The sequence below is a fragment of the Plectropomus leopardus genome, chromosome 23 (assembly GCF_008729295.1).
Source record: "Plectropomus leopardus isolate mb chromosome 23, YSFRI_Pleo_2.0, whole genome shotgun sequence".
In the NCBI taxonomy this organism is placed as follows: Eukaryota; Metazoa; Chordata; class Actinopteri; order Perciformes; family Serranidae; genus Plectropomus; species Plectropomus leopardus.
In genome coordinates, this window is record NC_056485.1 from 16,495,869 (window position 1) to 16,567,957 (window position 72,089).

At 39.2% G+C, this 72,089-nt stretch overlaps 3 protein-coding genes and 2 non-coding genes across 6 annotated transcripts; 1 reads left to right on the plus strand and 4 right to left on the minus strand.

The window, feature by feature from the left end:
* Positions 1 to 21,578: 21,578 nt before the first annotated feature.
* Positions 21,579 to 21,652, minus strand: trnan-guu. The gene has a single exon. It is a non-coding gene; the product is annotated as a tRNA-Asn (tRNA).
* Positions 21,653 to 30,253: 8,601 nt separating this feature from the next.
* ankrd53 (ankyrin repeat domain 53) lies at positions 30,254 to 34,393 on the plus strand. Its single transcript, XM_042512708.1, has 6 exons — positions 30,254 to 30,372; positions 30,596 to 30,689; positions 31,848 to 32,047; positions 32,381 to 32,545; positions 32,650 to 32,770; positions 33,839 to 34,393. The coding sequence occupies exons 1-6, from the start codon at positions 30,254 to 30,256 to the stop codon at positions 34,391 to 34,393; spliced, it is 1,254 nt and encodes a 417-aa protein (XP_042368642.1).
* A 1,623-nt stretch (positions 34,394 to 36,016) lies between these two features.
* On the minus strand, positions 36,017 to 43,631 carry tex261 (testis expressed 261). Its single transcript, XM_042512786.1, has 6 exons — positions 43,274 to 43,631; positions 40,145 to 40,224; positions 39,870 to 40,023; positions 39,253 to 39,320; positions 39,020 to 39,122; positions 36,017 to 38,299 (listed from the first exon to the last, which is right to left on the minus strand). The coding sequence occupies exons 1-6, from the start codon at positions 43,341 to 43,343 to the stop codon at positions 38,184 to 38,186; spliced, it is 591 nt and encodes a 196-aa protein (XP_042368720.1). The 5' UTR covers positions 43,344 to 43,631; the 3' UTR covers positions 36,017 to 38,183.
* A 2,356-nt stretch (positions 43,632 to 45,987) lies between these two features.
* Positions 45,988 to 58,483, minus strand: shtn2 (shootin 2). Of its 2 annotated transcripts, none has more exons than XM_042511825.1 (17): positions 58,289 to 58,483; positions 56,664 to 56,713; positions 56,151 to 56,211; positions 55,776 to 55,870; positions 54,447 to 54,642; positions 53,890 to 53,987; positions 53,545 to 53,626; positions 52,605 to 52,699; positions 49,858 to 50,004; positions 49,617 to 49,770; positions 49,211 to 49,367; positions 48,982 to 49,040; positions 48,624 to 48,721; positions 48,450 to 48,470; positions 48,321 to 48,374; positions 48,111 to 48,246; positions 45,988 to 46,333 (listed from the first exon to the last, which is right to left on the minus strand). In XM_042511825.1, exons 1-17 carry the CDS (start codon positions 58,320 to 58,322, stop codon positions 46,173 to 46,175), a joined length of 1,698 nt encoding a protein of 565 aa, XP_042367759.1. In that variant the 5' UTR covers positions 58,323 to 58,483; the 3' UTR covers positions 45,988 to 46,172. The 2 variants fall into 2 exon arrangements, with proteins under 2 accessions (XP_042367759.1, XP_042367758.1); XM_042511824.1 differs by having other exon boundaries at positions 48,612 to 48,721.
* A 2,683-nt stretch (positions 58,484 to 61,166) lies between these two features.
* Positions 61,167 to 61,249, minus strand: trnal-cag. The gene has a single exon. It is a non-coding gene; the product is annotated as a tRNA-Leu (tRNA).
* Positions 61,250 to 72,089: the final 10,840 nt, after the last annotated feature.

Consider the following 72,089-nt stretch of genomic DNA (forward strand, 5'->3'; position numbering starts at 1 on the left):
ATCTTAGACATGCTTTTAACTTATCAGAAAGTCCCATAAAATAGACTCATTTGACTATTTTTTAAGTTCATGTTGATATGTAAATGGATTTTGGTTCAGATGAGGTGACTTCCTGATGAATTAGGGACATATTTTTTGTAGATGTCACTGCTTAGGAAAAACCAGGCAAAGGCCGAAGTGGCGTCCGGTGTGCTGGACAGGTAGGTATTTGCATGTTTGTGGCTGTAAAGGTCAACGCTGGTCCCTCAAGAACCAGGATATATATTAAATCTGATGGACCATGAGGAGCTTCAGATCTGCCCCCAACCTCTGCAACCACCGAGGGGGGGGGGGGTATATTTAGATAATGTTAGCCTTTTTAGATTTGAATAGTTCATTCCTACCAGTTACATAAACCACCTATGGTCCCACACAGGCCCTCTGGAATCTGTGCCCAAAATAGTCGAAGCGCAAGAAGGGGGGGGCACAAAAGCACAAAATGTTCCTGCTGGGGTAAAGAGGTGGCCAGATGTCTACGGGAACAGACTTTTAAATCTTCAGCTCATCTTGAAAGTGGCGTTGACTGTCGATGTGTGAAATGACGAAATCGTACTTTTTAGATAACAGAGTGTAAAGAATTTTCAGCGAGAACTAGGAAAAACTACCTGATTTTGGCATTTTTGTGCTCCCCTGTTTGTTTAACTTTCTCGCCTCCATGCTCACTCCTTTCCTGGTGAGGGAGGGAGGGGAGAGGGAGGACGAGGAGACGATGCTGCAGATGATGAATCCCCCTCTGGACTACATCGTTTCCGACTGAGTGCGTCCAGTGGGCCAGAGCCAGGTCCTGGAATCTAGCTAATGAGACACACCCCCCCGAGGGCCCTGTGTCGTCCTATTGGCTGAGAGGCCGGTGGCGGGCGAGGCGATTGGCTGATGGAGTTCGGTGCAAGCAGCTGTCAGAACGTGTTGCGAATCAAAACTCACTGTGTTCTTATCCAGCATGGCACACAGTAAAGAAGTTAAACGAGGGGAGTGAAATGTATACTCGGGCTAACATTTGGGTTCCAAAATTTATAAAATTTACAGTCCGAATACTAATTATTTTCTTTACAGATTTTTTTTTAAACATTTCTTCAGGTGATGTATCTGAGAGAATATGGCTTATTCCATACTATACTGGAGTATACTATTATACTGTATAACTCACCCTCAGAGTGTCTCAAAATTCACCCATATTCAATTACAATTGCATAATTTATTTAATATATTGCAAACGTGCAATAAGGTTTTTAAGGTGAAATAATTCATTATACACTGTCTTAACTGGAATAATTGGTGCTATAATTCAATTGTGCAATTATTCAAATGTGCAACAATCTTTCAACTCTTGAATATAGGCTATATTTAACATGTTACACATATTGTATATATTGTATGTATTCTTATTTTTATTCGTAATTATGTATATACCTGTTGTAAACTGTAGCATTAGACACATATTATTTATTTCTAAGGGACACAGATTAATATTTTTATACACTATCCTCTCATTACATTACACATACATAGATATATATCATTTGAATTTTCACATTTTATTTTAATTCTCTTATTATTACTGTTTATATATTTTTAATTTTTACACAAAAATATTCAAATACTAGTGCTAATTGTCTTTATTATTATTACTACTGTATTTCTGTTTCATATATTTACATAATTTGTGCTGGTACTTATTTCTGCTTTCTATAATTCTCTATTATTTGCAACAAACTACAATTTCTCCCCAGGGATCAATGAAGTATTTCTGATTTTAAAACATTTCCAGTGGCAACATTTTTACTCATCCTGTCTCTAAAGCAATTTCATGCACCACATTTAACTCTGTATCTACAGCTGGTTTACTGTATTTGATATTTTATGCTTCCCTCTTATGGCTGAATGAGTTACGATGCCTCCACAGTGAATCACTTCTCAGGGCTGTAATTCACTCTTTTTTTTCAAGGTCCCATTGAACTGAAGCACATCCTCCAGATGTGATGGCTTACTTCCACTCACTGAATAAAAAATATACCTATAGATTTTATTTATTCAGTGAGATATCTGAGGAGGGCCTTTGACAACAAGAGCGACATGTTGTGTATCTTGCAGCATGAATAAAATATTGTATTTTTTACTACGAGCAAGAGGCAGAACCTCTCATCTGGAAATTCCTACAAATATTTTTACTTCCACTTTGACTGGGATAACTGGCCTAAACACATTCTGGACATTCAGTGCAAAGAGGCACGTCTTTGAGTCTTAACCGGTGTTGAAATATTACAGTATTTTGCCCGCAGAAGAACATGAAGACGAGGAGCAAGCCAAGTTCAAGACATCAGAAAAGTATTACAGTCCAGCAAAGCATGTGAAAACGTCGGACCTGCTGCTTTTTCACCCCATCTTTGACATTTTGCTTCTCTGTCTCAGTGGCCTCCTCAGAGTGTGTGAGGCGAGTTCAGCTGAGGGTCAGGACGCAAGAGGAGGGGATGATGAACATTTCTAGTTGTAAGTGAACGTCCTGTGATCAGCTCATGGTGGCAGATGCCTGAAGGCGGAAGAGCGGCAGGGGGAAAAAAGAGAGCAGTGGGCGGAGGCTATGGATACAACCAGGAGGGAAACAGAGGGAAAGAGGAAATCAAAGATGTGACCTCAGGATGTGGGGTAGAAAGCGTGGATGGATTATAAGACAACGGGTCCCTGGGCACAGTCACGTAAAAGGCCTCACTTCACCCCTCCTACATATGAGCAAGACCAACTAAACGTAAATAAATAAAAAACTCCAAGTGACGTTTGTAGTAATTTTGTGTCACTTTATTTTGATTATAATTGTCTTTGTGGTAGTTTTTTGTCTCTTTCAGTATTTTTTGCATCTCTTTGTATATGTTTCATGTCTCTTAGGTAATTATGGATCTCTGTTTACATTTTGTGAGTCTTTATTCTCTCTACGTCACATTTGGAAGTTATATTGGTCATTTGGCATCTATCTGGCCTTTTTGTGTCTTTTTGTAATTGTAGTGCATCTCTTTGTGGTCATTTTGTGTCTCCTTGTGTTCTTGCATCTCTTTGTGGTCATTTTGTGTCTCGTTGTGTGTTTACATCTCTTTGCATCTCTTTGTGGTCATTTTGTGTCTCGTTGTGGTGTGTTTACATCTCTTGTGGAAACATCTATTTGTGGTCTTATTGCAGTTGTTTTGCATCTCTTTGTGGTCATTTTTTGTCTCCTTGTGGTCTTCTTAAGGTCATTTTACATCTATATGTGGTTGTTTCAAGTCTCTATGGTCATTTTGTGTTTCTCTGTGGTCATTTTAAGTATCTTTGTAGTCATTTTGAGTCTCTTTGTTGTTTTTGCATCGCTTTGTGTTCATTTTGAGTCTCACAGTTGCAATTTTGTGTCTCTTATTGGTTGCTTTGCATATGTTTATGGTCATTTGTTGTCTCTTTGTAGTAATTTACATCTCTTTAAGGTTGTTTCCAATCTCTTCGTGGTCATTTTGTGCCTTTTTTTGTTTTCCAACTATTTTGTTGTTATTTTGAGTCTCTCTCTGGTTATTTTCCATCTCTTTGTGGTATTTTGAATCTCTCTGTGATCACTTTGAAACTCTAAGGCCATTTTGTGTCTCTGCTTTTGCGATCATTTTGTGTTTTTTGTTGTTGTTTTGCAACTCTTTGTGGTTGTTTTGAATACCTTTGTGTTAACCCTGAGTCTTGTTTTGTGGTAATTTTGCATCTCTTTGTAGTTGTGCATCTCTTTGCGCTCATTTTATAACTCTTTTGGCGACCATGTGACTTCATAATAAATCAGTTAATTAACCGACAGCCTGTTCATTAATCCATGCATGTTAGAAAGGGTTCAAAGAGGAAAAGACTGATGTAGCAGAAAGCAGGTAAGATGTATAAATCTGGGGCCTGCTGCGAGAGGCAGATCAATGAATCAATCAAACTTTATTCCTGACACAGGGAAGGTCCATAGTAGAATACAGACAGAAACAGAGTAGACAGACAGAATAATAATATGAATAAATAAGTTTAAAAAAAGGCAGATCTAAAAGACCACAGTACATAAAATGTTTCATAAAGTTACTTATAAAGAAAGCTGCTGTGTAATTTAATCCACACCGTCAGAGCAGCAACATGTCTTTGAGAGTTGAACTGCATCGAGCAGGACACACTCGCATCTGTAACCACTCCTGTCAGCTCCTCTCGTTCCTCTCCTCCCACTTTCCCGTCCCTCTCTTTCTCCTCTGTTTCTTACTTCGTCAAATTGCATCACTTCACACTCTCTGTATGCTTTGCCCCTTTAATTGTCCAGCGCCAGCTTTGTCCTCATATGGACATTCATAGAATCAGTGTGTACCACCATATTCGCCTAATTAATCAAAGCTAGATCACAAAGTAACAGCTGTGATATTCTCTGTATGCCCAGCAGCAAAGGTCAAAAGTTCACAGAAGATGAGCGCTCTCTATTGGTGAGCACAGCAAAGTACAGTATGAACTCTGTCAACTGTACAGTTTGTGCTCTATGCTGTGTTTGGCTCATTATTTAATGCATGCAGATGTGTACAGATGTACGCTTGCATGATTTTACACCCATGGGCAATGTTTATTTTCCAGTATTTGCAACATGCCTTCACGTTTTGTCCATGTATGTTTCATTTCCTGCCCTATATGCCATCTCATCCTGTGTAATGATATACAGAAGTAAACACACACACACACACACACACACACACACACACACACACACACACACACACACAGGGAGCCTAATTCAACCAATTTTAGAGTGGCCTTTTCACTTTATCTGGGCTACATTATATAAAACTAAGACAAAAAAAGATTTATATAACAGACTAGCAGGGAATTACATGCCCATGGTAACTTATTAAGCGCGCGCGCGCACACACACACACACACACACACTATATATATATTCTATTTGACAGCATTTACAGTTAATACCATTCAATGGCCTTCTGGGCTGCACCTTTGGGTGGAAAAAGCTAATTCGAAGCGCTGTCTGGCACCTTGTAACACCTTGAAAATGTTTTCTTTCACCTTTCCTCCGGGATTATATGAAGGAGCAGTTGTCCCATTTCAGGTTTATCTCGATTACCCTTATGAAAGTTTGATAAGCCGGCAGAGTGGGGAGTCACAGCTCAGGATGGAGGTGAGGAGCAGATTAAAAATGAATTGCCTGACTATAACAGATAAATATTATAATAGATAATAAAGTCAGTCTTGGAAAGACTATTATTCCCCTGCTTAGGTCAAGAGTGTGGTGTGTGTGTACACGTTTGAAAAGATATGTTTGCGACCTGCATGCTGTCTGAAGAAAGAGATACATACTGTACTGTAAAGGGTAGCCAAAATAACAGCACATCCTAAAATAGAGGCCTTAATGGTTAGTTGTAACAATTTTAGCTTTAGAAGAGGTGTCAAAGGGGCCAAGTCACTGATTTGCAATTTTTAGAGAAGGAAAAGACAGAATAAAGACAATAAGGAAGGATAAGAAAGAAAGAAAGAAAGAAAGAAAGAAAGAAAGAAAGACAGACAGAAAGAAAGAAACATGAAAAGATCTGCCAGTTTTATGAGATACTTTCAACTTGTTTTCAATAAAAATCTACTTTTTCTGGGAATTTTTACGAGACACAGTGTCAACTCTCGGGCTGTACCCGACCCAGAATTATGCTTGTAGAAATGGATTTTACTGTTCAATACAAAAAAAATATTCGCAATCTATTTTGTTTTCCATACAAGGAAGTTTGAACGGGGCTCAGCCGCATGTTTAGTGTGACAGCATACAGTCATTATTGTGCAAACAAAATAATAGGCTGACTACTCCATTAGTATTCGCTTGGCAGCAGAAAGATCCACACTGCACACACTCATAAACACATCATCCCCCAGGCTCACACCTCATGGAGCTAATAATCTTCCTGGCTGAACAATTAAAACTTACTTTAAGAGTTTTTTTCTCAGTGCATGACCAGTGCCAAACAAACAAACATGACTCACAAGCTGGCAGACACAGATACAGTCAATCGACTATAACCACAACATTAACCGCAGCACTCGGCTGCCATCTCTGCCACAGGGACTCATAACCTGAATCACAACCTTCGCCATGTAGCAAAATCTGAAAACTCTGAGCTCTGAAAATAAAGAAATAGGATCTGATTAGTTGTTTGTCATCATTTTATCCCACATCAACACCAGGTTATATCTACAGAGAGCCAAAGGACGTCTTCAGGTCAGATAATTTCTCTACGCCTCTTTCTCTCGTGCTGTTGCTACCGTTCAAGATTATCGGGCCTCCACACACGCTGCCAGAACACCAGAATAAAGTGAGCCATCCTCCATGGCCTCAGCAGTCACCAGACCTCACCCTTCAGGGAAAGCAACACAAAATGACATCAGTTTTCTTTGTTCCTCAAAGACCAGGAGGCTTTTCTTCTGGAAGAAAGGTCCAATGTTCAACTGCACACGGTTCATGACTTGAATTACAGCATTCAAAGTAACATTGGAGCAGTTCTGCGGGGCAAAACAGTGATCTCAGTCCTTATAACCGGATTATTGTTAATTTATTTTTAGGTAGTTTCTCTGTAGATATTCTGATTACTTGGTAAAATAATCAACTGAGCATGATACATTTTACATCTTAAAAAAATAACCATAAACCCTCCCCTGAATAGACTTTAACCCTTTAAAACATGAGAAAATTCATATGATATCTTCAAAAAATATAGGAAAATGGCATGAGCAACTGACTCAAAATTAGCAAGAAATCAGTATGCTGTGTGGCCCTCGTTGTTGATCTTTTACATATGTTTGTTTAGCTTTTTACTGTATATTGTTTTACTAATGTCCTGATATTTTGCTGTTTTATTATTGTCATTTCTGTAAGGTGACTTTGAGTGTTCTGAAAGGCTACCATAAATATTATGGATTATTATTATTACTATTAAAAAATTACAAGAAAATAAATGAGCAAAAAAAAAAAAAACAAAACACGGAAATGACACAAGAAAAGTGCTTAAAAATTACAATAATTCTGTAATTTTAAATATATAATTATAACTTTCTGGACATTTTACCCTAGCCACCTTTTTTAAATTCTAGGTCTGCTAATGTCTTGCAATTTGCAAAACATTTCTTGCAAACTTTCTCACTGACTTTTTTCCATGTTTTCAAAACAATCAAAGCAATTTGCTGGGGTTTCAGTGGATTAAATACCTCTGAAATGTTTGAATGCAGCACAAAAAAGTGATGTGAATCCAGGTTTCAAAGGGTTTACAAATACAATCTAATCTAATGAATCGACATTTTTGAGTCAATGCCACTTTTTCAGATAAACATCTCATTGTGAATCCAATCTCTCTTTTCATTTGGATCTGCACCCTAGACAAGGCTACTGCCAGGACGGCAATAAAAAAGTCTTGTTTAACACATCTCGTAAGGTGATCTCATGATCAGAGTTGCAGTCCTGTAATGGTGATATCACTGCTTCAATCTTTGCAGCAGCTGACATGTCTTTTATCGTGCTGCTCCTCTACATAAGCTCAAAGAATTTCAAAAACAAATCCCTGAACTACTAAGTTTAAATTGTGAGGTTCATGGCTCATCATGTACTTCTCTCCACAGAGGAGGTTAATGGGTGTCTTTCAACACACCCATCCTCCCTCTACCCACATGAATACAGCATTTAAAACTAATATTTTAGCAACTCACTACAGCTCAGTTTAACACTGGTCATTTTGATTTTTATATTGCAAATTAAATTGGCGCAAAGACGAGACACAAATCTCTCTATTAATCGTATACAGTTCTTTGATTAGATAGCATGTGTTTTATAACATTTTCAGTAAATACTTATTTGTATTTATTTTGTATTTCTCTGTCTTTTAAGCAGCTGTCTATACTTTGCTATTTGTTAACTTCCTCTCTGTGTCTGAACACATTTAATGAATAAGACCATCTTAAGGCTGGAAAAGTTATCAAATATTACTTGCAATCGCGATTATGGCTGCCCACAATCAAATGAACATGACTTACTGCGATTCTGACATTTTAAAATGCGTGCTCCGCCCACAAAAAAACTCTCTGCTTTACGCTGTGCATACCCCCTGCAGTGGCAGTCTGCAACGCGACACAACTAACCAACCACATGAATGCAGCATTTATAACTAACATTTAAACCACCCGAAAAACAAAACAAAACAAAACTGCAGAACAATGAATGCATGAAGCTCGAGAACAGTAACATTGCTAATGTTACCGTTATCCATAACCCCCCTTTTCATCCAGTGTTAAATTTATTTTTTTTAAATACAGCGGTGGATATAAATCCATGGCAGATGCACTGAATTCCAGTGCAGAAGAACTTTATATTACGTCTTACTTTGATGCAAAGATTCGGAAATTAGCAGGAACGTAGCACAACCTGGAAGTGAAAGCAATGCTCTGCAATAGAAAAACTTTGTCCCTAAATGCAATGAATAATCGAGATAAATAATCATGTCAGTATTAAACAAAATAATAGTGATGGCCATAATTGAGCAGCCCTATGTCATCATGGTTTCAGATATAAATAACACAAAGATAAAGTGCTTCGTCACATAAATATATTGCTGATCTTCTGCAAAACAGAGTGACATGAGAGCTTAATGAAAAGAGATGTTCATGCAAACACAGCCAGTCAAGGATGTCTTTGTGTACGTTAAGTGTCACTGCCTGCAGCCTGTTTGTTGTTCCCAGTGGAAAGCATGCAGAAGTGGGCCCTTGTGGTTACTGTAGCATTGCTGTGACTCACATTGAGCCCGAAGCCATAAATGCATATGTGCATCCTAGTTTGTCGAATTAGGTCTGCAGTTGGTTAAGCTGTGTGTGTGAGTCACAAGAAGCAGATTAGGCCATTTTATTCATATATAAGCGTGGGCTGCAGTATACTCTTTTCAATATACTTGATCTTGGTTGTAGAACCTGTTGCTTATAAAAGATGCACAACTGGCAATGTCATCACATTTATAGACAGAGGAGGTCAAGATGCAGTTTATACTGTATAGTTTCAACACACAGCTTGTATGTGTACTGCTGCAAAGCCCCAGAGCCCACAAGCCAAGTAAATCGTTCAACCTCAGCACGTAAAGTAGTCCCACATCATAAAAAATGCATCCAGTGGCATATGGTGTGCCAAGCTGCGTTACAGGCGATGCAGCTCCAGCCCATACACTCACAAATCCATATCCATTACTGCCATTTCTATTTTTTTTAAAGACCGAGGTCAGTAGTTCACATCCCATCACACAGGAGAAACCCCTCAACATCTGCTTCTGTTGCCATGGCAACTGGCTGCTGCCGCCGCTGTTGCCTGACAGATGGAAAGGGAAGGAAGGAAAGAGAGTATAGGTGCATTTTTATTGCTGCAGGTGCATTTTAATGCGTTTTGACACAAACTGAAGAGCAGTGACGCCCGCTTTTCAGGAGCACTGCGGGTCTCGGTCCTCAATCCTCTCACACACCTGGACGATTACAAGTGTTTTTCCAACACATCGGAACGTATCTTATTCACCTGTTCCTGAGGAAAAGGTTTCCAGAGGTGGCCACTGTGCAGCACTCTACACGAAGGAACTACAGCAATGTAGAGCTGCTGTATATGCAAGCTGAAGTAATGTATTACATTACTCATATAAACAGAATTCTGGACAATTCTATTCCTGAATATTCTGGAGATTTTATCTTATTCCACAGTACTACCTAGAACTTCAAAATCCCATTGTAGAAATCTCTCAAGAACACTCCAGAAATTCAATTAATTATTTTCCAGAATGGAACCATAACCATAATATGTTTTTTTAAAACACTCTGGAGACTGGACAATTTCATTCGACAATACTCCTTAAATATTTTTGAATAATAACTGAGAAAAATTAAATATTCTAGAATACAAGAGAATATTCTATAATTTCGAGAATTTTACTCTGGGATGCTCTAGATATTGAAAAATTATACTCCGGAATACTATCTAGAATACTCTAGAACAGAACCAAATACTCACATTAGACAGTTCTATTCAAAAATACACTCTGGAATTAAGTATTACAATGACCACAATGACGATGCTTATTGATATTGTCTCTTATTGACTGCAGGACATCGAACTGAATCGATTTGAAAACGTGCCATTTGTGCCATAAATTATTCTAGAATATATCGCACTAATAGATGTAAGTGTATTACATCAATTTTAAAAGTAACTCCAAGGTGTAGTTTTCATTTGAACAACCTTAACCTTGATTCAAAACTTACACACAAAAGACATCTGAGAAATATGAAAGAAGGGGAAATACAAATTTAGGAAATATTTTTACACAGTCATGAACTTAATGTGACCTAATTATGTTTGTATTCTGCCTCAACACGTGTTAACCTCCGTTTAACCGCTTCACTGTAAGGCACACACTCACCTTCTGGCTGTTTTAAAGGGGCACACACACACACACACACACACACACACAAATGCAGCCGTAAGGGCCACTGTTGTGTATGCATCACTGGAAAGCCAATTTAATTAAAAAATAACCACTGGACATGAAATCAAAAAAATACTAAAGAGGGGATAAAATAACAATTCAGCTATGGGCCTGATGTGACTATTGTCAAAAAAATGACCTCTAGCTTTTTTCTTAAAACAGAGCAGTACACATAACATCATGATGTGCATCTGAATTTGTTTTAAATATTTAGTTTTATTCATGTTTTACTTTAACCTCTGTTAAATCTCATCTCCTCTTGACTTGCTTGAAAAGAAATATTAGCATATCTCCACTGGCAAACAAATTGAGCTATTACACAAATTAATACTTAAATTAGCTGTTTGGAGATTTTTTTTTTCTTCCCCTCACAAACTGCGTTCAAATTTAAAATTAATTTCCCTAAATCTGTTTTCAAATTAACAAGAGGGTTAATGCAGGGCTATTAGAAAAATATTTTTCTCACCATCACATTAATTTAATTTCATGTTTAATCATACGCACCGGAGCTCGGAATAATAACAATAATAATGATGGTGACAAAAAAAAGGCACCAATTAGTGCTCTCATTTGTGGTTCTGATTGTATCATGAATTATTCATGAAATCAGAGTTAACAAGACAGAGAATGAAGGGATCCGCTTGCCCACTGAGGGTGGATTGGTATAAAGACAGGAGTCACTGCTGCCTTTTCCTCGACGACGCACAGTCAGTCTGCTGCTGCTTGGTGGATACAGCTGCACATCAGGTACTTTTTACTCCTACAAATACAGTAATTTATCTACTAATTTTGTGTATTTTTATTCATTTTAAATATTACATTTGAAAAACAACCCCATTTGTTTTGGGTTTTTTTTGTACAAGTTGCAATTTACAGTTGTTTTATTACTTTTTTATTTTCAAAATGACATTTTGAAAAATATAATTTATAAATAATACTTTAACTCATTTGTTTTGAAAGAAATATTTAATTAATTGCTAAAAAAATTAACCCTTTTAAGATGCAATTTCATCATGTGGTATTTTGCTATGATTGCTTTAAATTTCTCTTCATATGCACAGAAGAAAGACTGAAAAAAATTAAAGTATTTCTTTTTTACAAATTACTTAAATGATTTCTATTTTTCATACAGCAGCCTCATCACAAAGGAAAACCTAGAAATTTTCAACTATCCCCTCCCCACGGGGGGATCCTCGCTGAAAACGACAGACTCTAGGGCCCGGAAGCCTCAGCGTGGCCGGGGTCCCTGCGCGCAGTGCATTCACAGTTCACAGGCATCTCGACCTAAATGCGATGTGACGGGAGAACCTTTACTGAAACAAACGGGAATATAGTATCAGGAAAGGCTGACCGAGCTGTGAACCGAGGCCCTAACATGGAGCAAATTAACATCAGCAAAAATAGCTCCGCATTTTCAGATCGCTTATGTGCCAGGCAGCAAATGCATCAAGCGCTGTCAGGTCATTTTAGCCCGCAGATGTCTCACAAAACAGGCCGATGTGAGGGGGCTCCTTTGGCCGGGCAGCATCCTCGAACTCTGACCACCGAGCAGGACCAGCTCCTGAGGTGCTGCTGTTTTGTGTCCTGCAGGCACATGTCCCCGGGTCTGAGCTTTCAGTCCCACTATCATCCATCATAAGATCTCTTTCGTGATGTCTTGGGCTGAGCTGAGTAGTCTAATGATGCCACTCTGCCTGGCCAGCTGAAAGCACAGAGGGGGAGAGGCTGCTTTCTATGAATGCAGTTTGATTTTAAGGTCACGACAGATACTCCCTGCATCCCAGCGCTTGTGCAAAAGTTTACCGATTCTGGTTGTGCAAGGTCAGCTCCTGAAACCTATGACAGTGATGTACAGCTGTCGTATCAATGCTTCTGTTTCTGACTTACTGACAGTCCATCATGGAGCACCAGTATGGACTGGTTTGGGACAGATGCCAGTGGTGAGCTATGAGGAATCTACATGTATAGCAGCAACATTAACAGGGTTAAAATAACTTAGAAATACAGTAGGCAGCTCAGCCGCAGCGCCACAACAACAGACACTGCCAATGTAAACACAGCGCTCATGCATGCAGTCTAGCGCGGGTGTAACCTCCTGGGTACAAGATGCACACTGTGTGCAAAACATCCTAAATATAGCCTCTCCAGAACCAAGTTATTAGAAAGTTGAGGGTTTATATTTTTGACAGTATTGAAAAATCAAACTGTCAGCCAGCCACCCAGCCGCAGCCAAGACCAGGACTGATCCAAGTCAGTGACATGTCAAAAAAAAAATATTGCTGTTACCTCACTTTTTCCATTCGTGCCATTTGGTTCCCAGTTTACAGTCTTACTGTACATTATTACAACCAAACAAATCAACCCAATCTTGCCGAACCCTACTTGCCTCTAATTTCAGTTTCAGTGGGAATATTAATTGTTCCCATTAAGTCCTGGAGATCAGTAAAAGTGCAGGAAATCAGATAAAAAGAAGTATCAAAAAACATCAATAGATTAACCCTTTGAAACCTCCTTCTAAAGCTTCTAAGTTGCTATTACCTTCTCCTTTTGTTTTTTAAAAGAAATCAAACAAATGTCCTCAGTTTTCAAAGGGTTTAGCCAATATTAACTGATGGGTAGTATTGATCCATAAAAAACACGTTATGGATGAATTGAACAGGGTCATCGAATCCCTCTTTCACGCCCTTGTGTGTAGTATATTTCAGCTTTCTTTTTCTCTCGCTGCATCACCTTCAGGCTGACCTCTGTCTGATTTTGAGCACTCCAAGTGTGTGAACAGCTGGATATCTGAGCAGAAAACATTCACCTTCACTCCACCGCTGTGTGTGTGTATGTGTAAATCTTGATTGGGATTGAATCTGAAAGTGGCTGCAATAAAATAGTAGTTGAACCTTTTTTTTTTCGAAACATTCAGCCTTCTGCGTCTGCTATGATTTGGGCCCAAATATGTAGATCTCTGAAATGAGCATCTATATGTAAAGTCACTCTCCAGGATCTGTTTTTTAACCAGCTAAATCTGTGACAAAAACACTACAGAGCTAAATCCCAGATCTAGATCTACAATGACTGAACGTTTTTGGTGTTTTCTCAGAGAACGGACAACAGAAATCAAAACAAAAATAGGGAAAAACACAGATAGAGGTGAGAGGTAGTCAGTCCCCCCTCCCTCCCTCCTGTCGCTGCTTCACAGCCCATTAGGTCAGAGCAGAGCAGGGAGCGCGGCTCTTAGGCTGGCGGTGTAATATTGGTGAGGACACGGCTGAGGGAAGGACCGCAGAGGTTTTTAAAAGCCTGTGTTGGCTGTGTGGCTGAGGTGAGATGTCATTTCCTCTCAGTGCCTGAGAGCACCATCACAGTGATATAAAAGCATGCAGTTCCTCAGCAGCTGCTGATGGGCGGCACGTAGACGACGGAGAGGATGAGGAAGGTACTAACATCTGTATGGATTTCCAAAATGTGTGAAAATAGAGCATTTATTAATAGGAACTCCGTTTAATTTAAAATACCAGTGCTAAGGCAAGTATGTATTTTTGTTTGCAATTAATGATAAAAGCTTTAGCACTAAAAATGTGTGTTTTTCTTGCTACCCCCAGCCCCTAACAACATCTTCTGATCCATCATTACTGGAAAATATGTTAATGTAAGATCATGTCAAAGCAAAGAGGTATATTTCTTTGCTTTTTTTTGTATGTTGACACTATATATACTAAATAAAAACCAGATACTGTGCCTTATTAAGTTGCTGTGAGCTGTAAATTCACCACTTCTAAGCAGAGGAGACAATGTCTTCTCGGAGCCAAAAGCGCTTTCTCTGCAGGAATATCTGGGGACCAAAACATCCCCAGAAGTACACTGCACAGCACACTGACTAGAAAAGAAAAAAACAGCTTGAACTGGAGCAACCTCCTTCAACGGAGGGGTCTCAAACTGATTCGAATATCCGACGGGCAACCCTAGTCAACAAGCTATGATTACAGGACCGCCCAACAAATCCCAGACGAAAAAATGGTATTATACTGAACGGTTATTACTCCAAAATTCAACGCAAATTAATTTTCATTGATATTGGCACCATTATCGAGACTTCTTTGCGACAGGTTTTGCATTTAGGTATAATTTATTGCACATTGCTGATGTGTTTGGCCATGAAGGTTGTGTTCCCGTCCCCTCTTGACCACTGGATTTCTTCCTCACTTGGTTTAATACCCTTTAGCTGGCAATTCATTTGTATTATATAAGTTAATTAGACAATCAATGTATGCAGACCAGTGATTGGATTGATATAACATGACTTGACTTGAAATGTAATGTTACGTTATAGTACTGATATAGGAATATCGATACGCTTTAATGTTATCGATTTTCGAGTTTTTAAAAAAGCTGAACCAGGTCCTCAGTAGAATTCGGTTTCGATCCCTTTCCCTATTAGTAGCTATGTAGTTCGGTCTTTTTAAGATTTTTTTTAACCATCTTTTATGAGTTCAGAAACAAATCTGATTTTACTTTGCATAGGCTTTAGGGAATGTTGTTTATGGTAACCTACAGTTGTTTTCACCTTCTCACCTTGCTGCAGTGAATTTCACAGGTGTGTCAGAGCACCATGACATAACTAACATAACTTGTGTGTGTTTACATGTGCAACCTAGCACTGCACCTTGTGTTAAGTTGTAGCTTTTTCAACACCTACCTATATGTTCACTGGAGATCAGAGAGTAACAAGCAAACAGCTTTACAAACAAGTCCTTTTTCTCCACATGAAGGAATCTCTGCGCTCTGCATTACCCTCCATGAATCACACTTTGACCTTATACTGTACATACATTGAAGCACATGTGTGCAATACAGTATATGTCTGCTTCAATGTTGTCATACAGTATGTCAACCTCAATTTTCTGTGTGTATTTTCACATTTGCAGCTGTGGAGGTGTTTCTTTCCACCGTTCTGTATCGCTGCATGTCTCCAGGGGGGTTTTATGTTGTTAAATCTCTGAACCACTTGTGTTTGAGATGATATGGAAGAGAGAGAACAATGGTACCCTTTAACACCCTCTCTTTGTCCTTTGCTTTTATGAAAACAGCCTCTCAGGATCTGTTCTCTTCTCCGCACATTAGCATTATCTGAGGTGAGAGGACACCTGGGAACCAGAGGAGCCAGACTCTGGTGCGGGGTGTGAGTTAACCCTGATTTCTCATGCCCAGACTTCTTTCACACTTTGATCACAATTGTGAAGCCGACCCCGGGTCAAGCATGTGGAGATACTCTCACCCGGCTCTGAGAGTCAACACTGAGCATGCTCATGACCCGGTTGTGAGGGTCATATCTCCCTCCCCGAGGGCGAACGAACACATAATCGAAGCGCATGAATGCCTACACACTCCTACGTTAACACTCGATGAAGACAGACAGATGTGAATGCATGAAGGCGCTGCGCACATGTATCGTATTCACATGTTTTCAGATTAGATTAAATAAGATCATATAAGGGAGTGAATATAAAACACACGTGGTGATAAAGAGCAAATCTGACAGAGTATATAAGCCATATGGCCAAACATCACGTGTTGCCATTGACGTCAATGTATATACAGTACATGTGTGACGACAGAAAAACACACAACTGTGAGGCTGTGTAAAAAAAAAAAAAAAAACATACAGATCTGCAGCATCACAGATACAAAACCACACACACACAAGCTGTAAAAGCATAATACACACAGCGCAGTAGGTGTCTGCATGCAGACTTGACTGAAAATGCAGGGAGAGCCCAAACATGCCAGACGGGATCAAAATCCGCTGCTTGGCGCCCTGCCGACATCGCGACCCCGGGTAAGAGGAGCCGGACAGGAAGGGTGGCAGACCTTAGTGTCAGCACTGCGGGGGATGCCAGGGGAGCTGAGGATCACACACACAAAGCCGACAGACACACACACAATCACAGACTTATAGTATGTAAGAGGGTGGAGATAACAAATGGGACTGGTTCTTCTTACTGCATCTGAGTCACTGTCACTTCTCTCATACAGCCAGTTTCCAGCAGCAGCAGGCAGCTGTTTACGAAAAAAAAAAACACAGTGCACTACCTGCTGAGCACCAAGTAGCAGACAGACAAATTTTGCAACCAGCTGGTGAACAAAGTGGAACATTCAGCAGCTAAAGAGCCAGGTACTTCCCTCAGGAGTTACTGGGGACTGAAACTGAGCTAACAGGAGAGCTAATATATATATAAAGTGCTGCAGATATGAGTGAATAAATGCACAATAGATGCCTGAAATAAGGCCTCAGAGATTTTCATGTTATGTTCTACAGCATGAAATACGTCAGTAAACATCCCAATTGTGAATTACGAAGCTTTCATGTGCCTTAAAAAAGGCGGTGGCTAACAAATGGCTAAATAATGATGAACGCGGCTTTACAGCTTCATTGTGGTGGCGATGTTACAGTCATGCCATCGTGGTGTTGTTTGTTTATGTCCATACACTAGCTTATCCTTATTTTGCAATTGCATTTTTGCTTCTTAAATGCAATTGTTCATTAGCAAAGAAAATGTAAATGTAAATATCTCATAGGCTTTTTGTCAAAGGAACCAGGGCGATGCTCACTTCCACTTCAGTCTACAGAAAAACGTCATCTCAGGAGCACTCTATTAGACTCAATTCATCAAATTTCCAAAAACACGACACTAAAAAAATGCCTATGTTGCTAAAAGTCTGCTGGATGCGAAAAAAAAACAATGAAAAAACAGATGGTTTCCAAATCTACGTCATAAAAAGTGAAAATTTGTCAGCATTTCAATTATAGCTCACTTCCCCTGCATTAATGCAGCTTAAGTATATTTTAGCTAGAGCTATGATTAACTGATTAATTGTAAACTATTTAGTTAATCACCAACTAATTTGATTGATTAATCAGTCTGAGTAATTATTTAAAGAAAAAAAAATCTCTTATTTTTTTCTGGTTTCTTTTCGCCTCTATGACAAGTGAACTTTGATTTGTGGACAAAAAAAAGACATCCAAGGACATCAACTTGGGCTTAGGGAATCACATCTGACTTTTTTCACCATTTTCCAACATTTAATGGACCAAACAACTTAGTTGCCGCCTCAATTTTAGCTGAGGTGTTGCACTGGGGGTCTTGCATCAGAAATGTACAAAATATCTGCATAAAACTAAAAGCCTTATTCAGGAGGATATTTGGTAAAAGTGAGACACTGTGGCATCAAACTGGCAAACATCTACAGTTTTTTAGTGCTCTGTCAAAGGATTTTGGGTGGTAAAAGAGGAGTGAAAATATTTTAATCACCCGAAACACCAGCTATCACAAATAAACCATTCAGCTGCAGCAAATAGAGTTGAACTGAATGCTGACAGCTCGCTTTTTATTCCCTGTAGAGGAACATTGGCTTGCTAATTTGAATTTTTCTTATGCTTTACATTTTTGGGTAATTCATTCAGTGTTAAATGGGAGAACTTTGAACTTCGTGTCCTTGTTGTTTTGCAGCCTGAAACGGCATTTTTACTTCAACACTGATGATTTTTACATCTGCTGAAAGGGGAATTCTTCTCCAGTCTCTTGAACTTGCGAACCCTTTTCATAATACACCTGATATTGTCGAAAATGCTCGCTGTCAAGACAAAAAAGACTGCATTCTTTCTGCCTGAAAAGTTAACATTTCGATTAAATATTTTTAAATTATGATATTAAAGTACACTTATAGCACCGTTAAAAATACTCTCTTTTATTTTTACCTTTTTGGTGTTACACCAGGCAGTCATTGACAAAGCAAGAAATTTACTTGAGGTGTTTTTTGGGGGGTTTTTTGAGTTTTTTACTCATTTGACCCCCCTAAAAAAACAGTACGCACAAGCTTTATGGATTATTGATGACATTTAGATGAGCTGACAGTTCGAGTGGAAGTCACACAAGGATATTATAATAAAGTATATGTGCCAAATTAGCACTTTACAGAGCTCTGAAGCGCTTCGCAAACTATATATATATATATATATATATATATATATATATATATATATATATATATATATATATATATATATATAAAAAACAATGTATTGCACTCTCATTTACATATGAATTTGTACATGTAAAAATCTTTGGGGTTAGGTTTAGCTCTATTTCAGTTTCAGTTGAGCTTGAGAAAACACTCAGCACATCCCGCATCAATAATACAGCAATCAACATGTCAAACACAGTGTGTGAGGCTACATCCTTTTAGTCTTGTCGGTCCAAATGGATTTCAATGCTTCTGCATGTAGTTGCTATACTGCTGAATTATTTAAATGTGGTAATTAGGTGATTGTAGTTGCAGTATGTCTCTGGTGAGCTAAGTAACTGTCAGAGCATTGTTAGTTTTTTAGGAGGAAGATCATCAGATCAGCTGCTCCTACAACCCCCATCCCTGCTTATTGTGTTTATTTTGGCCTAATTCCAGCTCCCTGGCTTCATAAAGGAGCAAAATACATGCACTTAAATTGAATAGATGAAAAACCGCAGGCAAAAAACACAATTTGCACTGTGTGTGCTTGCACGTGTGTCTTTCAGTTCCTGTCATATCATGTTTGTGTCGGCACACATTATAAAGTGGCCGACTGTCCCCGAAGCTGTTGTGGTATCGCTGTCCCAATGCAATTTGCATTTTTGCGTCATGTTATCTCTACCAATGCCACATTTTGTGATTATAATCAGGGTGCGTGTCACGAAAACAATGGGTTTTTATGGAGCGTTGCCCCGCTGATGAACCGGGACGAGCCAATGCTCTATGACCTGGATAGAAGACGAGAGGCCGCCATATTAGAAAGGGTCACAGGGTCGGCGGCAACATACATGCATGTAAGGGATCACACACACATGCAACGCTTATCTGACACACACTGCACGCACATGAAGCGTTAGCACATACAGGGGTAAGCCAGCTGTAGCGTGCGGCACGGTGGTTGAGTTTTAGTTCATTTTTCAAAGCTTTATGTTCATGTTCAGGTTAATATTGCAAAGCGGTGATCACTGCTGCCTCTGGATTGAGTAAATGTAAATTTGACCTTGTTAATGGTGTTGCTGAGCGTTTGATCTTTGCAGCTTCACACACAACCAGAGTGTGAGTTCATGCAGCAGCTGAACCGGTAAACTCTGAGGTCATGGCAAAATCCAGGAGGTTCATGAGAAAAAAATGTCCTTTTCTTGTGAATGGTACAAAATTCTGAGGAGACCTCTGCAGATTTTTTTTTTTAATTTAAAATTCATATAATTTATCGCATTACAAGCAAAAACATTTGAACGAATTCCTCAGCATTTCATTTAAACTGCTGAAAACCAAAAAAAAAATCCACAGATTCCAGTTGGGTCTTCACATTTTTTAAATGCTTAACCCTTTATCACCTAGACTGACATTAGTTTTCTTGTGCTGCATTTAAAAAAGCACTTTCTTAAGGTCATTTTCTAGTTTGTCTTTGTTTTTTACTTTTCTTTTTTGTTGCTTATTTTAAGGTACTTTTCTTGTAACTTTTTACTAATTTTTTCTCATTTTTTTGGGTGGGTCATTTCCTTTTAGTTGCTCATTGCCTTTTTCCCATGATTTTGAAAGACATCAAGCCAATTTGCTCAAGTTTCAAAGGGTTAAAGCTCAAAATAGTAGGAGTTGCTTTGATTGCCACTACCATGCACTGAGACTGCAATATCCTATCACATCTTATTGTTTCAGGTTGCGAGGAAAGGGTTAAAATTTCTAATAAGGGTATAAAAGTTTTAACATTGTTTATGTCAGTTAATCCTGTGCTAATGCTTTAAGGTTCAGTTAAGAGCCTCACAGTTTGACATTTGTTTATTCTCTTCCAGCTTTTGTCTTTTCAGTTCTTTTGTTCAGAAAGTAGGACACTACAACAGAGCAATTGACCTCTGACCTTGTGGAAATGAGCAGCAGAGCGTCTGCTCCAAAATCCATAAGGTTAGCTGTTGGATTCATTAACAGCGGCACCTAAATGGTGAATACATTTTATGTATTTTCAGCCGAATGTATATTTCTGAAGCGTCCAAGCCATCACATATCTGATGAGTCATGCAATATATTTCTGCTATTCTACAGTTTCAGATTCAGATTGCTTATAATTTTCTCTCCTTTAATGTTTTACTATTTTGGTCCGATTACTGTTTAATTCAAGGAATTCAGAGTGCTTTCTAAATCTATACGTTTATCAATTTATTGACTTGTTTGGAAAACGTGTTAGCTGACCTATGCAGACACTTCTAAAAGGTACAGTTCACCCCAAAATGAAAAAAATAAAAAGTACAAGTTTTTTCTTTTATCTGTAGTGCTGTTTATCAGTGAGGATTGTTCTTGTGTGAGATGCAAAGTGTTGGAGATATCGGCCAAACTTCACCGAATCATCGCTCAAAGTCACAGCTCAGCCAAAAGAGGACGCCATTAATGTTTACATGTTACGCTTTCACAAGCAGGAGCCTTTGGTTCATGAGTAGAAGCATGTTTCCTTCTGTGCAGTGGTATGGTTGGTGGGTGTAGCTCGGTGGAAAGAAAATAGTTCCTACATGAAACTGCTCACAACAAGGTCTGTGGATTATCCTGAGTAACCGAGTCATGATTTCTGGAAAGAGACACTGCTGTTGGATTTTTCAAATGTATGTTTTTGGAGCTTTGAGCACCACAAGCTGAGTGCCATCTAGTTCCATTATATTGGAGAGAAGTCAGACATCTCTACAGCCGATATATCCAACAATCTGAAACTCACACCAAAACAATCTAGACTGATAAATAGCACTGCAGGTAAGATGAAAATTATGTGCTTTTGATTTTGGGGTGAACTGTCCCTTTAAGTGTTTGTTACAACCAGACTCTGACCTGAACTCTTTCAGGTATGAGGACGTACCAGTACTGATACTGCGTAGTGTTTACTCTGTCACAGTCACATTTTTTTGCTGATTTCTTGAACCTTTACACCGATCACGGAAACCGTTTACTCATTAACATGATGTTATCTGATTATTTAATCACAAAAGTGAACGTCCCTGGGTGGGCTCGAACCACCAACCTTTCGGTTAACAGCCGAACGCGCTAACCGATTGCGCCACAGAGACTGGTGTCTCCTTGCTGGGGTGTGGCCTGATTCAAGCCCCACCCATCTGCATTAGCAACCAACTTCTAGAAAGCCGGTCTGAGCAACAAATCATTCAAAACTACATTCACTCACTTGTTAACTTTCCATTTTATGTAGCTTGCATGAAGCCACACACTCACACAGTTTCATTGACAAAATAAAAACTGGAAGTTAGTGGAAGTCTCAAATTCCCTTGAGAGGTCAAGCTAATTTATAGTATCAATCGTGTAGATCTGGAGACAGTCATACTGAACATCAAGATATAATAGTTACTTTTTTCAGGTTACTCATGGCTGCAAAGCAAGTGACTACCACAAAACAAACTTTAACTTATGGTTAGAGTAACTCCACCTCATCTATTTCATTTAAATAACTGTGAAAGATCAGAGGACAAATTATATTAAAGTGGAGCATGATACAAGAGTACAGCTCATAGCAAGCCTCAGCTGAAACCTGAGACAACCAACAGCTGGACTAACGGCGTGCTTCCTTCTCCAGCGTCATCACATCCTAAAAATAAATAAAACAGGACACGTCTGCTGAAAGGTAGTTTGAGTTAGGGCAATTTGGATTAAAAAATGCTATCACGATAAAAATGTTCATGTTGGTAAATATTGATAATTATCTCCCAAATCAGTCATGTCATTACTTCTAGTCATATGGCAGTTGTAGTTTAACCATTTGAAACCTAAGTGGCATCACTTTGCTGCTTTCAGACGCCTTTCACAAAGATTTAAACCTTTGAAACCTGAGCAAACTGGTGAGATTTCTTTGAAAAACATGGAGAAAAAAGCAACTTTGTAAGAAATGTCCCAGAAACTGAGAATTTAGAAGATTAAGAAAATAATCTTTACAGATTGAGCATAAAAACTGTTTTGCAATAAATGCTTTTTTGCAAAATTGAGTGTTTCCATTAGGCATATTCTTTCCCCTGCAATTTAAATATGTGCAATTTGAGGGTTTATTGAAACCCGCCTACTGCAGCTGCTGTAGTCTGTTAACACAGGCACTGAAACTAAAAACAACAGGTTCTGCGACTCTCACATGATGCTCATACAGGCACTGTGGTTTGAGACGTGGGATGCAGCTACAGATTTGTTTTCTGCAGCTGCCATTTTCCGCTTTGGGAGTTTTTGATTTTTCTTCGTCTTATCTTCACTTTTAACCTCATTCATTTGATAAGCGCCACCAAGCGGAACCCTAAAGTAGTGAGTTTGGGAAGTCAAAATAGTAAGATGCTTAATGTGGGGGATGTTCAGAGCGTGTTCAATATCTGGCGCCAGTGTATTAAAAAACGTCTGGCAAGAGAAAGTCTTGCGATAAATCTCAGTATCAATATTTTGTCCCAACCCTACTCTACAGGTGTATGGGTAGTTTAATTATATGGAGGATTTGTCAAACATTTAGTATATCACTTATGGAAAATAATTTTTGAGATGATTAACGTTTTATCACCCTGCCCTAGTTTGAACTTTACTATCTAAAAATCAAACAATAAACCTACATAATGTCCCTTTCCTGTCCCCTCTACCTTCACAGCATTGACCTTTAAGGTCTCCCGCTCTCATTTTCTCACTGTCTCGGTCCTTTTATCTCTCTCTCCTTCCCTCTGGTTGTTTCTGCAGAACTGCGAGGATTTCAGGATGTGGAAAAAAGCTCGGGATCACGGGAAGGTGTTATGGCAGGATGTCTGTCAAGACCTCCGGGATTAAAAGGCCTAGGCCTGACATAGGGAGAGAGAGAAGAGGTAAAAAGGATTTCCTCTCCTCTCCTTCTCTGCGATTATTGAAGGAGTAACACCTCCAATAATCCAGAGAATCAAGATGTCCTGTGGCAGCAGTGGCTCAGCTGTTGAAATATGTGACTTCCGTCATACTGCGTGCTCCACGTGCTACAACTGCACACATAAGCTCACATCTCCTCTGGTTTAACACGCTGATAATTCACACGTGGCACTGAAATGTCTTTGAGATGGGGATCTCAGGGTGCTTCAGCCTTTTTCTACTCGCTATTCATCTAACTGACTGTCATTTGACCTGATCATACCTGTCAGCAGCAGAACTCTGCTTCTTCCTCTCCTCCTTCATCCTCTAACCTCCGTACAAACACACACCCATCTATCACCTCAGTCCTCGCCTTAAACAGGCCCTGGTACAGCACAGCGCCAGTGTGCAGCGATACTGAGGGAGGTCGCCGTGCGGTCACTGCGCAAAGCCTGGTCGCATTGTGACTCGGAGCTGCAGAATGTGCCACGGTGCATTAGCGCGCTGCCGCCTGGCTGAGCATGAGGAAGGGAGAGAGAGAGAGAGAAGAGGAGGAGGAAAAGAGGAAGAGATAGGAGGAGCTAAGAGATGGAGTAGAAGGCAGAAGGATGGAGAAGCAAGAGAGAGAGGAGGATGAGAGGAGAGAGGGAGGAGGAGGAATGTGAGAGCATCAGCGCACTTACACAAGCAGAGTTCACAGGCCCCAGGGGCACAGGGTCCCTGTAAGGTGGCTCATCAAATATGAAGGCATATCAAGGTTGTGTGTTTGCTCTGGTATCTACTCCTCATCTTCTCCTGCTCTCATTTTTTTCTCTCTTTTTTCCACAGTCTCACTTCATTCTTATATCTTTTCTCCTTGTTTCTCTTTACAATAACTTTCATGCTCACTGTTTCTGCCCTTCATCACTTTTGTCACCTCCAGAAACACTCGCTCAACGCCACAAAGCCACATGGACATAAAATAACATCACAGTGTTTCAGAGTATTTTTGCAATCAAGATATTCTTGACAATATTTTTCATTTCAACAATATACAATAGCAACAAAATAAGAGTTATAGTTGTATACGTCAACATAAATGTTGTTCGCCTTCAAATATTCAGTAAAAACTGAACAAATATCTGCACATCTAAACAGTTGCCAAATACAAAAAACATTTGGCGGGTTTCCATTAACCCTCAAACTACGCAAATTGAATTTGTGAAAATAAAATATGCCAATCAATTTTGAAAAAACTCGCATTCACATGAGGTGGTATTTCAGGCAATTTGAAAAAGCAATATTTTGCAAAACTGCAATGGAAACACTTTTTTCGCTTTTATAGGTCACATGACGCTATGGCTGTGCACTTGTCAATAGGAACTGTCTCCCTCGGGTATGATGCATCAGGTGCTACAAGAGCTGTTATTGCATCGCATAATTCTTCAAAAGTTAAGCAGATCAACTGAAAGTTTTGAGTCCACAATTTCCTCTGTGAAATCGTGGACTATTACCTCCCAGAAATCCCTCGTTCGTGGCCGCTCCCAAGTATAAGGGGCTTGGCTTTCCATTATCACTTGCATAACATGCCTGGAATTGGAAACAATGACGGCTAGTGCGCTGGCTGCAATAAACCTGCTAATGTTGTGAACATCCATCGCCATGCTTCTTTGAATGCTATTGTGAGAGGAGAAGTCGCATAACATCACTCAGTGGAAACAGTCATCTTTCAATTGTGTTTTATAGACATTTCCAAAATATCGCCTAAGTTTTGCGCAAATCTGTAACGGAAACGCGATTATTGCCTTCAATTTATTAACAGTACATATATTAATGACTGAGTTGTTTTCTCCTCCTGAGCCTGTACGCTCTGCTGTTTCTCCTCCACTCTTGCTGTTGCATGTGTCAGACCTGCATTTATTTTGACAGGCTGTTATGTTGTGATGACTATCGCACATTCATATCAAGTCTTTTTGTCATGCCACGAGCATCACGTAGGTTGACAATTAATGTCAGATTCCTGTGTGTGAGCAGTGAGAGAGGAGAGAGAGAGAGACACTGTGCTGTTCAGCGCTGCTGACAGTTAACTCTGAGTGGTAAGTCACAAAAACAGTCTGAAAAGTCCGCAGCTGTTTATAAAACATTCAGGATGCCCAGACCACTGATTCAACACTGCTGATGTTGCTGCTGACCTGTAGTAATTTCACTTATGCTTGTTGTTGCCGTGAATAGAGGTATGATGCCGTTATGTCAACAAGACAAAATATTGCCATTATCATGATATGAATTGTTCTTATTATATGAAAAATTATACTTGTATTATCATGGATGATATGATATGGTAAACCCCCTGATGCTAACATAATATTTTTCAATGCAAACTTGTCATACACCAATTTTTTGTGTCTAGAAAGGCAGCTGGAAATATGACAAATGTTCTTTTTTTATAGCAATTTCACTTTCAGCCATGCTTGTTGTTGCTGTGCATAGCCATTATGTCAACAGGTTGAAGTATTGTCATTATCGCAGTATGAATTTTTCTTATCATATGAAAAATTGCACCGGAATTACAGTGAACGATATGATATGGCAAAAGCCTATTGCTAACTTCATGTTTTTTCTGTACAAACTTCTCTCACACACCAATTTTCTGTGTCTAGAAAGGCAGCAGGAAATATGACTGAATATGAATAAACTTTCTGTTCTGATAGCACTGCATCAGATCCAGAGTTCACAGTTTTCCAAACACACAGAGCAGCAGAGAGCTCCTACAGCGAAATTAAATCCCCCAAAAAAAACCAAACTGAGGATGCTCTGGTGGCCAATGTCCTTGATTTATTTTGGGCCAACAACCTCTTTTGCATGCCTCTTACTTTGTTGTCATCCCTCTTACTCCCATAATCCCAGTCCATCTGCACAAACTTTTATTGGTAAAGAGTCAAATGCCAAAAACTAATTTAAAAAAATAAATGAATAACCTAAATGAAAAACCTAAATAAGATATTTCACATAACAAAAAAATATGGAGCACAAAGGACTAAATGTGCACTGAAAGCTGTTAAATAAAAACAGATTGGACATCATTGGATGATGTAACGGACCAATGGGAGAGGCTGTCGTGAGGCTGCTGGGACATGATCTCACTTTCATCCTCGCCCTAAGCAGTTTTAGACAGCCCTGATCGGCCCGCTGCTTATCTGCTCTGCACCAACTGATGTGCTGTAGCTAATACATGCATGCACACTCGCTGCATGTCCGCACACTGGCACGCATGCACAAGATTCATTGTATTTTTGAAATGTAATGAGCATTTCAGAGTCAAAACGCACACAATCTACTTTTTTTTTGCAAACTGTGCTTGACATGTCACATGGCAGAAAGCTTTTAAGATTTTCAGGCACACACACAGACTCTGACAGTACACGGACAATCAAACACACACACTCAACTGTCAGAGGAAAGAGGTCATGTCGGGGGTCGTCGTCCAGGGACTTGCGCTGAAAGTCAAACATGAAAGAGCTCTACACCGAAGGCTCTGTACAACCTCCATGACTTATGACCGAGGTCAAAGGAAGCCGCTGAGGCCGCAGCAGGGCCGTGCTCTTACTGTTAACCCGCATACACTCACATGCACACACATGGACTGTATAAACATCCATGTGCACATACACACACACACGGTTTATTTGTACTCACTCGTTGTGCACACACATGCATTTGTCATCAAAGTGGCAGTGTGATCGTGTTGTGATAAAGGCGAAGGCTCTGGGGGGCTGGAGCTCGGAGCAAAAAGCCAGAGGTTCATGGCCCGTCCTTGACCCTCCAGTGGATCTTGACAGCTTTGAGTGACAGAGATTGACAAAGAATGACAGGGGGAAATCACAAATTAAACAACTGAATGAAAACATACAGCTCCAGAAAAGCTGCAGGATTGAGCTTTAAGCCAGTGAAGTGGATTGAGGGGGGGGTGTGGTTTTGATTGCAAACTGTGCACATTTGCTTAAAAAAAAACAAAAAAAAACTGATGAGTTGACATTGAGGTAAAAGATTTTGATGAATTAAAAATAAAGAAACAGCTGCCGAGTCACAAGGTGATGATTGTGGTTGTTGTATTGAACCAGTGGACGTTTCCATCACCACTATACACTATACTCTGACTTGCTTAACCCTTTGAAAACTGAGCAATTTGGCTTTGTTTCTATCAAAACACAAGCTACAAGTTAAGAGTTACAAGAAAATTACCTGAAATATAGAAAATAACATGAGAAAAGAAAGGAAAAGGTTTAAAATGGTTAAAAAAAACAAACAAACAAGCAAATTATTATAAAAAATTAAAAAGTTATTATCATCATAATAATAATATACATAAAAAACACAAGTATACTTTTCTGGCTATTTTTTTCCTTTTTTTCAATAATAATTGACGTAGAATAATTTCTCTCTCTCTCTGCTTTTAAAACTGATTTTCAGGTCATTCTCATGTTACCTTTTCCTAATTTCTTACAATTTGTGAGAAATATCTTGCTTGTTTTCAAAAGAAAATTTGAACAAATTTGTTCAGGTTTAAATGCACGTAAACAGCATCTGAATGCAGTACTAGAAATCTGATGTTGTTCCAGTTTTCAAAGGATTAATCTGCAAAAAAAAATAAAATCTGAAAAATACTGTAAGTCCATGCTAAACCAAAACTATTCTCTATCTGCCATGACACATATTGTTCTCCATGGTGCACATTTGCCCACACTCAGTTCAGTCAGGGGTCAAGTGGTCAATAGCAGTGATCAGAGAGGCCTACAGCCCAATGAGCCCATTGATAGCTCAGCCCCACAGAGACATGGAGAATATAACTGTTCCAATTCATATTGGCCTCACGCGTGGCGACAGGTCCGGGCTGCAGTGGAACAAACGGGCACTCTGAGGCCTCCACAGCATCGGCAGGATTGATCTGCTTTACTCTGGCCAAGTGCGAGCTGTCAATCCTAATGCCCCGTCAATACAAACACACCAGGGATGTACAGGGACAGAGCTGTGGACTCTACGTGGGAGGGTGGAAGTATCCGTTTCTGGCGTGCCTGCAGCCACTCATCTGCCCATATCTGTCACGATCTATTACATTGACTCATTCCTAACAGGTGTTATTGAATAAGCTGTGTAAAGAAGTGGGTTTTATTTTCACTTTTATAAACCTTTGAAAACCAAGCAAATTGTTTTGAATTCTTTTGAAAGGATGGCTAAAAAGGCAGTGAGCAATTTGGGAAGACGTGTCCCACAAATTGCAAGAAATTGGGAAGAGGAAAAAACCCTGAAAATTTGTTTTTAAAGGGAGGAAATACAGTGAGAGAAAGAGACAAAGAGAAAAAACATTAGAAGAAAATCATATAAAAAGTGAAAAATATCCAGAAAACTATAGCCTATGTATAATTGTTATTATTAAAATAATTACTAACTTATCTTGATTTATTTGTTTATATATATATTTTTTTCTAACATTTTTTTCTTTTCTTATATGCTTAATTTCTTGTAATTCCAAACTTGTAACTTCTTTCCCTATTTTTTAAGGAAAACAAGCCAGTTTACTCAGGTTTCAAAGGGTTAAAGAGACTTACCAACAACTGCATGCAGACTTTATGAAACATGAGCATGCCTGCTGAATAAAAATATTCTTATATCAGGTGGCTCTCTGCAGTTTCTGATCATTGACACATTTACTGTCTGATTTGAGCATCAGACAAAAGTGATTTTTCTTTTTTTTCTGAAGTTTGTACATGTTTTCCCTGTGATCTTGAAGGTTAGGGGAAAATTGATGAAAATGAGGGTGTCTTTTTTTAGGTTACTTTTATCTATGATTACAATAATGTCTTTTTCTTCTCTATTTCTCATTTTCTTGAATACATCTTTCATTTATAGTCAAATAAATGTGTAACTCAAAAGTATAGTTATACATCAGATACTAAAAAAACATATCTGATCTTAAAATATGGTTTATATCTTTGTTAGCTGTATATGATGCCATGCAAATACTGAACATACTGGGTAAAGTCCTTCTAGGGATAATATAAACCATTTCAGTGGCGATTTTAGGTGGAAAAAATGCAGCACAACTAGACTAACGTTACTTTTACCAATTACAAACCAAGAAATTTACACACGTTTGACCAAATGCTCAATATGAATGAGCACATACCTGTTTGTTGTTGATGTTGCTGCTCAGATCCCCGTTTATTTGCGCCGTCAATTAGCCTAGTTAGCTATTTTAGCTCCGCCAAACAACTTTTACCACATCGTCCTGTGGTGGTCATGTTTGCTAACCCTCTCGGAAAGATGCTTGATATCATAAAAGTACCACCTCCTCTAAATAATAACAAACAAAAAAGGCGTCTTCTCTCTGGCAAGCTAACGTTAGCAGTTGACGATAGCCATGTTGTCCTCGAGAACCACTCCACGTTAAATCTAATTATTTTTACAAAATCTTTAGGTTATAATAATGTCCCGCGGCTGATGGGCACAGGGGGCTTTCATCTCATGTTCTTCATCAAAAGGCAGACTTTTAAACGCGTGCTAAGAAGATAACACATGTTTTTGACAGTGACGCAGTTACTAAAAGAAATACTAGCTGCTAGCAACAACAACTTTAACGTACTAGTCAAACAGCCAATCAGCGGGCGGGGCAGCAGGTAATCAGCTTCAGGCATGCGCAGTGTTGACGTAACAAAAAGGTTTTTTTTTTTAAATAATAAAAACTTATTTCTATATATATATTTATATATATATGATGGTATAGCTTGTGACAATAGACTTTATATCAATAAATTATAAAACATTACATTTGTATACACAGTATGCCTGTTACTGAGTTGTCTAAAATCAGAGTTCGTCTCCTAGTTACCACGTTTCCGTGGCAACCATGGAAACCTGTCAACAAATCGGGAAAACGGAGACGTGGGAGATGTAAAAATAGGTAAATAACGTTAATAATATTTAAGTTTATAGGTTATTTTCTGTGCTTAAGCACACGCTTTTATGTATGAGTCGCTTTGGGGACGCTTTAAGTTTGTTATAAGGGTCATTTTGAACGTTACGTTGTTGAATTCGCTCACTGAAAATCATCCAAAAAAGTTGTGTCTTATGGTAATGATAGCCTTGCATTTACGACGGTAGTTTTTGTATGGTTCATTTTGCAGAAAACACATCCACAAAGCTCCCCCAGACGTGCACATGTTTCCAGCTGTTGCTGCTGGGAGCTCAGAGAAGTTGGATCTCAGTGTGAACAGTCAGGTAGGCTCATCAACACTTACCACACTGTAAAAATACTCAGTTACAAGTAAAAGTCAGGCATTGAAGAGGTTACTTAAGTAAAAATAAGTAATTTTATTTAGGAACATGTACTTAAAGTATGAAAAGTAACAGTACCCAGTCCAAAAAAAATAAATAAATAAACAAATATTCATAAAATATATTAATTAGTAATATTATTAATTATTATTATTAATAATAATAATAGTAATAATAAGCAGGGCATGTATTGGGTGGATTAGTTTATAACAAAACATATTTTATAAACGTTTCTTCTGATTTTTATGCAAAAATCTACTTTGGAAAGGAAATAACGAATAAGAAAACAGCTGTATTCATTTAAACTATTGGGTGGATTAGTTTATAACAAAACATATTTTATAAACGTTTCTTCTGATTTTTATGCAAAAATCTACTTTGTAAAGGAAATAACGCTTTCAGATAAATGTCAGTAAAAGTACCATATTTCCCTCTGGAATGCAGTGGAGTAAAAGTATAAAAGTGTCATGAAAAGAACAGACTCAGGTAATGTACACGTATCCTAAATTCATACTAAAGAACAGTAAATACACTAAGTTACATTCAAACATCGGGTGAGGGATTATACTGTAGATGGCTGTCCACTGCTGTGGCTTAAAGAATATACTGCAGAGCATGTAGTGATGTAATTAAGTACCCCAGTCCAGCCATTTATTTAAAAACAAATGCCAAATACAAATATACACCAGTACAGGTAAAAAATCAGCATTAAAAAGTTAAGTATAATAGTCTTAGAGCTACTCACAGCGGGGAGGGGTGCCTTGAGGTGATTATTGATGTGTTATCCTCGAGGCCTGAATTGGATTTCACTGTTGTGGCTGCAAATGCAATTAAATGAACAATTTTAATCTGGAAAGCAACTACTTCTTTCAAAGAAGCAGTTGGCCTATCAATATTTTCCTCTAAAATGAATTTCATTACACTTTCACAAAATGGAAATAAACAAATAAATTGCCAACTTGAGCAGCACATTATTAAATGTGTTTATATTCCACTTTTCACTGGAAACACATGAGTCCCACTCCATTCAAGCATCCCAGTAAGCCATGTGATTAAGAAAACATGCGTAACTCTTTGCATAACTTGTGTTTCACCCTCCAGGGTCTGTCAGCGCTTCACGTGGCCTGCCTTTATGGCCAGCTGGCTGCTGTTCAGCTGCTGGTGGCGTCCAGGCTGGCTTGGATCGACAGCAGCGATCTCCAGGGTCGTCAGCCTGTTCACATGGTCCTGTCCTCCCGCAGCTCACCCAACACCTCCTCCTGCCTCAGATACCTGCTGGAGCATGGGGCCGACGTCAACGCGTAGGGGCCTTATTCTGTGAAAGATTGCTTTGTGCAAATTTTCAGCTTTATTGTCTAAAATGGGTGCATTTGTAAATTCAGTCAGCTGGATGCATGCTTATTCAATCACCAAATAAAACATTTTATAAGAGAAGCTTGAAAGCAAACTAACACTGCAAGAGTGTCAAAAAGTAAAATTATGATTAAAATGAGATGAAAGTTTAGCTGCTGTTGCAAGAGATAATGATGGTAATGATGATGATGACAACAGTAATGTGATAATGATAACAGCAGTAATGATGGTAATAATAATTAAGTTTTTTAAATAAGTTTTTTTGTGTGTGTTATTACCAGTACCACAGATTCAGGGACGACCCCGCTGCACTTGGCCGCCTCTGAAGGCCTCCTGGACTGCACTGAGATCCTCGTTCAGGCTGGAGCAGATGTGTTGGCCCAGGACAGCGTGGGACACACCCCTCTGGATTTGGCCCGCATCTGGTGCCACAGGGAGGTGGCAAGGTAACAAGCTAAAAAAACAATTCACACCAATAAATGAAAGCTTTGTTAAACCGTTTCAGATAAAATTGACGATTTTTTAAAAAGTCTTCTGGTTTTCTCTGTAGGTATCTGAAAAGCTGCATGTGGCAGACAGAGAAGAAGAAAGAAATGCATGAGAGGAAACTAGTTCAAAATTTGTACAGTGATCTCGTGGAAATGGTCAAACTGAATGATCTCAATAAAAAGGTTAGTTGATATGCTGACAACCACATAAATAACTTTGTGACTGAATCATACATCATCAAACATATTCACATGTTAAAACCCTCATACACTATTTCTACAAAAAGTAATGTAATTGAATTTGTAAGTAACATAATACATGTAAGAGTTTAAAGATTGAAAAGTCCTCTTAAGGAGGTAAGTTTGGAGGGTTAATGGGACTGATACATTTGAAACAGTCAAACAAACACAGGACTTTCCCCCAGGAGATCGGTGTTTGTGTCCCATGTGAAACCAAAAGAAGTATTGTAAAGTACATCCTCACTGTGTTTCTTTTCCTAAACCTGACCAGCTTAACTTTGGTTAAGTAAGTTATGTTAAAGGTAAACTATGCAGGATTGTTGGTTAAGTGAAAGTAAAAGCCAACTCTAGATTCAGCCTCGTTTGGTGTTTTGCATCACTAAATTTGTGTTTTTTTGGCGCTGTGTCTCTCGAATGACTACTGCTTACAGTCTGGCACCACAGCAACCATGTTTGCTTGTTTTTTCCTAAACCTAACCTACCTAACTTTACTTGTCTTAACGTAACCTTTAGAACTTTTCTTGTCTAAATGTAACCTACGTAACTGACTTGGCTAAACATAATCCACATGAATTTATTTTCCTTAACCAATCTCACGTACATTTATCTGCCTAAACCTAACCTACGTAACTTTACTTGCGTAAATATGACCTACACAAATTTACATTAAGTAAATAAAATGACCATGCCATTTGTGGGACACTAGTTCTTTAGATATCATACAAACTGCTGAATGAGGATACATTAGGCTGCTGAATGCAGTGTTACTTAATAAACTATGCTTTCTTGAACATTGTGATCAATGTTGATGTAACATTTAAAGGGTACTTGTGAAAATCCTAATCTTGCTACGTATTTTTTACTTCAAAAATTTAAACATTAGCATTAATCTCTCATTGGTGGAAGATCAGGTAGTATTCTCGGTTCTCTTGTCAAGCTATAATAAAATTTGTAGCATCTATGTAACATATGAAACAAAACTATTCACACTTATTCCTTGTCAATTTTCAGACACTTATTGATGTGAAGATGGCTGAGTGGGCGAACAATAAAGGTCTTCCTCTCCTGAAGGATTTCCACCCCAGAGTCTCAGTGAGCCAGTACCACACCCAGTGTCTCTCATCAGGTCAGAACACTTCTTACCAAAAATATGCCAAACGCCCATCGAAGCATCAGCCAGAAGATCCTCTGGAGAAGATTACCTCCAAAAAGCAACCTCCATTCTCACCGTGGACCATCTTCATGGGCGTCCAGCCAGAGAAACCCCTCAGAGAGCCGGACCTTCGGGGCCAGGTCACAGTGTGGAGGGACAGCAGCAGCAGGCAGCCTCAGTACTCCACCAAGTGGGACGGCACGCACCGCCCCACCCCTGACCTGCCTCTGGACGTCCTCAAGAGGGTGTTGTTCCCCAGAGCCTTCCCCTCCAGGATCGCCTCCCCTCGTTACTTTGAGCCGCAGGACATTGAGGAGGTCCAGCACAGAGGATACCCCCAGGGGCGGAGCACCTCCCCCTGGACAGAGGTGGCCATGCACCTGGCTGAGGTGCTGGAGCCCGGACACTACTGAGCATCACACTGCTGGACCTGAAATTAAAAACTGATTAAAACTCGTCTGATACTACAATATTTTGCATATTTTAACATTGAAACTTGGTTGGAGGTGGAAAGAACATGAGACCATTTTTAGAAATAACATGAGAATAACAATAAAAATAATAATAAGCGGAAATAGTAAACATCAATTATAATTTCATTGTTTGTTAACATTAAAATTAACATTAACTTAAATTTATTATCGATAAACTTACGTACCATCATAATACTTAGATGTTAATTTCCTCTCATTATTGTTATGATTTTCACAATTTATATCAGTTTATTGTAGTGCACATTAACATTTTGTATAGTATATCAAGTATTTCTTAATGGTTAGTAATAGGTTTGTAAAGGGTTTATAAATATTGGATTATATACCTTGTTAAATGGCCAGTAAATACTGTGTAGTGCAGTGGATTGAAGTGGGTTGTGGGTACATTCTGAAAGGATTGCAAGTGACTTGTGATCATCAATTTACCATTTATGTTAGTAATAATCAACTTCCGGCCCAAAGGCAAAATCTAGCCCTCGACAGGGTCCCCGTGGCCTGCTGACCATTTTCTAATTCACAATGGGAAATATGGATTCACACTTTCAAAAGCATCTAAATGGAGCTTCTTTATTTGAAATAAATAAATAAATAAGCACCAGGGGAGGATCTCCCACCCCCCATTCGAGGTCCGATCTGTGTGTTTATTAACTGGCCCCTGGCCTCCTGTCATTTTGCAAAAGTGCCCCCTATGTACGAGTTGAGTATCCCTAATTTATGGTATTTATGAAGTGCTACCACTGTAATTAAAGCATTCTTTTTTAGGAAAACATGTATTACTTGGACGTCTGGCTGTGTGCATCACGAGTGTTAACAGGCATAACAGCAGACCGTCCCTGACAAAATAACCTGCCGCCCCATGACTTCAGCTCAAAGTGACAAAATTAAAAATGCCACACACTCCAGATGCTGCGGCTCCGAAAGCGGGGTGAACGGAGGGGTGAGTGAAAGGTGAGAAAACCTCAGTGAACTGGGTCACCTGTCTCAGATGTATCCCTGCACTTTCACTGCTGCCCCCAGGGACCTGACTCGGGATCCAGGTGAGGGCTTGTCAACAGCGTGTGCGTAACTGCGAGCTGTGACCTGTCAGCTGAAAGTGTGTGTGTGTGTGTGTGTGTGTGTGTCAGTTTTGTCTTCTTCCTTTACTTCACAAAGCACTTCACACCTCAGCGGGGGTCAAAGTGCACACAAGCCTCAACGTGGTGCACCTACTGTGACCAAGCCACATGGGACTTGGCTAACGTAATGCCATTCTGTAACACTGTCTGACACACACACACACACACACACGCACGCACGCACGCACGCACGCACGCACGCACGCACACGCACACGCACACGCACACACACACACACGCACGCACACACATTTCTGAGTAGAGTTCACGGTGTGACAACAAGAAAATCCATCACACTGCAAATCAAATTTAGCACTGACAGGGTGAATTAACCTGATTTAATTGGAAATGACGAGGATCAGTTCATCTATTTTTGCCTTTATTTCCTTGAACACCAACCTCTGAAAAGAACCATTTAATCCGCGTGTTATTTCAACAAAATCTTTTATTATACATTTGTGTGAATACCGGCCTACAATGAATCGCACTCCGTAATTGGTAAAAAGAATTTCGGCCTCTTTAATAGTGCCTTCATCAAACCACTTTCAGCAGCTTTTGTCCCAGACGCACGTAAGCACCCAAGAGTCACTGCAAGGTTCGATCTTAAAGAGTGTTTTCATTTTGTCGCTTGGTGTCGGGTTAACTCAATGATCAATGTACAAAAGCCAGTTAGTTATTACTGTGAATTTTTAAAAAACAGTCAGGTTGCAGACTACAGCGCTGGTGATTAATGACTCTGTAGATGTGAGACAAGAAAACAGAAAAATCTCAACTAAGTGCATCGTTTTTGTGGCCACACGTAAACAATCCAGACTGGGAGATTTCCATCGTAGCCAACTATAATTTAAGGGTGTTTCACTTATTAAAGTGATCCTTTCTACGGGGGCAGAGAGTATTCACATGTCAAATCTTGTAATTAAAACTAGCCATTTCCATTGATTAGTAGCTGGTTCTTTACAACTTAAAAGGAATACTTCACCTCCCACAGTGACCATTTATATAACAATTACTGTGAAGTAAACATGCCTCCATGGTGAATGAAGAATCCAAAAACAGAGAAAATTCTTGATGAATTTAAGTCATGGGGGTTTAACAACAGCAAAATTTTGTGAAAATATGAGTTAAACTCTCACAGCTGTGAGTGTTATTTAGTCATATGCTCAGTACTTCCCAAACAAAGCCAAACTCCACTGATAAAAACAATAATTTTACCCTGCTGAACATGAAAGCTGCTGGTCTACCACGGCCTTGATCAGTTAGTTAGTGTTATTGTGTGATTTTGGTGAACCAGAAATAACTCTTAAAAACGTTGTTTGATTCAGGTCCAACTCTTGACATTAAAGTGCAAAGCATTAAAATTCTACATATTGTGTTGTAAATATACACAGTGACTGCACTCTAAAGGTTGAAACTTGGAGATTGCAACTGAATTTTGCTATTGGATGAGCCTGCTTGTAGAAGCCTGCTTTTATCACCAACCGAGCCCCCGAGTCCCCGCCCACACCCTCTCGCCAACCGACTGCTATGTGTGTGCAGGTAGCAGGGAGGTGCTGTGGATCGAGAGGTGGCACGATTGAGTGACTGGGCATGTCTTAGCCCTCCCAGCCCTGCCCATTTGAGACTTTTTAACATTCCTTGACTTAAATTGTGCTGCAAGAATTACATCGTACACAGATGTTTTGATATAGTCTTTGCGCTTTTAACCTGGACCCCTATGACTTCAAATCATCAAGAATTTTCTCAGTTTTTGGATTTACCGCTCACCGTGGAGGCATGCGAGAAAAAATTATTTCATGAATTCAACTTAACATGAGGTGAATGGCTGATAAACATATGATCATTTGTGGTAAAAGTCTTCCTTTAACTGCACTTTCCCATTTGAAATAATGTTAATAAGCATTTCTGTGGTGACCTGTAGCATTTTGTCTGCAGCTGGGCTTTCCTTTCCAGGATCAATTCACATCAAAGTCAAAGACTGGACTTAAGGATTAAGTCAAAAAGTACCTTTAAACTGTTTCATTAATCTCCAACCTTCATCTGAGGAGACAGTAGTTTTCACAAGTTGTGTTTTGTCTCTTAACCTGCCCTCAATGCTACTTTGTATTGAAACAGATAAAGTGTGATACCTAAAACACACAAATGACAGCAAATCTCATCTCAAGAAGAAAAGTGTTAATGATTTATCTGCCAAAGTCAAAACTTACAGGTTTTTGGTGGTTGTTAATTTCAGATCCTTCACACATATCAAAGCTTAAAAAATGGAGGAGTCCAACATGACAATAAGAAAGCATCGCACTACGGACAAGATCCCCTCAAAGAGGTCTCCAGATGTTGTTGGCAGTCAATACAGACAGACAGAAAAACAAAGAGAGACGAACGTGGCCTGTGTAAACTCGTGGGCTCGTCCAGCAAGAAGCTCTGTTCCGTTTATTGGTCCGTCCTCTTCATGTGCTTCCGCTTTGGCCACTGTTTCGTTTAAGTCCCATCCAGAAACAAATTTCCAAAGTCCTTCCTGCTTCCCCTCAATTTCCAACACAAACACTCACTCACACACACCAACAGACCCCAGAGGCTGCACCCCGAGTCCGAGCTCCTCAGTACATTTTCTGTCGGCTGGGCAGCACTGCCTCCTTGAGGAAAGAGAACACGAGGAGGATCCCAGACCTCTTCCCCCTCTTGCCCTTGGTGAAGTAATTAGACACCACATCGTCTAAAAAAAATTAAAAGAAAAAAGGCATTTGTTAAATACCGTTTAGGGCTGCCCTTTAAAGTCGGAGATTAAAATCGTCAGTCAGACACCCCACAGTCGACTGAGATTGCTTGATTTTTTTAGTTTATTTGGGGTTTTTTTGCTTGTCAGTGTGCAGTGTACTTCTGGTGACGTTTGAGTACCCAGATTTTGATGCAGAGTGAGCGCTCTTGGCTTTCACGCTATTATCCTCTCTCTTCTGCTTAGAAGTAGCGAATTTACAGCTCACAGCATCTTAACACGACACAGTCTCAGTGTCATGGAGAGATATTAAAGTAAGACACATAATGTGTTCAAAGGGACACACAATCATTTAAAAGATTCCCAAAAATATAAAAAAATAAAATTAAATTAAATTAACAACCCCTGTGGCCACTACCACCACACATACGTACACCTGGTATTCTGTGGGGAACACTGAGGCCTCATTTAGGCCTGTTTCGTGCCTCAGTAGCATCCACTGAAAAGTCTAACTTGAACCAGAATATTTGCAGATTAATTCAAACCTTATATGTTATGATCCCCAGGGATTACTTTTTTCTTCTTTTTTAAAGAATATTTTTTGTTTTTTTTAGCCTTTATTAGATAGGACGGCTTAAATGTGAAAGGGGGGTAAATAAAAGGTTCTGATCCCTTAAACTAAAAAACAGCATATTGCTGAAAAGACAAAAAAAATCTCACCTCCTTGTTGCATGGTGGATGGAAGCACATTTTCCCCCGCTGACAGTGAAACAAAGAAGGCGAAGGGGATCACCCACAGGCAGATGGTGAAGTATGCCAGCACCTTAAAGCCAAACGCAAGATCATAAGACAAGTATGGGAGAAATGTTAAATTACAGAAAATCTCCCTTGTTGTTTAAAAAAACACTATATCACAGACAGCGTATGGCATCATGAATGTGAGATGATATTACCTCTGAGAATGGATAATACTCTTGTGCAAAGTACTGGAAGGCCATATAATGGTTCACCACCACCAACACTGGAGAGAGGAGACGAGGGAAAAGAAACAATGTTGGAAAAAAAGAAAAAGAGACAAGAAAATGACAAATAATCAGCATCGGTTTGACTTAATTTCCTCACACAAGACTCTTTGATGACTAAACGAAAGGAAGCTTTCTTTTTAGTTTCATACAAATACCACATTTTTGTGCGACTATCATGACTATTCTAAAATATTTTTCTTTTCTGTTTAACAAAAGGGTCTATCTCTGTTTGCACAATGTTATCAGACACTTAGAATAATGATACGATCCTGTCAGTGGCCAAAACAAACACTTTTAGTGGTCATTAATTGACAGTGTGAAGATGCCCCGAATGGTTAGCCTGTTTTACACTCTCGCTCAATACTGGACCTATTTCAAAAACTGTTGTTGCCGATAGTAACTCTGACACAAAAACATGGGAAAACAGGGTCCAGTTTGAAAAACGCCAAAGTTACCCTTTAAGTTTTATTTTCTTTAGATGATGCTGAAACCAGTTTCTGTTTTAAACAGGCAAATAATCCAAAACTGGTGTCTGTCGTACTCACCACAGGAGAGGATAAAGTTTGGGGAGCTCAGCAGTATGTATGGGAAAGTCTGCAGGAGGCCGAAGTACACCAGGTTGGTGAAGAGGCCGACTCCCACCATCAACATTGGGAAGCCTTCAAAAAGATAGAGACCTGCCAGCACACCTGTCGAAAACTGGACGCATTCGCACAAACAGTGAAGCAGAACACAGGTGTTGTGAATTACATATTGTACAATAATTTATTATTAAAAACAGCATAAATAAAATGACATCACTCTTTATCAGCTTACTCACCATTATCATGTACTTTATTATTCGACTGGTGGCTACTGTGTATTCTTCTATTAGTTCTGCCAGGTAGTACAGGCCAGCAGCTGGTGAAAACAAAGATGTGGAGATGAGCGACGACACAGGAAAAACTGTAACAGCAACTTCTGAGGCTAAAAAATGAATCCAATGCAGAAGTGCAAAAAAACTGCAGTTCCTCTAATGACCCAAAACAGAATAAATCCCCACAAGCCCCAATGCTGAAATCTCCATTCGACAAAGAAACTAAAAGATGAACAGATGAAATTAGATAAAATGTTTGTGGAAATTAAGACCTAATAAATTCAAATATAAGACCATTTAATGAATTTTAAGGCCTACTAATTATAAAATAAAATTTAATTTAAGACATTTTAAGAACCTCAGAAAATTACATCACTTTACTGTAATACAGCCTGTAAAACCACTTAGAAAATCATAATATCCAAATTTAAGATGACACCAAGTCTCATATAACGATATCGATAAAATATTGATATATTGCCCAGCTTTAACTTTTTTACCACTTTAACTGGAAACCAACCAATATTCTCAAAAAAGAGATAATTTGTCATTTCAATGGCATTTTAAAGACAATTTCAGAGCACGTGAGGCATAGCTTTGTTATGTTTATTACCAGGACAGTGTTATTTACACATGTGCAATCAACACTAAACTAGAACTCTTGGTAGTTGTTAAAAGTTCTCAAATGCTAAATGTTACAGATATTTATTAAAAAAAAACTTTGGATCAAATAAAATCTAAAAATAACTGGTCAAATAGAGTGTCTGAATCTGACCAGAGATTGAAGGCCAACAGTAAGTGCTTCACAGTTTTCTATTCTTGGTGCTAAAGATACATTTCAGTCAGTACCTAAAGATACTGAGATTCAGCATTTTGCCCTGTGAACAGCCGAGGCAAAGCAAGAAAGACAGGCCAAATAATATCAGCTCAGTCGAGTGAGTTATTAAAAACACATCTGAAACGGACATGACCCACAGTTACTAAACCCGCGTAGAACGAAGCCCAAACGCAGCCAGAGAGACTGAATGTCAAATCTTGTAAGTCAGGAGCTGAGAAGGTGACGGCTCACGGAGAGGCGAGAGTCTGAGAGCTTCATCACGCAAAGGCAATCTGCACTTTGCAAAAGATAAGAGTCAAAAGAAAGCGAGAGAAGAACTGCACTCCATATTTTCAGACACTCGCCATGAAATTTGTTCCTCTCAGCTCTGGACGACTCATCACAATAAATAAATTTCGTGCAAGAAATTGGGCCATTTGAAAAATAATTGCTGTTTGCTGGACTTACAAGAGGAAAAGCCTGAGACCTATAATTAAAGAATGATGATTAAAATTAGGAATTATTGAATAAGAAAACAAACTAAGAATCTGATGAAGCATGTGATGCCAGTTAATAATTATTATTTGAAAATTATCAGAAAAAGCAGAGAAAAAGGTAATGTAATTTTATATTTAAAATGATGTCACGTAAAAAAATGTTAACTTTTTTTCAGTATATTTTTGCAGGTCTTTTTTTTTTTCTTTGTTTGCTTATTTTCGGGTAACTTTCTTTCTTTTAATTTTTAAAAAAATAATTTTTTGCTGATTTTGGGGCCATATCTTGATATATTGCTCACTGTCATTTCACCATGTTTTTGAAAAAAAAAAAAAAAAAAATCAAACCAATTTGATTAGTTTCAGAGGGTTAATTGTTTAGTCTATAAAATGTCACAAAAAAGCAAATTATTCTCAATTTCAATTTCCCAGAGCGACATTTTAATCTTAACTCTTCAGTCCAACCGTCCAAAACCCAAATACATTTCATATACTATCATAAATGCCAAAGAAATTCTCACATTTAAGAAGACTAAACTAAAATGTTTAAAATTTTTTGCTTAAAAAATGACTTGTTAATTTCTTGCAATTTGCAGGACACTTCATGCTAAGCTTCTGATAGAACTTTTATTATTTATTCATTTATTTTACCATATTTCTGACCGAAATCAAACCCCCTTGCTCACATCATAAATTTTAGTTATTGTAAAAGGCATCTGAACACAGCACAAGAAAATAGATGTCAATCCAGGTTTAAGGGTTTATCGATTTAACTGACCTATACAGTATCAGCAAAAGTTTATTAGATTAACAGACGTTCCCCTTATGCGGTTTGTTTTTAGCCAGATTTAGTTCAGTAAACATGGAAATCCTTGTTCCAGTATTTGTCTTGTTAATGCAAATAAATAAAATGTACACAGAGAGACAGCTGACATGAAGTGTGACTGACAGTGAGCAGCCACACCTGACAGCTGCTGCAGGTGTTACGTGGCCAGGTAACAATCTGGCCACGTAACACAGAAAGGCTCTGAGACAAGTTTGCTAAAAGTTTTGGAGGAAACTCAACATATTGATGGCGCTGGTTGTGACATGCAGGTGGGCCGCGTGTTAAACAGCCAGCGTGTCAAATAACCAACCAAATTATCTAATGTAAACAAATGGAAAATACCTCAATGCTAATGTTAGCTAGATTACATAGCTACACATATTGGCTTGTTAATTAACGTATATGCTAACATCTGATTGAAAACGGCTGTTTGATGCTGCACACCAGATATTATGACCGCACTAACGTTATTTGCCACGTAATCGATTGATTGATAACTTAAAATCGATGAAATGACAAAGCTAAATGCTAACTGTTAGCAAATAATACATCCAGCAGAAGTGTCCCCAAAATATTTGAAATTGAAGACATATCATTATATAACTATACTAAATTCTTCTTCTTTTATCAAATGGTATTACGTCTTACAATTTTTAACGGCATCACTTTTTATAAGTAAAATAAAACCTCTTGTATTCGTTGCATATTACTTCCTGTGCGAGCTAGCTAAACAGGCTATCGGTATGCCGGTGAACTAACGCACGCAACGTATTTATTCATGGCGCACAATTACAGTTTGTATTTGCTTATTATTGTGTACACATTATACAGTCGCCGTTTTCTAAAACAAAGCCCCGTTAATGTTATATTCTGCAACTTCACCTGCTAATTTAGTCCGCTAGCATTAGCATGCTAATATTAGCCAGCTCGTGCAGGGATTCTTAGTGTAAACTCACCTATCGCGAGAGTGACGAAGGATATCTGGATGACTAACGACAGCCAGCTGAGTAAATAAATAAACCACATCTCTCTGCATATGAAACAACACGCAAACAAATGTGAAAATATTAGACACAACGGCTAGCAGGCAGCTAACTAGCGCTGGAGCACCGGTCAAAGTTCCTGCCCCTGTGCTGTCAGTGCGGGCCGAGGAGGGAGCACAAGAGCGGCTCTGAGGACGCAGAGGGGCTGATTTAGATACAGCGCCCCAAGCGGCTGGAGGAGAAGTGCAGCACTCTGACAGATACCAAATACACTCAAATACTGTGTTTGGGTCCTGAACAATACATGAACATGGTTGAATATCTATCTATCTTATCTATCTTATCTATCTTATCTATCTATCTATCATCCACATCCATCCATCCATCTATCTATCCATCTATCTATCATCCACATCCATCTATCTATCTATCCATCTATCATCCACATCCATCTATCCATATATCTATCTATCATCCACATCTATCTATCCATCTATCTATCATCCACATCCATCTATCTATCTATCCATCTATCATCTACATCTATCTATCTATCTATCCATCTATCATCCACATCCATCTATCCATATATCTATCTATCATCCACATCCATCTATCTATTCATCATCCAAATCTATCTATCTATCTATCATCCACATCCATCCATCTATCAGTCATTGACATCTATCTATCATCCACATCCATCTATCCATCTATCTATCATCCACATCTATCTATCTATCATCCACATCCATCTATCTATCCATCATCCACATCTATCTATCATCCACATCCATCTATCTATCATCTATCATCCACATCCATCTATCTATCATCCACATCTATCTATCTATCTATCCATCATCCACATCTATCTATCTATCATCCACATCCATCTATCTATCAGTCATTGACATCTATCTATCTATTTATCTATCTATCAGTCATCCACATCTATCCATCTATCTATCTCAGTCCATCCATATATCCACCCAATTCTGTCTATTCATCTGTCTACCCATCTATCCAGCCATCTACATCTCTACATCCATCAATCTATTCATACATCTATCCACATCCATCGACACACACACACACACACACACACACACACACACACACACACACATATATATACTGTATATGGATGGATAGGTGAATACATATATATGTATATATATATCCACATCCATCCATTCATCCATATAATACACATCTGTCCATCTATCATCAACATTTTACTGATTTATTTATTTGGGTAAATCCAAAGGGTTAAACTGGGAAATCTACAGTAGGGCCACCATTAAAAAAAAGGAGAGGGGCACTGGAAACATCACTCTGTATCACTGTCGTCTCTCGTTAACACGCTCTGTATGTTTCTGTCAGTTTAAAGTTCAAGTAATATTTCCAGTCTTTCTTTCATTAGCTGTAAATCTCGATCTCCTGCGTTCTCTCCCACACACACTCACAAACACACACGTCGGCTTTCATGTGCATTGATTCAATAACACTGAGGGGCCAGAAAACATTACTGCCTCCCAAAAGCTAACACCTTTGAGCCTGAGGAGGAAAACAATAAAAAATGTATGCTGGAGAGTGAAAAGCCAGACCTTCCAGTAAAAAGAACTAAATAAAGTAAATATATAATGTGAAACAGTGTGAAGACACTAAAACGGTGTCGGAGTCAAAGGTGAGAGTAATTTCATATTTTCAAATGCTTTTAACATAGGCAGATAGGTGGGCAGCACGGTGTGAGGGTGGTGCATGTATTCATTCATGCATGCATGCACACATATACAGTATCTGTGTGGAGGTGAGAAAACAAAAGGCGACCTGCCGCATTTAAAGATACTTTCAGGAGGAGGCGCGCAGATCACCTGAGGCTCTTATCTCAACAACACCTCTGGGCTGCGGGTGTGAGAGCTTTAATGGGCCTAAATAAATGGCAGCCTCCATCTTTCTGCTGGATCGAGCTTTAACAGACAGACACCTCGGGAGAGAAGTGGGTATTCATATAATAAAGTGGGTTTTTTTATGGCTTGGGCTATTCTCCATCTATATTCTGTAGCATAAAAAAGCCCCCTGACTTGCACTTAGATCAGCTAGAAACCGAGGCATCCAAAAAGAACGACGCACGACATTAAACACGGCTGAATGGGTTTCATTTCCTTTGACACGCAACAAGTACGGGCTATTTGGAGCAGATCTGGGTTAAATGACATTTGAAAAATGCTTTTCTTTAGGGGGGGGTTGTAGCTCTGAATGTTTTTTGCAGTGATTTGGTATTCACAGGATGATGAAACGAACATAAAGAACTGTTTTCTGACGTTATTTAATCCAGAGGCGATCAGAACTTTACTCTTTATTTTATCGTGTTAATATAGACCAAGATCAACTGATTTTACAGTAAGGGATCACAAAAGCTATGAATTCCTGTGGCCCAAAAATAGTTTCAAGAAAATTAGCTGAAAAAAAACAAAAAAGAAATCATTATCAAAAAAAAAAAATTAAAAAATATCTATGCATACATTTTTTGTAACGTCGATTTTTTAAAATAAAATTATAATAATTACAACTATAGTTTTCTGGATATTTTAACTCTATTTTTTGATAATTTTCCCCCTTTTTAAAATCTTATTTCCAGGTTATTTTTTTGTCACATTTAGCTAATTTCTTGCAATTTGTGAGACATTTCTTTCCAAGTCTGTCTTTCTCTGTTTTCCCCCAAAGTAGTCAAACCAATTTGCTCAGGTTTCAAAATGTTAGATCAACACTCACGCAAAGATATCGTTGTTTCATTTGATGTCAAAACAAAGGACAAAGTCATAACTGTATAAAACAGCAGTGGCATTAAGACTTCCTGTTACTGCTCTCAGTTTTCTTGGCTGATGATGAGCGCCGACGCTCTGATGCGAGAGTCTCTCTTCTCCCGGTTCTGCTTCAGCCTCCGGAGCACAGGGGCGCTGCCGTTCTCGCCCGCCCAGGGGGCGTCTCCTGCTGCTGGGACACACCGTGGACCTCCTGGCTGAGGGTCTGACCAAGAGATTATCTCATGTTAAGCACAAATCCAAAAAATGAGAACTGAAAGATGGCTGTGACGGCTGACCACGGTGATATCATAAAGCACTTTGTTCTGATTATAAATATTTCAGAGGCAAAAACACTCTTTGCGTGCAGAACAAACGTTGAGCTTGAAGTGATCTGATGGTTACTTTTCACTCTTTATCTTTTCCTTTTAATACATTTAAGTGTATCTGCATGACCTCTATTAAAAGTCACAGTGCATCACTATAATATGTAGTAATTGCATTAGTAAATATTAATGCGATAATTAAAAAAAGTATAACGTCTTTCAAAGAAAACGTAAAACAATTTAAGGAAAGACCGAGATGACAACATGTGAGCTCACACGAGCTTCTTTCCCCGTTATTGACTGCACAGTACCAAAGCAACACTCCAACATTTTGGAGCATCCATTAGCTTGCTGTTAAACCGCCTGTTTTGCAATATATCCAGCTCTTAAAGAGTCAAAATATGTTTTCAATTGACCACAAAACTTTAATTTTTTCATTATTTCAACCCAAACCTTATTAAAATATCCTCTGTAACTTCTGCCCTCACTAAGAGATTTAGTATTGAAGAACTTATCATTGTGCTGCAGCTTCTCAATGGGTTCAAACAGTCTACAGCTGCTTTTACACTGCCTGTTCAAGGCGGGAACATCGTGCCGCTATGCCGCCTCGCCGTTCTGGATATAACGTCCAATCTCAGAAATGGAGACAGAGCTGTTTCACCTCTGAGCCAGGACAGGAGGCAGTAACGGCACTGAAACGAGGTCTGTATATAACATAAAGCAGCTTTTAGCAATTAGCGGCTAAGTCAAAGAAGAATAACAACAGCCATAAATGTCCACAAATTGTCATGTTCTGCCTTTCTGATTGTTTAGGGAGCACTGCTGACGCGTACTTTGTACGTCACATGACAGGCTGAATACCCAGAATCCTTTCTTCTAAAGAACAGGGTTAAGTGAGGTAAGCTCAGCCCTTCTGAAACTCTTATTTATGAAAATGGAGACCTCGAAAGACCTAAAAGCAGCACCATTGCAGGGATAAGCATGTAGGGCCAGTAAAGCCATGTAAGGGCCGGTTTGGCGCGTGAGCTGTGCACATCCTGAAAAATTAATGTGACACTGACGGGAGATGCAGTATGTATGTAAACAGCAGGGGAAGTGTCGAGGCAGAGCGGATGTGACCGAGTAAACACAGCAGCAGGGATTACAAATGCGGAAACCGCGAGAGACACGAACTCCCTACTGTCCTGATGGGCTTGATTTAGAGGCCTGACATACCACTGACGTCGCCGCTGTCGCCTTTTCTGCTTTGATTTCAGCGTTAACATGATAGTAACTTCCTCGGGTGTCCTTATGTCTGTTGTTTACATCCCACATATCTGATATTTGTTTATGGCCTGAACTCTCTATGTGCCCTCTAAAGGTATCATTTAGTAATACGTGTATATGCAAGTATAAATACAAAACGCTCATGACGCAAAAGGCTATGTCTTTGTTGCAGCGGTCGTGGGTTCGATTCCACCCCCGGCCGTTTGCTGCATGTCATCCCCTCTCTCACCCCTTTTTGTCATTATCTGTCCCATCACATACAGGGGAAATCCCCAAAAAATAATCTTAAAAAAGACTCAGCTGCTGGATTCACAGTTTGACATTTGCACGATTGCTTCAGCAGGGATTTGAGAAAGAGACGCACACACTGCAGCATCATTCTGAACACAGAGGAGTAAAAGGACAGCGTACCCTGTACTTGTTCCCGGTTCTCCCCCATCGCTCTCCTCCTTCTCTGAAGCACCTGCAGGAGCTCTGCCTCCCCAACATTTCGGCTGAGTCCCCGTCTGGACGGCGCTCTGCGGAGGTGCTGACGTTTCATGTTGTCCTGATGCGCAGAACAGACTTATTACTAAAAGTTTTGCCTTCACGACACACCAATGTGAGTTTTAAGTTCATTACCAGCATCCCTTTCAGCTCGACGATTGCGGACTTTCTGTTTTCACTCCTCTGATCCTGCGAGAAGATTTTAGAACAACTGCTTTGTTATGGAAAAACAAAAAGGAACAAGCATGTATAAGGATGACTGACCTTCCATGAGCCGTCGTCCTCCTGTGAGCAGAGAAGTCAGATGTTAGTTATCAAAGTTCATCATTTATCACTTTGGGTTTTGTTCTAATACAAGTTCCTCTGGTCGTTTAAAATGCAAACATTATGGGGGATGCAAAAAATGTAAAAAGTCTTTATGAATACATTTTTGTCCACCTGTACAGTCTTAATGGGCCTCAGGATGATGCCTTTCTTTATTCTCTCCATCATCTCATTCACCGCTTTCGTCTTCATGTCCAACAACGGTGCCGCTTCTTTAAGATTAGAGATGGATACAACACTGTATAAACGCTGTTTTAAACCTTATAACTGGCTGCTAATTGTTGTGGTGTTTTTGGCGTACTGCATCGAATTTGTATTTGTATGAATAGTAAAAGATGAGGCATTGTGATTTGCAAACCAGAAAGAAAGTATCGTAAGAACTCAAGATAAATTGTAAATTCAGAACAAATCTGAGCTTCAGGGTGAAAAGTGTGTTTTTTGTGACATTGTTGATTGAAAGTGAGAGACTCACTGTTTTGATCAGCTTTACTGGCTCCTTCTTTTCTTCTGCTTCTCAGCAAATCAAGTGAACTTTGTACAGAGAGAGAGAGGGAGAGGGAGAGGTCACAGGGGTCAGACTGTTTCACAACGTGTAAAAATAGTCATCAGGATATAAAAATCCTCTGATACAATATTTACACAATCATAAAACTAAGACTGTCCATTGAAACTCCCGGTCGTCTGGGTTTAATTAAACATACTTGGTGACAGCAGTGGGAGGAGGAGGAGGAGGAGGAGGAGGAGGAGGAGGAGGAGGAGGTGGAGGTGGAGGAGGAGGTAAAGAGGGACCAGGAGTGGCTTTCTGCTCTGGTTCATCAGTTGCATCCTCCTTGTTCAGGGTGCCTTGTAATCGTTTCACTACAAAAAAAGGGAGCATCAGCATCAAAAGCTAAGAGAACATTATAATTAAGCACACAAAAGAGAGTTGTGTTGTGCTGTACATCATTGATTCAGTCGTAGGCGTGAGGCCGGATGCAAAGTGCCAGAGGTAAAACATAAAAGCCAGTAAAAAGAGAGTCCACTTTGGCTTCAACATCCAGCTGCTGATCCTTTCCAGTGTTATCATAAAGCTTGTTTTCTGAGAAATGTTCTTTAACAAGCAGCTACCTTCCTCCTGGAGCTGTGTGACGGCGCCGTTAGCTTCAGACAGCTGCGTCCGTAAGACCTTCCTCTCCTCCTCGCTCTTCTCCAGCTGCTCTCTGAGGTTCTGCAGCTCGGCGAGGACGCCGCTCTCCTCCCCAGCACTCTGACTCTGTCTGACCTGGAAGAAACAAGAGACATGATGAAGAACATGAATACACCATTTCGCTCCAACGTCATGACACGCTCTCATCACATGTACACACACCTGCTCCTGGTAATGGCGCTGTATGTCACACAGAGCCGTGCTGATGTCAGAGATTTGTCTCAGCGCCTGCTGCAGCTGCAGGCCGGTCTCCGGGCTCTGCGTCAGCATCATGTTCTCTCTGTGGGCCGCCGTCTGCTGAACCAAGATCTGACAAGACAAACCAGATTCACCTTTTGGCATCTTGAACACATCGTCATGATTATCTGCTTCTACGAAAATGGAAAAAAGAAATCCATTAATGACAATGAGCCACAATTAGAGGCAAAATAAAGTGAGATCTGAGTGGCTGGCTGCTAATTTTCTCCTGCAGGAGGTTGTCACAATGCAGAGAAAGTGTTTTCACACCCAACAATGATTTGGAATTACTCATCGGCTTCGTTGAAGAACAGTAACAATGCAAACGGGACGATTTAGCTGTGAGACAAAGCGTACTTTTCTACCCATTATGATAAGTGGTTTGCAAGGAAAAATGAAAAACATCAAGCTTTGCCTTGATCCACAGAAAATTAGATTCTCTCTTCTGCTGCGTGACAAAAAAAATACACCAGCAACAGTTAATAACTGTGGTTCAGAGCTAATAAATAATCAAAGCGATATAAACAATCATTTTCTTCTTTTGCATGAGCTTGTGTGATGTTTAAGATTATATATACAGGTAATAATGAGGGTACTGATTAGTTTAATTAGATCAGAGGTTAATAATCCACAAAAGGAAACGAGTTTCATCTCCTGCACGTTAAGTTTAAACGGGAACAGCCCTACAAAAACGCGCGGTTCATACGATAACATTGTGAGAACGATCCTCGTGTACACAGGTCCGTATGAACGACTGAAAACGTCGCAGTACGTATGCCAGGCCAGTAGTTGGTGGTGTAACTTTGTAATGACACACCATAGAAGAAGACCACGTGCATGTGTGAAGTAGAGCTGTAAAGTCGCCCTTCTCAAACGTTTACACTCTGGAACCAGGTTTCAAAAGCATTTTCAAGCCTCCAAAACACCGTTGTCGTATGAATGAAAGGCCAAACTGCAAAAAAGTTTAACGTTTCACGGCCGTCACCGTGTAAACAGCCCCTAAGTCACAGCAGCGTGTGAAAGAACAGCCAAGTCGCCAGAAGAAAATGTTGACATATTTCTGAAAACCAACAGAAGTAGGAAATATTCTGCATTTCTGGCCTGATTTCTGGACGAATTTTGTTTCTCAATCAAGATTCCACTGCTTGGATTCCCATCATGACCAGTTTAAGAAAAATAATTTATTAAAGTATTTGAAAAAAGATGTTACCATTTTTTTTTTCACAATGCAATATCAGAAAAAAACATTCAGAATATCCCACTTCCCATGTCTGAGCATTTTTAAGACTTCAGAAAGATCAATTTGAGTCAATTTAATACCAATTAAGGCCTTATTTTTTTGATTAATGAATTCAATGCCTTTTTACTTTTTAAGGATCCACAGGAACCCTGTCCATGAGAACAGGTTGTTGATGAGAGAACAGGAAGTGTGAGAGACGGTGGTTTTCATTTCTGCGTTTGGACGTTGAGGACGAACTGAAACAGCAGGTTTAGTGAGCACTGTTTCAGCGCACGGCTGCACGAGGCTGCAAATTACAGCGCTCTGATCCCGGGTCTCCCTTCAGCAGAGGGCAATCTTCACGCAGCAATTAGCACAATTATTTCATACATACAAACACACAGACAGACAGACACAACCATGCACAGCTGCACAAAGAGACAAAAACACACTCGCAGAAAAAAAACCTCCAAATTGTTTCCTGTTTTGAGGCCCTGCGTCATTATACCACCGCGCATCACAGAGGAGAGGTGTGAATAGTTGGTGTTTTCAAAACACATGAAAACAGACAAATAGTAGTGCATACAAGAGGCATTCAGCGCAGGGGGGTCTTTTACCATGAATTGAGAGTAAAGGGGGGGGATTGTGTGAACAGTTGGGGGTCCTTTTCACAGGTAAGGACCCCTGCGAGGCAGTCCATTGTGCGCCTGTCCGGTAAATGGAGGACACCGCGCACAAAGGCGACAATTGCTATATGCACGGCAAAACATAAAGGTGTCAGGCAAAGACAGGTTGTGCTTAAAGACCACTATTCTCCTTCAGCGGCAGTGATGACCACTAATTATGGGGAAGGGAGGGGCTAAATGGGAAGGGAGGAGAACAGAGAGACGTTTTTTGAAAGAAAGGGCCTTCATTATCGAAGCAGCTGGGGCTGCAAAAAACTGTGCAATGTGTGTGTGTGTGCTTGGGTATGTGGATTTTAAGTGAATTGGTGTTTTTACAGCTTGTGTATGAGTGGGTGTCTGCTTTTGTCTTTTGTGTGTGTGTGTGTGTGTGTGTGTGTGTGTGTGTGTGTGTGCGCCTCGCATCAAACAGAGAGCCTGGATTTGACCAAAGTGTCATCGGTGTGAAAACAGAGAATGGAGACCCCTTCTCCTGTCCTGCCACATCAGCTGACAGTGGAAGAGTGTGTGTGTGTGTGTGTGTGTGTGTGTGTGTGTGTGTGTGTGTGTGTGTGTGTGCGTCCCTCCTGTCCGAGTGTCCGTCTCCTCGCCATAGATGCCCGAAGGTCAACACTGTAACACTCCTGCGCCCTTCCCGTGGCACGACCTGTCACCCTCAGTTTCTATAGGTGTGAATGTACGACAAAATGTTTTGTGTGTGGTGCAGAAAACACACACGTACACACACACACACACACACACACACATACAGGCATGCCACGTGCTCACACCTGGTGGGCGAAGACTTCAGCGTGCTGCCGGAGGCCCTGCTCCAGCTCCAGCTTCTGAGACATTTCTGTGAACTCCTCAGTGACAAGCTGGGAGACTGTGTAAACACACACACACACACACACACACACACACACACACACACACACAGAAAAAACACAAAATTAAGTGCCATTCATCATGTTTTTCAACAAGAAATTGAAATATCAACATAATAAAGTGAATCATTGCTTAATAAATTAAAAAATCTGCAGAAAGTGAATCAGATTGATTAATTAATCATTTTCCGTCATTTATGAGCAAAAATGCCATTTATTTTCTCATTCAAGTCTCTTTATCATGAGGATTTGCTGTTTTCTTTCTGATTTGTATAAAACTCTACATTGCAGCACCAGTTACATTCCACAAATGTCAGTTATACTGGGATTGCAGCAGATATCTCAGAGACATATCTAAAAAACTTCATCCAATAAACATATTTGTGTGGCTACAATTCACTACAAATGAGACAAAATGTGGTGTTTTTGTAATTTGAGTGAAATGACCCTTTAATACTTTTGGACCGTTGTTTGTTTTCTAAATAAAATTACAAATATCTACTTATTAATTATTTAATATCTATTTTATTAAATTTTCAGGCTTGCCACACATTTCTGTAGACACAATTTCAAAACTTTTCAAGACTTTTCAAGGACCCATAATAATGATAAAAATTTAAACGTTGGGTAAAATGACCTTTTAAATAATTTTAGGTTTTAGACTGTTGATTGGGCAAAACAAGAAAAGTTAACAAGGAATAAATGTTTTTTACTATTTTATTATTTTTGTTTTACATTTTCCAGATTTCAAAAACAATATCTACTTACAAATATTTGGGGAAAAATGTATGAATCAACTGATAATGAAAATAATAATTAGTTCAGCAGCAGAAGGAGGACTCACCGCGTTTGATTTTATTCATGGTCTTGCTCTGCTTGCTCATTTTATTCAGTATGGTCTCTTTCTCCTCGACCTCCAGAGCGAGCTGAGAGAAAAAGGTCAGGTGATAAGACTCCAGTTACTTTCACTTACACACACACACACACACACACACACACACACACACACACTTTAACTATGTTTACATGCACAAAATATTCAATTTTTTTGCCCTCATTATGAAAAAGGCAACATTCCTCTCAGGCGGTTTATTGCTGAATATTTAATACATTGAATATTAAATAAGCAGAATATTGTCATGTTTGGGAAAAATAGTGAAATATTAGAGTAAATGTAAACATGATGTACCTGCCGTCTCAGTTGGACCTGCTCTTTGGTCAGATCCTCCACCTCTTGCTCCAGCTGCAGCTTCTCAGCCAGCAGGCCGTCTACTGACGCCTGCAGCTCTGAGACACACACACAGACACACACACACGTAAAGGTTCAGGATGACACTTAATTAAAAAAACAAAACAAAAAAACTTCCTTTAGATCCATTTATGGCCTGTGATAATGATTTGACTATGCAAGATTTTGGAGCAAAAATATGAAGGAAAATTTACACAGAAACCATCCTGTGATCAAATCCCCAAATAAATATAAAATAAATTAACTGCCATTAAAGAGCTTTGTTCTTTATCCAATTCAGTCAACTGGAAATATTGATGATTATTTTGGAATTTACCATCGGGTTCGACAGAAGCTGAAGTGACTCCTATTTATTATTGCTTCACATATTTCTTATAATTTCACTGTTGATGGTTTCTGACTGTTTATTTTCAAATTGGTGAAACAAACTGACAATAAAAAGACTGTTATCCTAGTTAGACTTCTAATTTTTTATTTCACACCGAGAGCGGTCTAACCTGCAATCTTAGCTTGTCCCTGCAGCAGCAGCGTCTCCTCACTGCAGTCCTCACTGAGAGCGACCTCTTCCTCACCGTTAACCACGGGGTCAGCGTCCAGGTCAAAGGTCACAGCAGCCAAGTTTTCAGGCAGCTCGGGGATGAGTGGCATCAGCATCTGGCTCGCCCTCTTCAGGGCTTTGTTCTCTTTGGTCACCTAGGCAACAGAGGGGACAATTGGTGAGTCTGGAGGTTGATGTTATTTTTATTTTAAATCTTTTGGTATGAAAACGACAAGGGTTAGAGACAAACCGCTTCTTACTTCAGTCTCTTGACGTGTCAGATGAGGACAGGAAATGGAAAGAAAGTGAAGGAAACGGAAACACCAGAAAAAGGAAAGGACATAGGGAAATAGGAAGCAGGAAAGGAAACCAAAGGAAAGGAAAATGGGAATGGGGCCAAATGTCTCCCCTTCTATTCCTAAGTTATGACATTGACCTTTGACCTCTTGCATATAAAATGTCAGAACTTGAGCCATGGCCCCAAAAACATGTTTTATGAGGTCACTGTGACCTTGACCTTTGACCTTTAGCCATCAGATTCTAGTCAGTTTCATTCTTGAGTCTAGGTCGACATTTGTGCTAAATTTGAGGAAACTCCTTCAAGGCCTTCCTCAGATATTGCACTCACGACAATAAGACGGATGCAAGGTGATCTTGACCTTTGACCACCAAATTCTAATCAACTAATTGTTGAGTCCAAATGAACGTTTGTGTTTAACTTGATGAAAGTCCCTTAAGGTGTTCTTGAAATGTCACTTTCACAAGAAACATATGAATTCAAGGTCACCATAACCTTGACCTTTGACCATCAAAATGTATTTAGTTCTTCCTTGAGTTGACTTAAATGCTTGTGCCAAATTTGAGAAAATCCAAGTTCTTGAGATATCGTGTTCACAAGAATGAGGCAGACAAGGTCACAGTGACCTTGACCTTTGACCACCAAAATGTGATTTTTAAAAAAAAAAAAAAAAATTCACATGGTGTTCCACATATTGGGTTCAAGGGAATGTCCGTACATATTGACAGACAACCTGAAACATAATGCCTCCTGGCCTCAGCTATTATTATTAAATCACCTGCACGGAGGCATAAAAACAGACCAATACTCAATAATAATAGTAATAACAATAATTATTATTACTATTATTTAAAAAACTGCTATTTTAAAGAGTCTTTCAAGGAAAGCAGGGACAGTTTACACATATGGGGGCATACAAACACAAATAACTCCAGAAGAGAACATAATAGTGGGGATGTATGCCGGCTGTAACAGTGTAAAAACACATACTTTGACAGCGAGCGCCTCAGCACTCTCCCTGCAGGAGCGCTCAATCTGGAACTGCATCTCCAGCACGTTTATCTCTTTCAGGAGCTGATTGGAGGCTGGAGATGAGAGGAGGAGAGCTGTTAGTCGTGGTCACTTCATAGAGATATTAAAGAGGGGAAATCTGAGTAAGTTTGCACTAAATAAACCTGAAACTTTCAACTTAAAATTATTCTAAGATATTTTCATGTGAATTTTGCATGTCTACCATGTAATATAGACTTTATACGGCCCGTGGATGTGGATTTGAGTGTGAAGCATACTGAGATAGGCTCAACCCTCCCTTATGATCCTGAATTTGGGACAAACAGGTAAAAAAAATGAATAAATGATTCTCACCTTCCTCCAGTTCAGACAGTTTCTGATTGGCTTCATCCCTCTGCATCTCCAGGATCTCACACTAACAATAAAACAACCAAAACACGAGAACGAGATCACAACAAATTGATGTATTTGATTTTATTCACATTTTATTCAATTATGAGACGGTTGAGGCATCTAAATTGCATTTCTCCTTGTTGATTTATTCAAATTTATTTTAGAGCTAGTTTATTTCAGCAATTTCCTGTTCTTTCATTTTGGAATTTCTGCTTTTTTTATTTACAAATGGGAGCTGTGAAGGCAAAGTAATGTTTTCTCTGATTAAACATTTTAACTAAAGGAAGCCTCTTTAAACTGTGTGAATCTCTGTTTTTTTTACCGTCACACTGGAAAACTCATCTGACTTTCTGCAAGGCAACAATAAACCTCTCTGAGCAGATATTCAGTGTTTCCATGTTGATTGTCTTTGTTGCACATTAGAAAGTGGAATTAATTATCCAGTAATTTAACGCCTGTTGCTATCAGTGATACCTGAATGTCTCCCTCATCTTCGGAAGTTAAACCGCTCTCTCCGTCAGACTCTGTGGGGAAAGGAGAATAATCTTATCTTCACACAACAGGCAGATTGTCAAACGGGCCGTGGCAACAGAGAACAGAGAAGACGCCCAGCTGGGAGGACGATCCTCACATCCTGTCAGCGTGACTGCAAGAGGAACTGCATGAGGCCGTCTGAAGGAGGTTTCAGAGAGAAATACAGGAAGTGAAATCACGTAAGGATCCTAAAATCGCATTTCACTTTCGGTGGCCTCTGACTCACAAGAGTTTCCAGTTCATGTTGCTTCAGAGCTTTGAGTTTTGTAAACAAAAGTTTGACATTTTGTGAATTTTGCTTTCTTGCAGAGTTAAAAGAGAACGTTGATATGATGATAGTCCAGCATATAATCTACATCATTTTTACACTTTGTACTGTTTTTGGGTAAATTTGCAACCTGATTACCAGTAGAACATATTGGCATTGTGCATTTATGCAAACCACAGATACGCTTAATTATTTGTACTGTTCATATGTATCAAAGTTTGTAAAATGATGTAGTTATGATTACATGTATATAAATGTAAATGATCTGACTTTGCCATCAGGAGGTGGACGGCGTGACGCTTCGGTGAGATGCCTGCCAAACTGTGGACCACTGTCTGACACCAAAAACCTGTTTTTATCAAGACATGGGCGGCATGTAGAGCAGAATTATGTCACAAAAACTGCCGGTTTTTCGGCAAGTCATCAGTGGCATTTCCAGCTGTGACTTTTCCAACAAAACTTGTTGGTTTTAGCAAGACGTCGGCCCATGTCCAGCCACGATTGCGTTTTCCCCTGTTTCCAGTATTAATGCTAAGCTAGGCTAACCAGCTGCTGGCTGTTGCTTCATTTTTACAGATATGAGTGTTTTCAGTCTTCTATTCGCACGAAGATGAATTTGTGTTTTTCCTTAAATGTATTTAAATGTCTTAAAAATGTCTTTCTTAAATGTGTTTCTTTGATTATGAAGCCTGAACCTGCAGGTATTTAGCCTAGTGTAGCATGAAGGATGGAAAACAGGGAAACAGTTACTCTGGCTCTGTCCAAAGGTAAGAAAATTCAACTAGCAGCACATTTAAAACTGAAGTATAAAAACAAATTGTAGGTTTAACATGGGGTTTTTGTGCAGGATGATTCTTTATAAGGCCAAGAGCTAACTGGCTGCAGGTTGTAGCTTTATATTACACAAAAGATTTGACATTGGCATATTCCCCTAAAACAGTTAACTATTGCTTTAGTAATGAAGCACCAATTCAAACCAGCTAACATTTTATACAAGCACTGTTTGGGGATTTAAATGACTGAAGGAACATCCATTTAAACACGATAAAGCCTCCTTTTATTAAATGAATCGCTAACTGCACAAAATAGAAGCTTTTTGAAATTTCAAGGAAAGGCTGATCTTGGAACTTTTTCATTCACTAAATCACTAATATTCAAGAAATGTTGAGTTAAAGAACAGATTCATGATTAAACCACTTTAGTCCACAATAATAATAAGGCGTATTTAGAGAAATATTTCTGAAACTGTAAAGGTCATATTATGTGACAAGCGTATATCCACGTGGTCAAGTCTTACCTGCTGCTGCATTGTCCTCACCTTGCACCCACATTCTGCCGTCTGCAGTTTTCAGCTCTTTAATGCAATAAACTTAATTAATCGGCACATTTCAGCACAAACAAAAACCTGCTTTCTGCCTGAGCAGCAGTCGTCTTATTATGTAGGAAGCAAGTGGGAATTTCTGCTTAAACCCTCCCCCACTGCCTCCATTTCAAAAGAGGAACTTTTCCTCACACTGACCTAAAGACCATCTTAATCATCACAGTCTAAGGGATTGTACTATATTAATCAGAGGAGAGGGCCAGCTGTGGTGTAACTTTGCTTTTTTTTTGACCCTCCCCATAGCAACAATATTTTTTTCTTTAGCTTTCCTAAGAGAGACTATAGAAAAATGTCATTTGACACAAATTTACTGCAGTTAAGGCATTCACCATGTGTTTTTTTTCCTGTGCTGTGATAGTTATGCATTGAATATACTGTAAAGTTCCATAAAATATGCAATTTAGTCAAGGGTCGTTAGTTTGCTAAATGACAGAAAACAGTTTCTTAAGGAAAACAGTTGGGAAGCACAGAGCTAAAGGACGAGGTGTTTGAACTTTTCTTACCTTTACATTTAGCGAAAAGCAGAAAACGTGGCCTCTGTCCATTCGGATGGTCTCTAGGGGACGACACTGTCTCTCCACTGCAAGATCAATGTCACTCAAGCAGCCGCAGCAAAGGCAAAGCTCCTCTTACTCCTCGATTAGCATCTGTGTTCAGAGTTCATGACCTCTGAAACATCGCACCTGCCATGGGAACGAAATTCAGGGTGAAAATTCAGGAGATGACCGTTGCAGCGATGATGCTGATGACACACTTTCCCCTACTATGAACAATTAAAAAATGTTAACTTAAGTGTTTTATTTATTCACCTGCCTTCCAACAGATAGTTTCTATGAGTACGCAGAGAGAGTATGGTATTATATCAACTTGCAGTGGAAGCGTTCATTGGTCTGGTGTGGTGCAGTGCATTCTGGTAGTTGTAGGTTTTCTATTTTTTGAGCAAAAGCAAATGTCATATGCCTTTTTCTCAGTTTTCTCCAGTCATGTCGTACCAATTTTTAAAGATTAAGCGGCTTTTTACTGCATAGACATCCTCGTATGAACCCCCCCAAAAAATACTTCTTTAAGGTACAGCAGCAGGACAGTATACAACGGTATAACTCCAAATTAGCAGTGCCCATGTGTATTGGAGGAATTTATCGTGAATGAACATCATTGTGCACATAGGGTTTTAGGTTGTCGCTCTAAAACTCTGAAATTATTCATTAAACATTCACATTTTGTGTTGAAATGTGGAAACGTTTAATAGCAGCCTTGAATAGCTGCTGTTAAAATTTTTTCAACAAAATTGTGAATAACGGTGCTGGCCGCAAGATTTTTTTTCTTTTTTTTTGTACCACAAACATGTGACAATAACTATTCCCACTGACAATAAGTAGCCTAATCTAAAATAATAAAAAGCCCTCATTCGAATTTCAGCTTTTAAATCACCTTCGCCATGCACATGGATGGCCCGCACAGCTGAAGGATAAAAAGCTGCTGTGATTCATGCCAGTAATGTCCTTGTGATTTAATGAGTCTTTTCTCTCTCTGTGTGTTGCTCTCTTTACAGGCACCACCTGAGCACCAAAACCTCCTCCAGCCTGTCACCCCGACCTTTACTAATGATTCCTCACCATGTTAATAAAGGTGAAATTGTCACTTAACATTAGCCGTTGTCTGGTGTTTCTTGCAGCGGGCGACATTGTCAGTAGACTCGGTCTCATTAAAACTGGCTCTTTAAATTCTGATTAAATGGAGACAGGTTTGAAAGCTAGCAGGATTTATTTATGACACACACAAAGACTTAACAAGGCTGTCTGCGTGTTTCAGTGAGCTTTTGGCATTTATGAAGCTTTGTTTTGTTCATTTCTTTTAGTCTGTGTGGCCTTTTTAAAAGAAAATGTCGTGAGTGTGAGGAAAAAAATTCTGCACAAAAGTTGTAGACATGAAAACTTTGGATTCTATTGAGAAATGTAATATTTTCTGGAGTAATCCTCTCTGTAAGATACTGTTGTTATTGACAACATGACATAAACATGCCTTTGTAAAATTACTAGCGCTGCAATATCATCTTATATTTTTTGGGGAGTTTCAGCAAACTGTTGGGATGGATAGATCGATAAATAGATATGTATATATTTTTTTCTGATTCTGATTCAGTGTTCCATGCTATAATTTGTATTAAAAATATTTAAATATCTGAGTCCAAATGTAGATGGTCAAAACAGGGAAATCATTATACAGCCAAATATTTAAGCAGTTAACACAATGAATAAAATTCGAAAAAAAATAAAATGAATATAAATAAATGAATGAAAAAAATAAATGATGACCTATTTATGACCTGTGTATGTATTGTAAGGGAACTTCATAACTGGGAAATACTAATACAGACAATATAATCAAAGTTTTTGCTCAGTGAATAAAATGTAAAAATGAAATATTGTGTTTAAATAAGAAAAAATAGAGTATTATGGGCGGGGGGCGTTAGCCTATTAAATTAATTATTGTAATATACGTTTTAATATACATTAGAAGTAGAAAATAAAAGTCATATTTGCTTACAGCATGTGCTCAACCCCCAACATGTGCTGAAGGCATGACTGAGCATAATAAATATCTATTCCACACTACAAAAATCATGTTATGTTCAAATGGTTAACATGTTCCTTCATAGTGAAAGTCCCAGATAATAAAAATACAGAACTCTCACATCATTTGAGATGCATTTGTTGTGGGTAAACAAAAGTGATCACGTGTTTACCATGAATATGAATGAGGATTTTCACCGCAGTGAAACTCAAAAGGTTGCTGTCAGAAGTGGGATTCGAACCCACGCCTCCAGGGGAGACTGCGACCTGAACGCAGCGCCTTAGACCGCTCGGCCATCCTGACACATGCCTAGCTGTGGAACAGTTGGAAAATTTGAAACAGCTGACAGACATACTGTAAAAATCTGGTTTCAGATGGTTCATGGTTATAATAAGGTGTTAACGCATTTATTTCAAATGCATACATTAGTCTACAAAATCCAGCAGTGTGTGTTGAGCTACTAATGGAACAAAATAGTTTATTATATATCTTAACACACAAAGGATAGTGAACACACAGTGAAATCTACTTAAATTTTTCTGATTTTCAAAAGTAAAATAAAAGTTTCCCACATCTGACACTATTTAAAACTATTTTTGGAATAATGTACTCCAGAGCTGACACAAATAAGTCTAAAAATGTATGATCTGGACCTGGACCATTGTGGTTAACAGGTGAATAAACGCAATCAAATGTCCCTTTTTGCAATTACAAAACAGACTAAAGGTTTCATAACCACTTAAGTGGGTTTCAGACAGCGTTTAGGCTTTATTTTAAATGTTTGACATGCTTTCACAACAATAGGGGGAGCAAATACACAAGAATTAGTCGCTCAGCAAGACAAATTACTTTTCCCTTAACAGACGAATCTGAAGCTAACTTCAGCGTCGTAAACTTTTAACAGTATAAACATACTACACATTGTTAGTTTTGCTAGATTCTCCAAAATTCATTCGTTAAATTAACTTTACTGAAATCGTGGGTAATTCAGGTTTATTGGTACACATTTTCACGGGCTAACAGTCTTCCACATAACACCGAAGTAGTAAACAAAATACGTGAAAAAGTGGTGACTCCTTACCTTTGTCCTAAAGTCCAAAATCTGTGTCCATTCCTCGATTTTTTTTTATATTTTCTTAGTCCGTACGGGTCCATCCAAAAGAAATGAAAATGTTTTTTAATTTTAAAAGTATCGAAGCGGTAAAAGTCGTCGAGTGAAGTCCATTGCTAGCTGCGTGTGCTAACTACTGTCATTTAACGGGCAGTGCCTGATGGGTGTGTTCGTTTTTGTTACCGTGCTGTCTACAAAGTAAAAGTGTTAGCAAGATTTCCTGGTTTTTTACCTCCGGGACAGGCCGTGGAGTACAGCACGCGCTCCCAGTTTAGAAAGCGAACGGGCTCTGTCATGTGACTATGCGGCCACCGTACTGCAAACTTTTAAAACTTTTTTCTTCTTTTTTTTCCCCAAAACGTTTTTTTTTACTCAGTTTTTAATTAAATATTAAAATACCAAAAAAAAAAGAAGTGGTAAAAATTAATCTCTATGAAACCAGTAAAAAAAAAAAAAAAAAAGAAGAGAAATGAAATTTGTTATCTTTAATGCAAGAAAATAGATTTTAGAGTAATTATATTTTGATTTTTTTGGAAATTATATTTTGCCAAAACAATTATTAGTGTAAAAAAAACATTTGGTTTTATTCCCACAACATTTATTGAAACCACACGAAACTTTTTCTTGGCATAGGCAAGTAAAATTAGACATTTTCCAGGATTTTAGGATATTTCTCACTTTTTGGGCATTTCTTGGATTTCATGACATCTTTTCAGATTTTAGGACATTAAGGACTTGGAGGATGTTTCTGGGATTTCAGGAGATTTCTAGGATTTTAGGATATTTCTAGGACTTCAGGAATGTATAATGCCAACATTTACTCTGGTGAATGGGCTGTCTGAAAGGGGGAGAAGACCAAGACTTGGTGTGGGCAGGACAACAAAACATAACACTGTTAACACTACTGCTATTAACTTAATGCGCAGATTTGGGGGTAAAAAGGTGCTGGCATGATCTTACTAAAACTATTCTTCTTCTTTGCATTTTAACTGGTCTTTAAACCCATCAACAGTCAGGTTTTGCTTCATATATGCAAAGATCACAGTGGTTTTCCTCCCAGTTTCTGCTGCAGCTCCGGAGGACCTTGAAAAAGCAAAAAGACCCTGCAGCTAAAACCTCCCAGCCGCTTCTTTTCTTTACATCTCCGCCAGAATTGGCTCGGACGCCACGCATGCCTTTCATGCTGAAAATCTCCATCCTGGCAACCCCCTCTTTCTCATCTGCATCCACACGTGTCTCTATCCTAAACTGCACAGAATGAAGCTGCAGGTTTTTTAGTTTAGGACACATCTGTTGTGGACTGATGTGGCAGATCTTTGGGTTTCAGCGCCACCAATCTGATGTGTATGTGGGCATGTGACGTCTGATTATCTGCTCAAATCTACATGAGCAAAAAAAAAAGTAGAAGATTACGAGACAAACACACACAAACACACACCCACCTGCTCCGGCTCTGGCCTGCTCAGCACTAATGACTGTGTGATTGGATTATCCGGGCTTTTAGCAGCACCACAGCTGCAACTGACAGAGAAGCTAACCTGCAAAGGCCAAGCTGGTGTCAACGAGAGGTCGGCGGGGTCGCAGCCTTTTGCATAAGACGAGGCCTGAAGAAGAAGAAAAGTGGCGGAGGAATGAAAGACAAGGGATAAGGAGAGGATTTTTGGTGACAGACAGGATCCATGTTTTGGGAGATTTCAGATGCTAGAAAGAGAGGAGGAGAGGAAGTGCGTTTGTAGGACGGAGACGGGATGCGTAGTGACAGCAGAGCCTCGCAGACACTGCTGGCCTCCTGGTGACTCCACTGTACGCTGGAAACAAACAAACAGCCGCCTCCATCCACTCTCCTTTTCTCTCACACTCTCCATCATAAAAAACGTGTCTGAGCCATTACGCTCTATCCAAACAAACCTCAATACAGAAGGATATCATTTCCCCATGACCCCAAATTATCCTTTAACCATCTGCTAGGAGCCACCAGGGATTTTTATAAGCACTTAATGGGTTATTTAATATGTGGGGCACGTTTACAACTTCGTATTACATCACCATGCTGTCATAGATTTAAAGTGCATGCTGTTTTTTGTGAGTCACTACTACGCTGCCTGATGTTGGAGATGCATGAATATTTGAGGCTGCAGGTGTAAATGAGTCCAGATGAGAGTAGCGGCCTGTGAGTCAATTCCCTGCAGGATATTTGTCTCCGCTGCAGAGGATGATGGCCGAGTCTATAATAGAGAGTAAATGACAACATTCCTCACACACAAACACAGATTTACACACTGATCCACTGAAGTGAGGGGAAATATTCACAAATGTGCGCTGGTGACTGAAGTTATGAATCATCCTGCAAACTCTGTAGAAGTGATACTCAAATCTGGCCTCCAATAGGGGGCCGGGTGGCCCCTTAACCGATTTCTAATTCACAATAGAAATAAAGTGATTCACACTGGGAATTGCTTGTTCTTTTGTACTTTTAGTATACATAAGGTCCCAGAGTGTATACAACTGCATCAAGAAAGAGCTTGTTTATCCACAAAAGTGCCAGTGGAGGATCTCCATACCCCTCCCCCAACCCCGTCAGGTTCCAGCCAAACCCCTAATGTGCTAAAATCCTTGAAACGTCCCAAAATCTGACAAATGTTCTAAAATGTGGAAACAAGTCCCTAAAGATAGTACTGAATGCTCACTGAGATTAGTCTTGTTTTTACACAAAACCACTGACAAAAATAAATAAATAAATAAATAGATACAATTAAATATTGCCTGACATAAATACAATTTTTTAATTATTTTTTTCTTGTGTTACATTACCCCTTGTGTTTTCAGCTTCAGTTTTTGTTGTTGTTGTTGTTGTTGTTGATTATTTTCAAACCCGCTTGTCTCAGATTCCCTCCTCAGAGTTGAATACAGTATTTTGAATTTAATGAGGCTGAATACATTTTGACTAATTTATTTAAGCAATGCTGTGTGTATGTGTGTTTTTGTGTCAAGAAAAAATTATCTCTTATTTTCCCAAAAGCAAAAAAAAAAAAAAAAGACTTTGTGTGGGTGAGGTATTGAAAATAAAATGGTTTCAGTATCTCTACTGAAAAGTTGCACAGTATCAATCCTGGTATTGAAAAACTCAAATAATAATCCATTCTGTGAGGTTTTGTTCAAAATAGATGATTGGACATTGAATGAAAATACAAATTGGAAGAAATGAAACTCAATAAAAATCTCAAAGCCACCTGAAGTTGTAATAAAAATATTATTCCATAAAACACTTTTCAAAAGAGATAAGTGCTTCACAAGACAATAAAAACCAATAAATGAAGCGAGTCACTCTTAACTTAACAGTTTATATCTCCATTTTAAAATTAGTTTAACTTGCTTGTCTACCTCTACCAGTTACACTAAACAGAATAAAAAGTACTACATGAGGTTTGGTTGATTTGTACTGCATGTGTATTTTTTATAAAACCTAACTTGGGTCAAGCAATGCAAATCATCTAAAGCTATAAAAAAACACGATTTATGTGATACTTATATATCCCTGCGAAAATAAAATAAAATAAAATAAAATAAAATAAAATAGAGTATAATAAAAACATAATAAATGAATTATAATAATAACATGAATATAAATATAAATATATCAAAGTCATTGTTGCTGTGACTCTGCTTGCTACAATAGGAAATAAACATATAAAATGAAGCCAGTATTGACTCTCACAGTCCGTGTGTGTGTGTGTGTGTGTGTGTGTGTGTGTGTGTGTGTGTGTGTGTGTGTGTGTGTGTGTGTGTGTGTGTGTGTGTGTGTGTGTGTGTGTTTGTGTGTGTTTAATAGCTGCAGTTGGTGGTTTTTCCACGCTGAGCTCTGTAGGTGTCACTCTAACTCTGTGATCTGCCACCTGTTGCTGCCACATTTCTGCAACAGGTTTTTCCTTCAGTACTGAGCTCTAAACCTTTATAACTGCAGCGGGAAGAAATCAAAAGTGGACTTTGAATAGAAAATAAAAATTGAAAAAACTTTAACTACCAAAAAAGAGCAGGAATTACATATTTTTCAATGTTGAAAAAGAAGATATAAAATGAAAAAGATCCTCACAGTTTATTTTCTCCCATAATAATGTTTTATAAACTGGGCATTTTTAAAATATATATATATATTTCTGCATTCTATGATTTTCTACTTTTTTCCCAGCACCTGACTGTTTTTTAAATAAAAAAAAATCCCTTTCATTTTTCTACTCATGCCAGACTGAGCTCTCAGTAAGACAAGAACATGTCACTATAACCAAAGTCCTCCCTACAAAATACCAGACACACTGTCAGTGTCCTCTGTCGTTGCCTTTCGCCCCGCGTCCCCTGTAAAGGACAGCTACATCATCGTCTCACAGTGATGATGTCAGAGGGGAAGCCGTCTGCTGAACCCGGCACAAAGTGGCACAGACGTGCCCGATCACCGTCTGCGGGTCATGACAAGGAGAGGAAGCAGGGTGTCTGGTCATGGCGGGCACACAGCGGCTCTGTCTGCAGCCGAACACACACATGCATTCACACACTGCAGCTCATGGAGGCATCTGTCTGTCTGTCTGTCTGAGAATTAACAGCATACATTTGCATAATTTTTTTGTTGCAGAAAATTATTTAATTACCTCTCGCTCTTGGAATCATAACTTGCTGTATGTTCAGTCACCTCACCTTGATTGCTGCTTATTTTCTCTTCAGAAAGCGTCAGAGCCAATTTGTTTTTTTTTTTTATCAGCGTGGGACATCATTTCACATCAATTACCTGATTGCTCTAAACACACTCTTATTACTCCTGAATGCAGGTTTTAAATACAATCAGATAATTTATCTTTAAATGACAATGGTCTCAAATTTGTACCATTTTTTTTTTACTGGAAATGGACACATTTGAATGAGCTACAAGATGCAAAATACCAATGAAATAGTAATTAATTAGGATGTTTCTAAGAGGACAGTTGTCATACAGATAAATGCATAACATTTAGTTTCTACCAGTAAAAAGATAATAAATATGCTTCCATAAAAGTCTCAAAGGGCAAAGGTCAAAACAAGACTGTCCACACATGCAGGCTAGAGTCTCATTTTTTGTTTTCTGAAGAAATATGTGATTAAAACATGAATTGCTGCTTGTTTTAATACTGAGATTAAGTCGCTCTCATTGATTTTTTTCTCGTCTTTCATTTGCTCTCGTTCGACTCAAACTTCAAACTGTGTATTGGTCTCATGCAGCATCACACAGTCTCTTCTCAGGATGTTACACTCACTCACAGAAAAACAAAATAATCTCAAAAAGACAAAACACAAAATCATCTCAAAGAGTGACAGAACTATATCAAGGAGAGACAAAACGCCACAAAACGACGAGAGAGACACACAAAAAATTATCTTTGAAACAAAACTCTCAAAATGAACTATATACAAAAAAAAGACACAAAGTTATCTTTCTCTCGAAAAGACACAAAAAGACAAATTATCTCTAAAAGTGATCTCAAAGTGACACAAAACAACTACAAAGACACATAAAATGATATCAAGGAAACACAAAATGACTACAAAGAGACACAAAATTACCTCAAAGAGACAGAAAATGACTGCAAAAAGACAACAAAAAAAACTAAACAAAAGAGGTATTGCGGCTACAAAGAGATGCAAAATGAAGATGCAGAAGAGGCTAAATATTTTTAAAGTCTGTCTGTCTAACGCCTCTGTACATCAGGTGGGGGGGGGGGGGGGGGGGGGGGGGGGGGGGGGGGGCCAGGGGCCACATTGTGTGATAATTCGCCCCTGATAAAATGTTCCAATATAAAAACACTCCAGTTTGCTGATATTAACTGTGGCCCCCCTTTATTTTATTTTTATTTTCTGAAAATTCATGCTATAAAAACACAATTTTTCTTCACAAATTAAACATAAAGCTGAGTAAGTATAAAAATGGTCACAAGTATTCCTTTACCTGGAGAGATGGGACGACACCAGACATGAAAACACTGGCCACACCCACCCCTCCTCCATTTCTCCCTCCATCATACCATCACTCCTCCTCACACACTGAACGTACGTCTCATTCTCGGTGTTTCCTCCCTCGTCTAAATTCTTTTTCATCCTTACCTTGCATTTCCTGCCGCTCATCCTCTCTCTTTCCCTCCTCCTATCTATTTTGTCCCTTGTTTCCTCTTTTAAAATCCTGTGTCTCTTTTGCTTTATGATGTTTTTCCAGCTTTTACAAAATATTTCTCCCTTCTTGAAATATTTTCTTAAAGTATTTCTATCCTCCTCCTCTTTCTCTCCTTTCTCCTCCCACTCCCAAATCTTCCCATCCATCCCGTTTTTTCCCACCTCAGTCTTTATTCACTCTTCATCTTTTACCCCTACCTCTCCTCCTCCTCCTCCTCCTCCTCTCTGTGCAGCTGGTGGGGCCCTTCCATTAGTCCTGACATGCAGAGGCACTGATTCTGTAAAGGTCGTGACCCCTCGCAGCGGGCTTCGCCAGGGCTTAGTCCTCCACACTCACACATCTGCGTGCCCCGGGATGCTCACCGCATGCATAACTCACCCTTTTACACAACACACACTCGCACACGCACACACACACACGGAGCGGCACAGACACACACTCTTATCTGCAGAGTATACATACATATATACATGCACGCTCAGACTCTCTCTCTGTCTCTCTCTCTCTCTCTCTCTCTCTCACACACACACACACACACACACACACACACACACACACACACACACACACACACACACACACACACACACACACATCTCTGGCCTGCTTTCATCACACTGACAAGACTTAACCCCTCCCTCAAAAGCACCAACTGACTGCACAGCTGCTGTGTGTGTGTGTGTGTGTGTGTGTGTATGTGTGTGTGTGTGTGTGTGTGTGTGTGTGTGTGTGTGTGTGTGTGTGTGAGTCAGATGTGGAGTGGGAGAAATCCTGCTTAATTGGACTGCTGCAGGCTTGGGAAAGACCCACAGCCACTCTTTTTCTCACCCTTCTCTCTTGTCTTTTTTCTTTTTTTTTTTGGTCTCCCACCTGTACTCTTTATAATCCTGTGTTTCTATGATCAACAGCAGCGGTCGTACAGTATCCTGCACAGCTGCAGCGCATGCAGGTTTGCTGCAGGAATCCACTCAAATGTAACAAAGAGGAAAAAAAGCTCAGAGGCAAATTACGGATCATCATCCGTCATTTACAACATCAGCAAACAAGGGGTTATATTTAGCCACAGCCGTCAGGTGTTTCATAGGAATGAGATCAGATGAGGAAAATAAATAAACACACAGCAAGTCAGCTTAAAAATTCATCTCATCAGCCATAAAGTACAACATTTTAACTGATTAACCCTTTGAAACCTGGAGCAACATCACTTTTCTTGTGCTGTTTTCAGATGACTTTCAAAAGGATTTAAACCTTTGAACCCTGAGCAAATTATGAATTTATTTCAAATATATGGAGAACAAAAAGGCAATGAATAATAAATGTAATGATAAATGTAGTGAAAAATGTAGGCTAGATAATGCAAATTTGTAGATTTAGAAAATGATATAAAAAAACAAAAAAGCTGGAGAAAAAACGTGTATAGGTGGTAAAAAAGCTAAGGAAAACTATACATTTTTTATTTTGTTACAAAATGATCCCACTTTTTTAAGTCCATTTTTCCATGTCATATCTGTACGGTTTTGGGGGTATTTTTTTAACTTTCTTTTTCTGTTTTTTTTTTAAAAAACTATTTTTTAGGTAATTTTCTTGGAGTAATTTTTTGTCAAATTTTGGGTAATTTCTGTCATTGCTTATTGCCTTCTTCCCTTGTTTGAGAAAGAAATCAAGCCAATTTTCTAAGGCATCAAAGGGTTAAAAACATTAATCAGAAATAGTTTAATACCAAGTAGTTTTGCACATACAAGGAATTTGACTTATTTGGTGCATAACAATAAACACTTGACTCTTTATACCTGAAAACAAATAACTTCATGTTCTGGTCTCTAACTGTGTAATTTATAGAACTATTTCTGTGCTGATTATTGTATTTTTTTTTAAATGTCACATCAGTTATATGCTTGGTAAAAGGACATTAAAGTGATGCAATTCATTTATCATGTTTACCCATTTATAGAGACATTTTTCAGTGTTACTGCAATGCCGCTTCTGGTGAATTTACAGTACAATGATTCCTATTACATCTCATAAATGCATATTAATCTTAAAATTAGTCAGCAACAAGTTTATGGAGAGAAGTTCTAATCAGATTAAAATTAAATGTTTGCAGGGTCTGCTTATGCCGTGAAAAGAATTGGACCGACAGGATCAACTGAGTGATTTGTTGCCAAAGTGAAGATATAAAAAGACTCACAGTCATGAAAAAGACAATATTCTTACTGAGCTGTTTAAATGATTAATAAAAATGAATATTCCTCTAACACACTCATTTACATGCATCTCTGCATACTCCAAATAACCTGACATGTCGTTTTTCAGGTCAAAAATGGAAAAGCAGAAAAGCTGAAACTGATTGTCATTTTGCTTCTTTGTATCAAAAAAGCATTATTTTTTCAGTTTCCCACCAGTGCTGGACTTTTTGGACTCTCCTTTTAATTTCTGCACCTTCTTGAAAAGATTAGTGCTGCAATATTTGCGCATATCTTTCATAAAGTTAAAAAGCAGGCATGCTGACCACAAAGACACACAAAATAGGCAAAAGAAGAAACAAAATGATCACAAGGAGATGCAAAATGATGAAAAAAAGACACAAAATGAGCAGAAGGAGACACAAAATGGCCAAAAGAGACAGAAAACAACTTCAAAGACACATAAAACCACGTCAAAGAAACACAAGAAGACACAAAATGACCACAAAGAGACACAAAACCACTAACAACTACAAAGAGATGCACTATTTTTGTTTGTCTTGTTCCTATGAGAGGTGGTGGGGGCCTTTACATATGTGCCCGGGGGCCCATTGTCTCATAATCCACCCATGCATCTGAGTAAAAACATATAAAGCACCTGATTTCTGTGAATGAAATCTGCACACTCTGCAGATTTCTACACTGAAAACAATTTTCCCGCCACCGTCTCGCCTCTTTCACCCCTTTTTTTTGTGTACTGGTATTTGTCCTCATCTCATTTTACTTGTGTTTTCATCCTTTGAACATCTCCTCTTCCTCAGCTTTCCTCTTTCATCTCAGTCATCTCTCCCCTCCTCATTTCCTCCTCTTCCACCCTTCCCCTTTTCCTCCCCCTTTCTATGACTCCCCCCTCCTGCTCTGAGCCCGTCGCTGCTCACTGTAACTGGCAACTTTGCTTCTTTCCCCTTTTGTGACGGGGACAAAGGGGGCCGGTGCCCTCTCGCAGGCTATGTTACAGGCTGTCACATGAGGCGGACACTCTGGGACGGCCCAGCGTTATCTGCTGTGACAACTCAGATTACTTCCACAGCCTCCCATCTGATCAGCACATCCAATTCAATTAGTGGCAATTAGTCCTGGTCCTCCTCCCCCCCTTCTCTTCCTCTCCTCCTCCTCCTCCTCCTCCTCCTCCCCCCCACTACTGCCACCTCCTTCCTCACCCGCCCGCTGTGCCTCCACAAAAAAGCAAAGCTGCCGAGCTTTGAGTAACTCGCTCAACCTGGCAGCCTGGCTGGTGAACAACTTTGGAGCGACTTGTAGCCCCCCCCCCCCCCCCCCTCCCTCCTTCATCCCCAATTACCCTCACACACACACACACACACACACACACACACACACACACACACACACACACACAATGACTCATTCACACATTCATACTCATATTCACCGCCGGAGCACATATTCAAACTGACACATCACATAGAAACCAGTTTTCTGCACATAAACTCCCACACACTCAATTCAGCAGCAACTCAGGGCGACGTGCATGAACGCATTGCACAATCTGCACCTACATAAGTGTACAAACAAAATTAAAGCAGCTATAATTAATCGTTTTGTAATAGTAAAGGATTACATGACAAAATGCAATGTGAG

Coding starts and splice junctions, on each gene's coding strand:
- ankrd53 (XM_042512708.1), top strand. CDS start 30,254: ATGCCTGTTACTGAGTTGTCTAAAATCAGAGTTCGTCTCCTAGTTACC. Junction 32,048..32,380: donor CATGGGGCCGACGTCAACGC/GTAGGGGCCTTA, acceptor TGTTATTACCAG/TACCACAGATTCAGGGACGA. Junction 32,771..33,838: donor TGAATGATCTCAATAAAAAG/GTTAGTTGATAT, acceptor GTCAATTTTCAG/ACACTTATTGATGTGAAGAT.
- tex261 (XM_042512786.1), bottom strand. CDS start 43,343: ATGTGGTTTATTTATTTACTCAGCTGGCTGTCGTTAGTCATCCAGATA. Junction 40,024..40,144: donor TAATAAAGTACATGATAATG/GTGAGTAAGCTG, acceptor GAATGCGTCCAG/TTTTCGACAGGTGTGCTGGC. Junction 39,321..39,869: donor AAACTTTATCCTCTCCTGTG/GTGAGTACGACA, acceptor TCCTCTCTCCAG/TGTTGGTGGTGGTGAACCAT.
- shtn2 (XM_042511824.1), bottom strand. CDS start 58,322: ATGTGGGTGCAAGGTGAGGACAATGCAGCAGCAG. Junction 49,041..49,210: donor CCTCCCACTGCTGTCACCAA/GTATGTTTAATT, acceptor CTCTGTACAAAG/TTCACTTGATTTGCTGAGAA. Junction 48,471..48,611: donor CTGTACAGGTGGACAAAAAT/GTATTCATAAAG, acceptor CTCTGCTCACAG/GAGGACGACGGCTCATGGAA.